The 72,089-nt window shown below is 37.1% G+C and overlaps 10 non-coding genes across 10 annotated transcripts; all 10 read right to left on the reverse strand.

The window, feature by feature from the left end:
- Nucleotides 1-7,961: 7,961 nt before the first annotated feature.
- On the reverse strand, nucleotides 7,962-8,028 carry LOC115803938 (small nucleolar RNA SNORD109A). The gene has a single exon (XR_004024746.1). It is a non-coding gene; the product is annotated as a small nucleolar RNA SNORD109A (small nucleolar RNA).
- Nucleotides 8,029-25,234: 17,206 nt separating this feature from the next.
- On the reverse strand, nucleotides 25,235-25,315 carry LOC115803955 (small nucleolar RNA SNORD115). Its single transcript, XR_004024759.2, has one exon. It is a non-coding gene; the product is annotated as a small nucleolar RNA SNORD115 (small nucleolar RNA).
- Nucleotides 25,316-27,324: 2,009 nt separating this feature from the next.
- On the reverse strand, nucleotides 27,325-27,405 carry LOC115803956 (small nucleolar RNA SNORD115). Its single transcript, XR_004024760.1, has one exon. It is a non-coding gene; the product is annotated as a small nucleolar RNA SNORD115 (small nucleolar RNA).
- A 2,048-nt stretch (nucleotides 27,406-29,453) lies between these two features.
- On the reverse strand, nucleotides 29,454-29,534 carry LOC115803954 (small nucleolar RNA SNORD115). The gene has a single exon (XR_004024758.1). It is a non-coding gene; the product is annotated as a small nucleolar RNA SNORD115 (small nucleolar RNA).
- A 2,042-nt stretch (nucleotides 29,535-31,576) lies between these two features.
- LOC115803952 (small nucleolar RNA SNORD115) lies at nucleotides 31,577-31,656 on the reverse strand. Its single transcript, XR_004024756.1, has one exon. It is a non-coding gene; the product is annotated as a small nucleolar RNA SNORD115 (small nucleolar RNA).
- A 2,035-nt stretch (nucleotides 31,657-33,691) lies between these two features.
- On the reverse strand, nucleotides 33,692-33,769 carry LOC115803960 (small nucleolar RNA SNORD115). Its single transcript, XR_004024764.2, has one exon. It is a non-coding gene; the product is annotated as a small nucleolar RNA SNORD115 (small nucleolar RNA).
- Nucleotides 33,770-34,754: 985 nt separating this feature from the next.
- LOC115803957 (small nucleolar RNA SNORD115) lies at nucleotides 34,755-34,835 on the reverse strand. The gene has a single exon (XR_004024761.2). It is a non-coding gene; the product is annotated as a small nucleolar RNA SNORD115 (small nucleolar RNA).
- Nucleotides 34,836-36,844: 2,009 nt separating this feature from the next.
- On the reverse strand, nucleotides 36,845-36,925 carry LOC115803962 (small nucleolar RNA SNORD115). Its single transcript, XR_004024766.1, has one exon. It is a non-coding gene; the product is annotated as a small nucleolar RNA SNORD115 (small nucleolar RNA).
- Nucleotides 36,926-41,258: 4,333 nt separating this feature from the next.
- On the reverse strand, nucleotides 41,259-41,337 carry LOC115803964 (small nucleolar RNA SNORD115). The gene has a single exon (XR_004024768.1). It is a non-coding gene; the product is annotated as a small nucleolar RNA SNORD115 (small nucleolar RNA).
- An 11,842-nt stretch (nucleotides 41,338-53,179) lies between these two features.
- Nucleotides 53,180-53,255, reverse strand: LOC115803966 (small nucleolar RNA SNORD115). Its single transcript, XR_004024770.1, has one exon. It is a non-coding gene; the product is annotated as a small nucleolar RNA SNORD115 (small nucleolar RNA).
- Between the last annotated feature and the right edge of the window lie 18,834 nt (nucleotides 53,256-72,089).

Genomic DNA, 72,089 nt, shown 5'->3' on the forward strand with positions numbered 1-72,089 from the left:
TGTAGCTTAGTCACTTTATTATTTTTCTTTGTGTTCCTCATACTGGATAATCTCCACTAAGCTATCTTCAGGTTCATTCACTCTTTCTTCTGTTCACTCAGATCTGCTGTTGAAACCCTTCTTGTGTAATTTCAATTTTAGTTATTTTAAAGTCCAGAATTTTCAGGTGGTCCTTTCTTATAATTTCTATCTCTTTATTAGTATTCTGTATTTGGTAAGATATAATTCTTATACTTCCCTTTAATTCTTTAGACATGCTTTACTTTAGTTCTTTGAATAGATTTTTAATAACTAATTTAATGTCTGTGTCCATTAAGTCCAACATTTGGCCTTCCTCAAGGATACTTTCTATTGACTTCTTTCCTGTGTATGTGCCATGCTTTCTTGTTTCTTTGCATGCCTTGTAATTCTTTTGTCATTAAAAACTGGACATTTTATATATAATGTGGCAATTCTGGAAACCAGATATCCTCAATTCCAAAAGTTTATTGTTGTAGCTGTTTGTTGTTATTGCTGTTTGTCTTAAAAATGATTTTCCTGGACTAATTCTGTAAAGTCTGTATTCCCAGCAATATGTGGACACTGAAGCTTCTGCTTGGTTATCTTAGTGGTCAGCTAATAATTAGATCAATATTACCTACAATGCCTCTAATCAATATGTCTCTTGCCCTTTGCTAAGAGGTTGTGTGTGTGTGTGTGTGTGTGTGTGTGTGTGTGTGTGTTGGGACTTACATTTAGTGTTCAGATAGTTTACACCTCTTCCTTAGCCTTCACCTTTTGATTGCATACAGCCTCAAAGAAAGCCAGAGGCAATTGATTAGGTCTTTCTCAGGTGTTTCCTGGCATGCAGCTCTGCACATGTATGTAGCTTTCTAGATCAAAAAAGAATATTCAGAGCTTTTCAAAACATACTTTGAATATCTCATTCCCAAGATTTCCTTTTTTAGTTTTTTGGCCAGTCTCTTTGACCCAGTTCATATCAACACTTCAGGGACATGTCATACTCAGAAATTTCCATGGATTCCTTTTAACTAATGTTCTGGAATTGGGTTTACCCCACTGAGTGAGCTCTTAGTCCAAAAAAATACAAGTCCTGTAAATGGGGCTTTTTCAGGGACCTTAGAGAGGTCAACTGGTAACAATTCTCTGAGGACAGGACTTTTTGGGGATCTCCAAACCTGTTCTTCCTCCCTTGATGGTTTTAGCCTATATTTTCAAGCCTGCCACAGTGCTAGGGAGAGAGGTATTGGAAGTTGGAACATTAAAATGCTATAAAACTTGCTGTTCTTAGTGAAAGTCAGCCAGTTTTCTTGAATAAATGTTTTTTGACATTCTATATGCCTTTGGTTAATTTCCAAAGTTCTGCAAAATTAATTCTGACCGTTTTTGGTCATGGTTCTTGTTAATTTTATAGAGGAGCAGTTTTTTTTTTGTTTTTTGTGGTATGTGGGCCTCTCACTGTTGTGGCCTCTCCCGTTGCGGAGCAACAGGCTCCGGACGCACAGGCTCAGCGGCCATGGCTCACGGGCCCAGCCGCTCCGCGACATGTGGGATCTTCCCGGACTGGGGCATGAACCCATGTCCCCTGCATCGGCAGGTGGACTCTCAACCACTGCGCCACCAGGGAAGCCCAGGAGCAGATTTTTTGAAGGTTTTTTTACTCTGACTTTCCAGAAGTGCTTTTCCTACATTGATTGATTTTTAAAGGTTAAAATATCCTTGCAGTCCTTGGATAAACCCTACTTGGTCATGCAATATTTCTATATATTGTTGGATTTCATTTACTACAGTTTTGATTAGACTTTTTGCATTTATGCTCATGAGGAATATTTTTGTGTATTTTTAAAATTGCATGTTTTTTTAAACCAAGTTAAAGTTGTTCATATAGAATGAGTAGAAGTGTTCCCTTCTTTTAAATTTTATAGACAATTGTGTAGAATTATTTTTTATTTCATGTGAAGCTATATGGCCTGGAGTTTTCTTTGTGGAAAATATTTTAATTACAAGTTATTATTTCACTGAAGGAGGGTTATTCAGATTATTTATTTCTTCATGATTGAATTTTGGTAGTTTGTATCCTTCAATAAATTTTTCCATTTCATTTTTTAACTAAGCAGGATTCTATGGTCCCTTCCCAGGACAGGGCCCTCCCCCCATGTCCTCTGACTGCCTGTTGTTTGTAGAAAAGCTGTAGTCTCCCAAGGCCTCCCATGAGTCACAAAGGTCTGGCTCAAGAATTAATGATTGAAAGGATGTGAACATGTAGTGACAAAAGTAGCAGTTGGGCTAGGAGAACTGGTAACAATTTAAACAGTAAATCAGCTCTTATCTGTATGATTGCCTTTCTTTCTCTTTCTCTGGGTTTAGTTTGCTATTTTTAAAATGTCTTAAGGTGGAAAATAAAGTCATTGGTTTGAGATCTTTCTTCTTTTCTAATATAGGCATTTTAGTGCTATAAATTTCCCCCTAAATACAGCTTTAGGTGCATCCCACACATTTTGATATGCTATGTTTTAATCTTTTCCATTTCAAAATGCTGTATAATTTTCTTTGACAAATGAATATGTTAGAAATGCTAATTTTAATTTCTAATTATTTGGAGGATTTTCAAGAGATATTCTTTATTGATTTCTAATTCCATCACATTGTGGAATTAAATTAACATGGTTTATATTAATTTAATTGTTTTAAATTTATTAAGACACAATTTATGGTCCTCCCAGCATATGAAGAATTCCAAAAGGCACATGGATGGAGCTGTTTATTTCTATTCTCTTATGTGCTGATACTAGTTGTAGCAATTCTATGCAAAAAAAAAAGTCAGAAAAACTAAATATTAATTGAGAAAATGCATAAATGATAATCATAATAAAATAAAATTTGGTCTCATTGCCATTATGTAATATCTAAATGTTCTATATTCCCTTATAATTTCCCAATATTACTGATAACACTCATAATCTATAGTCACGACCACTTTTTAAGTTATTTATATGTTTCTATATTTAAACTTTTATTTCAATATTTGTTCACAGTTAACAACAAATAGTTTAAAATATATGAAACACCAGACCTCTGTTTAATGTGAAGCTCTAAGCATGAAGTCTGCCTAATGAAGGTATTATGACAGTGCAATTTGATAAGAGAATGGAAAAGCACGTGCATAGAGGCATCGTAAAATTACTGAGGAGGTCACCATATTGGTCCAATTTTTAAAGTGTTCTCTTCCTATGAATAGACATCCAGCTGGAACCTCTGATTAATGTCTGGAAATAATCTAGAATCCCCAGACAAGTGTGCTTACCATTGATCTTGGTAAGGTAGCTCTTGACAAATTAGCATTTCTATAACTGGGTTACATTCCTACAGAGTTATTATTTGTATTAACAAGACAGTAAATGCTTCAGCTTTAGTAAATGTTTCAGCTTTAGTTTATTGAAGCTAGCAATTTGGAAACTGCATAAACCTCTGCAGAACCACTTCTCTCTATGGGGATGGCACAGTTTGGAATACGGTAATGTTGACACATGCAAAAATTAGAACAGAATAAATAATGTGGCAGAAATCAATTTTAAATATTTATCACTTAGATTATTGGAGCAAAAGGCAATCAACACCACAACAACATCCCATATAAGCTTGCTGTTAGCAACTTTATCTTTTCTCACTCTCCTAAGCAATATTTGTTCACATTGGAACAATACTGTTATTGCCAAGTGCTGATCTACTGATTGTATCACTCGATTTAACTATATTTTTACTTGATCTGCACTTACAATTTTTTCATTAATTTTCTCTCTCCAGTAATATTTTTTTTAAAACTTTTACTTTTTCTATTTAGGGACAACACCCATATTTCTAATCTGCAAAAATTTAGCCAAACTCTCTAGATGGAATCATATTAATGCTTTCCTGCCATATGTGCTTTTCCATTTATCTTAGACCTGCTTAGCCAAACCAAGAGCATCACTAACTTACACTCCAATCTCTATTCAATCATGCCCACTTTGCCACAGTCTCTCAATCTAATTAGCATTTTTTGTAAGTAAATAATAAGTTTAACACATAACTAAAGCTGGCCTGGAGAAATGACCTTGGATTTATCTTCACACAAATAGTATACTTAGAAAATACTGACAAGATAACCTGTGAATATTGAGGGCAAGGAGACTTTAACCTATGTTTATTGGAAATTCTTGATTTGTGGGCACACCCCAGAGTTAGGTAAGCCATGTTTGATATGTAAGTTTGAGTTGACATGACCCTAACCTTATATATACAAAGCACACTGGCAACCATATGTTCTTGTTTCTCTGTGTCAAGTTCACAAACACACTCATACATACATAAACATACATCTAGGCTCTCATCTGAATAACCACACAATGTTTATAGGGTGGTTGGTGCAAAATAAGTGTTTCAGTAGCTATTAGACTTTCAATGAAATGATAATAATTTTCAAGATTTACCACTAGATTAAAATTCTTTGTATTCTGTGTCATTAATCTACTACTTTAACATGACACCATAACTTATAGCTTTATATTTATTTTCTTATTTTTTCATTCTCAAGCATGAATTGCCAGCACAAAGGACAAAGAAATGAAAAGAAAAATCCATATGCCAAATATAAATCTTCTCAAGTTATCTGGAAAGAAACACATGTAGTACCAGAATCTTAAAAATTCCTACTAGGAAGCTATCCTGAGTAACTTCTTCATGTTAACACTCTTTTAAATACAGTGTAATCAATTTTGCCCTCTCATTGTCATCTTAAATTAATTATCAGAATTTATTATTATAAATAAAATCTTGTATGATTTATCTAAACAATAGCTTTTTCAGAACATCTGAACCTTAGTATACAAATTTTGTTTTGAAATTAATAATAGTATTCAAGTGATTGGAATTGAAAGGCTGTCATGGCATGGCTGTGAGTATTTAACATTACTGCAATGTTTGATTTACTGAAATATCTGTGTTTAAAAGAGAACTTCTTGACTTATCCTAAAGACATCAATTGTTAGTCCCCAAATAACACATTATTTGGTAGACAATATTCCTAGGAAATTTATTAGCTAAGATTTGGTCTATTTTGATGGGATATTTTAAACTTTCTACTAAAATATATGTGTAGAAAAGAGCATGCAGTATAATTGTACAGCTTAATTAATTTGCCATCCAAACAACACAGCAACTAATCAACACATACACAGGTTGTAATACAAATATTACAAGCATTCCAAAAACAACCCAGGTGCCTTATTTCCATGACAATCTCCTACATGAGTTTCAATGACTAACTCATTTTCAGATCATAGGTTAGTAAATACACATCAGATATGGATGTGGCAATTTCAAAATGGAAATAACTGGCAAGATAGAATACTGCATCCACAATGATATAATTACATGCTAATGTAATAATCAGTGAAAATGGAATATTCACTAAATTCTGCCACCCTCTGGGCCATTACAGAGATACAAAATTATTCCAAAGTAATAAAATATATTCAAAGTATTTTTTATCATATGGAATCAAGTTAGAAATCAGTAATAAAAATCGATAGAAAAAGTCCAGCTGTTTGGAAATTAAGCAATGTCCTTCTAAATAATCCATAATTCAAAAATAAATCAATATGAAATTAGAAAATGCATTTATGTGAGTAATAAGAAGGATGAAGAATGCCAAACTTGTGCTCTTGTGACTTATAAGGAAGTTTAGAGTAAAAAGCAATATATGAGAATTGAAGAAGGCTGAAAATCAATAGATTATATATCACAAGAGCTAGATCAAGGAGATGAATCAAGCTCCAGAAGAGTAAAGAAAAATTAATGAGATTAAGGGCAGAAAAACACCAAAATAGAAAGCAGACAGGCAATAGGAAATATTAACAAATATTAGTAATTTGAAATAGTTAGTATGATTGAAACCCTCCTGGCAAGATTAATCAAGAATTAGAGATAACACAAAATGCTAAATCTAAAAGACACACTGCTATTTTAAAAATAAAATACCTAAAAAATAAAGACTTGCAAAATAAGAAGAACATATTACTAACACACAACAATGAATTTGATGTTTCAAATAAAATGTTCATCTGATTAGTAAGAATCTTGTGCAAATATGTAGTCACAAAGAGAAAAAAATTATACAGTTCATTTTTATAAACTTAAAAAAAAACATAAAAATAAAGTACATTTTTCAGAAGGAGCAGCATTTGGGGAGAAGAGGTTGGAGGTGGTCATAAGGAAGGGTTCTATTATGCCAGTCCTATTCTGCTTCTGTGTCTGAATCCTGTACTATTGTAGAGTAATAATATGGGCAATTTACTGAATATATATTATGCATCAATATAGTGTTATACTCTTTGGATTGAGACAGTATCCCTGAGTTCATGGTTCTGTGAATCTACTAATAGTAACAAATATGCAAATAAGGGTTTGCGAGAAGACATTTTTAAAAGTAAAAACATGTCCCATTTTTCCTGCTATTCATATGCTTGCTCAAAAGTTTGTTAATGATCGAGGTTCTAGAGTTCATTTCAATATCTGGCTAAACCAATTTCCTTTTTTGATCTATGACTATTTTTTTTAGTTATTATCAACTCTTTAGAATTATCTTCTATGGTTCTATAGAATAAATATAAATAAATAATACATAATAAATATAAACATAAGTACTTCTTGATAGAATCTGTGACAGAACTTTGTCAAGAAAAATGTTTACCTGTCCTTAGGGCATTAATCTCAAAGTACCAGGTAACACAAAATCTTCAACATAGCTTGCCAGGAAATATATAGACCACTCTTTTTAGTGATGCATATTTCAACTTTCAGAAATAATGATGCCATATATGATATTTCATATTTCTCCATTTGATATCTCTAACATAATACCTTTTCTTTTTAGCCCAACACAGTATTGAAAACTGAACTATTTTGGGTTTCAAAAGAATATGGCAACGTTTATTGTATAAGAACTTCATGGTCTTAAAGAGATCTAACAAAATTTCACATACAACTTTCCATGTTGCAAAAATGAGAAACAACTAATTTATGCCAATCCACAAAGATTAAAGTAGAAACAAAAATGTAGTGCAGTGTGACCACAAATGCCTATGAATAATTGAGTCTGTGTCCTGAAATCCCAACAATAAAACGATGAGGAAAATCTAATAATATTTTGGAAGATTCTGATTTTACTACAATAATTTTTTGATCCACTATGAAATTACCAAAAATTCTCTAAAATTCTACATTTTTCCATCAAAGCAGAAAAGAGTTAAAATGAAAGAAGAAATTATAAAGATTCAATAATGTAAGTGACTTTAGTGAGGGTCTCAAAGAGAAAAAGCACACATCATCAAAATATTCTCAAGCCTCTAAAAAGATAAACAGAGAGACCTCAGGACCTGGCACAGAGCATATGAAATATGAAGTTCAAATAGCTACTCACCCCTGTCCTCTGAATTGGAAGACCTGATTCCAGTCCTTCTATTTCAGCAAAACATAACAAAAAGAAAAGCAGAGTCTTAGAAAATATTCAGTAGTAAAAATAACAAAGAACTAAAATTTGGTACCATTACCATTATTTACTGTACACATGCAGTGTTCCCTTCTTTTAGTTCAACATTACTGAGACGTTCAGTACCCATCACAGTTGCTTGTCCCCTTCTTAATTCAATCCTTTTCATTTTCTAATTCATTACACAAGAACATATTTCCCATATACATGTATATATAGTCATATTTATGACTCTGTTCAAAGTGACCAAAATAAAGCAAAATGGATCACTGATCATAAAGGTACATACTGCCATATAAGATAGGACACTAATGCCCTTTTCTGTGAAAAAGAAAAAAGCATGCTAACAGTGGCATTATGATGTTACGCAGGGGTCACCAAATAGAGCCAGGCTCTGAGAGTCTTATTTGTCTTATTAGAGGGGCATTCATATGGACCTCAGATTGACATCTGGAATGAGTCCTTCAGCATCCTCAGACAGTTGTGCTCATCATTGATCCAGACAAGCACCCTCCCAACAAATAAGAATTTCCACAGCCAGGCTTATTTCCTTCAGGCTTATCTACTGCACTATGAATAAAGAACAGTACATGGTAGAGTAGACATTCTATTTAGTACCTGAATAATGGAATTCTTATATATATAACTGGAAAAAAGTGACCTTGGATTGTTCTAATAAAATTAGATAAAATCTATTGGGAAAACACAGAAAAAACTTAATCAACTAAAAATTTGAAGAGTAATTAGTGTAGCAAAATTATATGTAGTATAATTACAGTACAAATATAAGTAGAAGCATCTATGTTCTGAATGTTCCAGATATAGATTAAAAATATCAATGTTTAGCACACTTGTATTTAACTACAAGATTATTGTCATTCAATACAAAATAGTGAAAAAAGGAATTACAGCAATGACTCTCCAAAATTATTCAGGTTACTTTTAAAAAACGTTTTAAAAAGGGAAGAAACAATAATGAATTCCTTGAACCATGTAGAGACATTCACAAGAAAAACTATATCTATCATAAAAATATTCTTCCTTGAGTCTCTGAACGATCTCACATTGACTACTGACATCACTAGTCATAAAACACATAAGAATTTCAAATGTACCAGAGTAGCTGCTCACTTTTCTTCCCTGAAAATAACTTGTTCACTTGAAAGAACAGTAACTTGTTCTAGTTTTTGACCTGCAGCAAAAAATCACAAAGAAAATAGATCAGATCATACAATGAATTAAATTAATTAAAAATAAAGCATAACATTGGTTCCATTTTAATTAATCATATAGGCTTTCCTTGCCACAAACATCACAGTTGCTTCATCCATTGTCACCCTTGCCATTTCATTTATCCACTTGTTTCCTCTCTGAGTTTTTTACTTTTTGCAAATTGCCTATAATCCTCTGTACTGAACTATGCAAATAAGTGACACAGCAGTTATCTCACATGGAAAGTTCTAAAGTTGTATTCCATCCAATAAAGACTTTATAAATATCTTATGATGTAAAAGTACCTCTGATTTAAAAATGCAAGACACATGGTAAGAGTACTGTGCGATTATTGAGGAGGTTAAAAATTAAGCCAGTTCTGAGAGTTTTGTCTTATTAGAAGGCCATTCAGCAGGATCTCAGTAACCTTGATACTTATGCTCATCCTTGATCCAGACAGGACAACTACCAACAAATAAGCGTTCCTTACACACACTAATGCTCTTGACAATTTACCACTTTCATCCAACTTATAGTGGAAAATGGCACAGGTAGACATTTGACTTGATTTTAGTAACACTGGTTATAATGGCAACTCGGGAAGCTTCCCAGTATTCTTCTGTCTAGAATGATACATGAAGTGATATTGCACTGGGGCAATTTTCAATGCTGATATATTTATCCAGTATGATAGAAACAAAGAAACAGTAGTTAAATGTGAACTTGGGTAATATCACTTAAAAGATTATTAAAGTATGCAAAGTATAAAATGTGATACTCCTTTTATCCAATAGATCTGTACTCCCTAGCCACAGAATATATGTGTTCATATAGAAACCATAGGATAAAAAAAAACCCACAAAACAACCAGGAAACAATTAACAAAGTGGCAATAAGTACATAACTATCAATAATTACTTTAATTGTAATAGACTGAATGTTCCACTCAAAAGACATAGAATGGCACTGAATAGATACAAAAAAAGACCCATATATATGCTGCCTACAAGAGACTCATTTCACATCTAAAGATACATACAGACTGAAAATGAGGAATGAAAAAATGTATTCAATGCAAATGGAAACAAAAGAAATCTGGAGTAGCAATACTTGTATCAGACAAAATAGACAATAAAACAAAGACTGTAACAAGAAACAAAGAAGGACATTATATAATGATTAAGTGATCAACCTAGTAATAAGATATAACAATTGAAAATATCTATGCAAACGACATAGGACCATCTAAATACATAAAGCATATATTAACGAACATAAAGAAAGAAACTGAGAGTAACATAATAATAGTACAGGGCTTTAACATCACACTTACCTCAATGGACAGATTAACCATACAGAAAATCAATAAGGAAACACTAAGCTTAAATGAAACATTAGATCAGGTGGCCTTAATAGATATATGTAGAACATTCCATAAAAAAGCAACAGAATAAACATTATTTTCAAATGCACATGGAACATTCTGCAGGATAGATCACATGCTAGGCCACAAAACAAGTCTCAATAAATTTAATAAAATTGAAATCAGATCAAGCATTTTTTGCAACCACAGTGATATGACACTAGAAATAAATTACAAGAAAAAAATAGCAAAAAATGCAAAAACATGGAGTCTAAACAATATGCTACTAAATAGCCAAAGAGGTACTAAAAATATACCTGGAGACAAATGAAAACATAAACACAATTTTCCAAAATCTTTGCAGCAAAAGCAGTTCTAAGAAGGAAGTTTATAGTAGGCTATACAAACTTACTTTAGAAAACCAACAAAGAAATCTCAAAGAGTATAACCTTACACCTAAAGGAACTAGAAAAAGAGCAAACAAACCCAAAAGTTATTAAAAGAAATAATAACATAAGAGCAGAAATTAAAAAACATAGAGACTAAGAAACAATAGAAAATTCAATGAGACCAAGAATCATCAAGAAAGAAAGAGAGCAGACCAAATAAATAAAATCAGTAATAAAAATGAAAAGTTACAATCAGCACCACAGAAATACAAAAGGTCATAGAGATTACTGTGAACAACTATACACCAATAAAATGGAAAACCTAGAAGAAATGAATAAATTCCTAAAAACATACAATCTGTCAAGATTGAATCAGGAAAAAATAGAAAGTATAAACACCCAATTACCAGTAATAAAATTGAATCATTAATGTTAAAACTCCTAACAAACAAAAGTCAAGGACTAGATGGCTTCACAGGTGAATTCTACTAAACATTTAAAGAAAAGTTAATGCTCATCCTTCTCAAACTATTTCAAAAAATTGAAGAGGAAAGTACGTTTTCAAACCCATTCTACAAGGCCAACATCACCTTGATACCAAAATCAGACAAAGACAATATAAAAAAAGGAAAATTACAGGTCAATATAACTGATGAACATAGATGTAAAAATTCCCAAAAATATATTAGCAAACTGATTTCAACAATACACCAAAAGGATCACACTTGACCATAATCAAGTGGGATTTATCCCAGGGATGCAAGGATGGTTCAATATTAACAAATCAATCAATGTGATACTCCTCATTATCAAATTGAGGAATAAAAATCATATCACCTTCTCAATAGATACAGAGAAAGCTTTTGACAAAATTCAACATCTATTTAATATAAAATACCAACAAATTAGGTATAGAGGGAATGTAACATAATAAAGGCCATTTATGACAAACCCACAGCCAACATCTTATTCAATGGTGAAAAACTAAAATCATCATCTCTAAGATAAGGAGCAAGGCAGGGATGCCCATTCTTACCACTTTTATTTAGCATTGTATTGGAATATCTAGCCACAGCAATCAGACAAAAAAAAAGGAAATTAAATTGGAAAGAAGTAAATCTGTCACTGTTTGTAGATGACAGGATACTATATATAAAAAATCCTAGGGGGCTTCCCTGGTGGTGCAGTTGTTGGGAGTCCACCTGCCGATGCAGGGGATGCGGGTTCGTGACCCGGTCCGGCAAGATCCCACATGCCGCGGAGCGACTGGGCCCGTGAGCCATGGCCTCTGAGCCTGCACGTCCAGAGCCTGTGCTCTGCAATGGGAGAGACCACAACAGTGAGAGGCCCGCATACAGAAAAAAAAAGTCCTAAAGATTCCACCAAACAACTACTAGAACTCTTCTATGACTTCAATAAAGTTGAAGGATACAAAATTCACACACACAAATCTGTTGTATTTATATACACTGATAACAAACTATCAGAAAGAGAAATTATGAAAACAGTCATTTACAATTGCATCAAAAAAATAACATACCCAGGCATAAATCTAACCATGGAAGTAAAAGATTTGTACTAAAAATTCTATAAGACATCAATGAAAAAAGTTAAAGATGACATAAATAAATGGAAATATACTCCATGCTTATAGATTGGAAGAATTAATATTTTTAAAATGATCATAGTACCCAAGCCAAACTTAGATTCAATTCAATCCCTATCAAAATACCAATGGCATTTTTTACAGAACAAGAAGAAATAATTCTAAAATTTTATTTAAAACTTAAAAAAAAGCCAAAACAATCTTTAGAAAAAGAACAAAGCTAGAAGTATCATGGTACCTAATTTCAAACTATAATACAAAGCTACAGTAATCAAAACAGTATGGTACTGGCACAAAAACAGACACAGAGGTCAACTGAACAAAATACAGAGCCCAGAAATAAGCCCATGCTTATATGATCAATTAATCTACAACAAAGGACGAAAGAATATACAGTGGAGGAAAAGACAGCCTCTTCAATAAATGTTTTTTGGAAAACCAGACAGCTACATGCAAAAGAATAAAAATGAACCACTTCCTCACATCATATACAAAAATTAAAAAATTAATTAAAGACTTAAATGTAAAAGCACAAACCATAAAACTCCTAGAAGAAAACCTAGACAGTACATTCTTTGACATCATTCTTAACAATGTTTATTTGGATTTGTCTCAGGCAAGGTATAAAAAGCAAAAAAAAAAAAAAAAAAAGGGTGGGTGGGACTACATCAAACTAAAAGCTATTGCATAGTGAAGAAAACTATCAACACAATGAAAAGGCAGCCTAATAAATGGTAGAAGATATTTTCAAATGATATATCTGATAAGAAGTTAATATCAAAAGTATGTAACAAACTCATACAACTGAACATCAAAAAAACCAAACCACCCAATTAAAAAACGAGCAGAGGACCTGAACAGCCATTTTTCCAAAGAAGATATACAGATGGACAACAGATACATAAAAAGATACTCAACATTACTAAACATCAGGGAAATGCAATTTAAAAACATGAGATACCACCTCACACCTATCAGAATGACATTAAATAATCAAAACAACAACAAATAAGCGTTGGTGAGTATGTGGTGAAAAGTGAACTCTTGGGACTTCCCTGGTGGCATAGTGGTTAAGAATCTGCCTGCCAATACAGGCGACATGGGTTTGAGACCTGGTCTGGGAAGATCCTACATGCAGTGGAGCAGCTAAGTCCGTGCACCACAACTACTGATCCTGTGCTCTAGAGCCCATGAGCCACAACTACTGAGCCTGTGTGCCACAACTACCGAAGCCCGCACAGCTAGAGCCTGTGCTCTGCAACAAGAGAAGACAATTCAATGAGAAGCCTGCACACCACAGTGAAGAGTAGCCCATGCTCACCGTACCTAGAGAAAGCCTGTGCCCAGCAATAAAAACCTAATGCAGCCAAAAAATAAGAAATTTATTTTTAAAAAATCATTGAAAAAAATAAAGAAAAGTGAACCCTCATGCACTGTTGGTGGGATTGCAAATTGGGGCAGCCACTATGGAAAACAGTATGGAGGTTCCTCAAGATATTTAAAATACAACTGTTATATAATCCAGCAATTTAACTTCTGAGTATTTACACAAAGAAAAAAAAACTCTAATTCAAAAAAATATAGATGTACCCCAATATTTATTGCAGCATTATTTATATGGCCAAGATGTGGAAACAGTATAAGTGTCCATTGATAGGTGAATGAATAAAAACAATATGGTATATGTATGCAATGGAATATTATTCATCCATAAAAAGAATGAAATCTTGACATTTATGAAAACATGGATGGACCTATAGGGCATTATGCTAAGTGAATTAAATCAAATAGATAAAGACAAATACCATATGATCTCAATTATCTTTGGACTCAATTAACAATACAAACAAAAAACCAAAATAAAAACAGACTCACAGATACAGAGAAAAAAATGGGTGGTTTCCAGAGGGATGGTGGGTGGGGGATGGGCAAAATAGGTGAAGGGAATTAAAAGGTATAAATTTTCAATTATAAACTAAATAAACGACTGGAATGTAGTATATAGCATAAGGAATATGGTCAATAACATTGTAATAAATTTATATGAGGACAAATTGTTACTAGATTTATTGTGATTATTTCATAATGTATGTAATAAATGTCAAATGACTATTAGTACACCTGATACTAATATAATATTATACATCAATTGTATTTCAATAAAAAATATATTAAAAGCTACAGTGACACCATTTTATGTAAGGGACTTGAGCATCCCAGGATTCTATTATCCTCATGGGTCCTGGAAAAAATCCCCTGTGGACACCGAGGGGCAACTGTACTTACTGCTCTGAAGCTAGCATGGTTGCTGAATGCTTATTCAGAAAATATCTTCACAGGAGTGGAATGGCTATTCAGGGGCTGAGCTGCCCAGTTCAGTCTTTCAGATGTCTCATGTGGTGAAAGCTGAACTGACCTGAGGGAGCCAGCAGCCTGGATGCAAGGCTGATGGTGTAGTAGAAGGACCTGATCTCACCTACTCTCATGAAAACACCAAAATCACAACAAACTGCTGAACAGCCATTGACAAAAAAACCTGGAACCTAGAGAAAGGACATTCTACTTCTGAAGAGGAAGCCACAACAAGATGGTAGGACAGGCACATCCATGATACAATCAAATCCCATAGCCACCAGGTGGGTGACCCACAAACTGGAAAATAATTATACTGAAGAGTTTCTCCCACAAGAGTGAGAGCTCTGAGCCCCACGTCAGGCTCCCTAGTCTGGGGTCTGGCATTGGGTGGAGGAGCCCCCACAGCATTTGGCTTTGGAGGCCAGTGGGGCTTGATTGCAGGAACTCCACAAGTTTTGGGGAAACAGAAACTACACTCTTGGAGGGTGCACATAAACTCTTGTGTACACCAGGACCAGGGGAAAAAGGAGTGACTTCAGAGGAGCCTGGGCCAGACCTACCTGCTGGACTTGGAGGGTCTTCTGAGGAGGCCTGAGGTGACTGTGGCTCACTAAGGTGACAAGGACACTGGTGGTGGAGGTACTGGGGAGTACTCATTGGCATGAGCTGTTCTAGAGGCCATTTAGATATCAAGATGTGGCCCCACCCAAGAGCACTTAGGCTCCAGTGCTAGGATGCCTCAGACCAAACAACCGACAGGTCCAGAACACAACTCCACCCATTAGCAGATAGGCTACTTAGAGTCTTTCTGAGGCCACAGCCACCACTAAACACACACCTTGTCATGGCCCTGTCCACCAGAGAGACAAAACCCAGCTTCACCCATCAGAGGGCAGGCACAAGTCCCTCCAACCAGGTAGTCTGAACAAGCCTCATCCACAAGGGGGCAGACACCAGAAGCAAGAGGAACTACAATCTTGCAGTCTGCAGATTAGTTAGACAAAATAAGATGGCAGAGGAATATGTTCCAGATGAAGGAACAAGATAAAACTCCAGAGGAACAACTAAGTGAAGGGGAGATAGGCAATGTACCTGAAAAAGAATTCAGACTAATGATAATAAAGATGATCCAAGATATCAGAAAAAGAATAGAGGCATGGACTGAGAAGATACAAGAAATGTTTAATGAAGAGCTAGAATATATAAAGAAAAAATAGAGATGAACAATAAAATAATTGAAATGAAAAATACACCAGAAGGAATAAATAGCAGAATAAATGAGGCAGAAGAACAGATAAATGAGCTGGAAGACAGAAAGGTGGAAATCACTCCTGCAGAACAGAATAAAGAAAAAAGAGCAAAAAGAAATAAGGATAGTTTAAGAGGTCTCTGGGACAACATTAAATGCACCAACATTCACATTATATGGGTCCCAGAAGGAGAAGAGAGAGAGAAAGGGCCTGAGAAAATACTTGAAGAGATAATAGCTGAAAATTTCCCTCACAAGGGAAAGAAAACAATCACCCAATTCCAGCAAGTGCAGAGAGTCCCAGGCAGGATAAACCCAAGGAGGAACATGTGGAGACACATAGTAATCAAACTGAAAAAAAATAAACACAAAGAGAAGATATTAAAAGTAACAAGGGAAAAACAACAAATAACATACAAGGGAATTCCCATAAGGTTATTAGCTGACATTTTAGCAGAAACTCTGCAGGCCAGAAGGGAGTGGCATGATATATTTCAAGTGATAAAAGGGAAAAACCTACAACAAATAATACTCTACCATCAAGGCCCTCATTCAGATTCAACAGAGAAATCAAAAGATTTACAGACAAGCAAATGCCAAGAGAATTCAGCACCAGCAAACCAGCTTTACAACAAATGCTAAAGGAAGTTCTCTAGGTGGAAAAGAAAAGGTCACAACTAGAAACAAAAAAATTACAAATGGGAAAGCTCACTGGTAAAGGCAAAGAAAAAGTAAAGGTAGGAAATCATCCACATACAAATATGATATCAAAATGAGCAATTATGAGGAGTGTACAAATGCAGGATATTGAAAATGTGTTGGAAATTAAAAGACCAGCAACTTAAAACAATCTTGTATATATATAGACTGCTATATCAAAACCTCGTGGTAATGACAAACCAAAAAACTACAATAGATACACACACTAAAGAAAAAGGAATACAAATACAACACTAAATATAGTCATCAAAAAGAAGAGAAAGAAACAAAAGAGGAAGAGAAGAAAAAAACCCTACAAAAACAAATCCAAAACAATAAACAAAATGGCATCATGAACAAACATATCAGTAATTGTCTTAAATGTAAATGTATTAAATGCTCCAACCAAAAGACACAAACTGGCTGAATGGACACAAGAACAAGACCTGTATATATGCTGTCTACAAGAAACCCACTTCAGATCTAGGAACACATACAGACTGAAAGTGAGGGAATGGAAAAAGTTATTGCATGCAAATGGAAATCAAAAGAAAGATGCCATAGCAATACTCATATCAGATAAAATAGACTTAAAGACTGTTACAAGAGACAAAGAAGGACACTATATAATGACCAAGGGATCAATCCAAGAAGACTATATAACATTTGTAAATATATATGCACCCAACATAGGGGCACCTCAATATATAAGACAAATGCTAACAGCCATAAAAAGAGAAATTGACAGTAACACAATAATAGTGGGGGACTTTAACATCCCCCCTTACATCAATGGACAGACCATCCAGACAGAAAAGCAATAAGGAAACATAGGCATTAAGTGACACATTATACACTTAATTGATATTTATATAGCATTCCATCCAAGCAGAAAACACATTCTTTTCAAGTGCACATGGAACATTCTCCAGGATAGATAATATCTTGGGTCAAAATTTGAGCCTCAGTAAATTTAAGAAAATTGAAATCATATCAAGTATCTTTTCCACCCACAATGCTATGAGATTAGAGATCAAGTACAAGAAAAAAAACTGTAAAAAACACAAATATGTGGAGGCTAAAAAAAATGCTACTAAACAATCAATGGATCACTGAAGAAATCAAAGAGGAAATCAAAAAGTACCTAGAGGCAAACAAAAAAAAAAAACACCACAATCCAAAACCTATGGGACACGGCAAAAGCATTTCTAACAGAGAAGTTTATAGCAATACAATCTAACCTCAGGAAACAAGAAAAATCCCAAATGAATTATGTAACCTTACACCTAAAGCAACTAGAGAAAAAGTAACAAACGAAACTCAGAGTTAGTAGATGGAAAGAAATCATAAAGATCAGAGCAGAAATAATTGAAATAGAGCCAAGGGAACAGTAGCAAAGATCAATGAAACTAAAATCTGGTTCTTTGAGAAGTTAAACAAAATTGATAAACCTTTAGCCAGACTCATTAAGAAAAAGGGGGAGATGATTCAAATCAATAAAATTAGGAAGGAGAAAGGAGAAGTTACACCTGACACTACAGAAATACAGGGGATCATAAGAGACTACTACAAGCAAATATACACCAATAAAATGGAGAACCTAGAAGAAATAGACAAATTCTTCGAAAGGGACAACCTTCCAAGACTGAATCAGGAAGAAATAGAAAATATAGAAAGACCAATAACAAGTACTGAAATTGAAACTGTGATGAAAAATCTTCCAACAAACAAAAGTCCAGGACCAGATAGTTTCACAGGTGAATTCTATCAAACTTTTACAGAAGAGTTAACATCTATCCTTCTGAAACTCTTCCAAAAAATTGCAGAGTAAAGAACACTCCCAAGCTCATTCTACGAGGCCACCATCACCCTGATACAAAAGCCAGACAAGGATACCACAAAAAAAGAAAATTATAGGCCAAATCACCAAGAAACATAGATGCAAAAATCCTCAACAAAAATACTAGCAAACCAAATCCAACAATACATAATAAAGGATCATACACCATGATCAAGTGGGATGTTTCCAAGGCATTCAAGAATTTTTCAATATCCACAATTCCACAGCTTTCAAAAGAAAGCTGGAGTAGCAATACTCATATTAGACAAAATAGACTTTAAAATAAAGACTGTTACAAGAGACAAAGAAGGACACTACATAATGATCAAGGGATCAATCCATCAATCAGTGTGATGCACCACATTAACAAACTGAAGGAAAAAAAACCATATGATCATCTCAATAGAAGCAAAAATATAATTTGACAAAGTTCAACACCCATTTATGATAATAACTCTCCAGAAAGTGGGCAGAGAGGGAACCTACCTCAACATAATAAAGGCCATATATGACAAACCCATAGCTAACATCATACTTAATGGTGAAAAGCTGAAAGCATTTCCTGTAAGATCAGTAACAAGACAAGGATGTCCACTCTCACCAATTTTATTCAACATAGTTTTGGAAGTCATAGCCATGGCAATCAGAGAAGAAGAAGAAATAATTGAAAAGAAGAAGTAAATCTGTCACTGCTTGCAGATGCATGACACTATACATAGAAAATCCTAAAGATGCTAGCAGAAAACTACTAGTGCTCATCAATGAATTCAGTAAAGTTTCAGGATACAAAATTAACACACTGAAATCGGTTGCATTTCTATACACTAGCAAGGAATGATGAGAAATTAAGGAAGCAATCCCCTTTACCACTGCATCAAAAAGAATAAAATACCTACGAATAAACCTATCTAAGGAGGCAAAAGGCCTGTATTCAGAAAAATATATGATGCTGATAAAAGAAATCGAAGATGACATGTACAGGTGGTAAGATATACCATGTTCTTGGATTGGAAGAATCAATATTGTCAAAATGACTATACTACCCAAGGTAATTTACAGATTCAATGTAATCCTTATCAAATTACCCATGACATTTTTTCCAGATCTAGAACAAAAAAATCTTAAAATTTGTATGGAAACATAAAAGACTCAAATATCCAAAGCAATCTTGAAAAAGAAAAAAGGAGCTGGAGGAATCAGCCTCCCTGACTTCAGACTATACTACAAGGCTACAGTAATCAAAACAGTTTGGTACTGGCACAAAGACAGATTTATAAATAAATGGAACAGGATAGAAAGCCCAGAAATAAACCCATACACCTATGGTCAACTTATGTATGCCAAAGTAGGCAAGACTATACAATGGAGAAAAGCCAGCCTCTTCAATAAGTGGTGCCAGACAGTTACATGTAAAAGAGTGAAATCAGAACATTCTCTAACACCATACACAAAAATATACTCAAAATGGATTAAACACCTAAATGTATGACAAGATACTATAAAACTCTTAGAGGGAAATATAGGCAGAAGATTCTTTGACATAAATTGCAGCAATATCTTTTGGGTTCCATCACCTAGAGTAATGAAAATAAAAACAAAAACAAACAAATAAGACCTAATTAAGCATAAATGCTTTTTCACAGCAAGGGAAACCATAAACAAAATGAAAAGACCATCCACAGAATGTGAGAAAATATATGCAAATGATGCAACTGACAAGGGCTTAGTTTCCAAAATATACAAACAGCTCAGGCAGCTCAATATAAAAAAACAAACAACACAATAACACAAATGGGCTGAAGATGTAAATAGACATTTCTCCAAAGAAGACATACAGATGGCCAAAAAGCACGTGAAAAAATGCTCAACATTGCTAATTATTACAGAAATACAAATTAAAACTACAGTGAAGTATCACTTCACACCAGTTAGAAAAGCCTTCATGAAAATGTCTATTCACAATAAATGCTAGAGAGGGTGTGGAGAAATGGGAATCCTCCTACACTGTTGGTAGGAATATAAATTGGTATGGCCACTATGGAGACTAGTATGCAAGTTCCTTAAAAATTAAAAGTAGAGGTACCATATGATCCAACAATCCCACTACTGAGCATATATCCAGAGAATATATATCCATAATCTGGAAAGATACTTGCACCCCAATGTTCATTGCAGTACTATTTACAATACCCAAGACATGGAAAAAACCAAAATGTCCATTGACAGATGAATGGATAAAGAAGACGTGATATATATATATATATATATATATATATATATATATATACACACAATAGAATATTACTCAGCCATAAAAAAGTATGAAATAATGCCACTTTCAGCAACATGGATGAACCTAGAGATTAGCATACTGAGTAAAGTAAGTCAGACAGAGAAAATTATCACGTTATCACTTATATATGGAATCTAAAACATTATACAAATGAACTTATTTACAAAACAGAAACAGGCTCACAGACTTAGAAAACAAACTTATGGCTACCAAAGGGGAAAGGTGGGGGGAGGGATAAATTAGGAGTTTGGGATTAACAGATACACTCACTACTATATATAAAATAGATAATCAACAAGACCTACTGTATAACACAGGGAACTCTACTCAATACTCTGTAATAATCTGTATGGGAAAAAATGTGAAAAATAATAGATATAAGTATATGTATAACTAAATCACTCTGCTGTACACCTGAAACTAACACAACATTGTAAATCAACAGTACTTCAATATGAAATAAAATTTTAAAAATAAAATAAAAGCTACAATAATTTAAAACGTATGTTACCAGCATAAAGACAAATATATAGATCAATTGAATAGAATAGTGAGCCCATAAATAAACCCACACATATATATTCAACAGACCTTCAACAAGGGAAATAAGAATACACAATGGAAAAGTAGTCTCTTCAACCAGTGGTGTTGGGAAAACTCCAACACCACACGCAAAAGCATGAAACTGGACCCCTACCTTATACCACTCACAAATGTTAACACAAAATGTATTAAACACTTAAACATAAGACCTGAAACCATAAAATTCCTAGAAGAAAACACGGGTAAAATGGTTCTTGATGTTGGTTTTGGCCATAAATTTTTGATTTGATACTAAAAGTGCAGGCAACAAAAGTAAAACTAAAGAAGTAGGACTACATCAAATTGAAAAGCTTCTGCACAACAAAGGAAACAACTAGTAAATTGAAAAGACAACCTACAGAATGGGAGAAAATATTTGCAAACCATGTATGTGATAAATGATGAATACACAAATACATAAGGAACTTGTACAACTCAATAGCAATCATCATCATTCAATTAAAAATAGGCAAAAGACCTGAATATATATTTTTCCAATGAAGACAAATGCAAAAGAAGCTCAATATAATTAATCATTAGGGAAATGCAAATCAAAACTACAATGAGTTATCACCATTATGAAAAACAGTATGGAGTTTTCTCAACAAATTTAAAATAGAAGATTATATGATCCAGCAATCTGACTCCTGGGTATATAGCCAAAGGAAATGAAATCAGTATCTCAAAGAGATATCTGCACTTCTATGTTCTTTGTAGCATTATTTACAACAGGCAAGATATGGAAACAATGTCCATTCATAGATGAATTGAAAAAGAAAATGTATACATATATAAAATAATGAAATATTATGCATAGAAAATAAGAAAATTCTGTGATTTGTTATTACATGGATGAACCTGGAGGGCAGTATGCGAAATGAAAATACCCAGACAGAGATACAAAAATACAGTATGGTATCACTTATATGTAGAATCTTTTAAAAGGCCAATTTTATAGACACAGAGAATAGAATACCAGGGGATAGAGGAGAAGGGGAATTAGGAAGATTAGATCAAAGGGTACAAACTTTTAGTTACTAGATTAGTAACTAATCTAATCTAGTATATAGATCTAATATACAGCATGGTGAATATAGTTAAGAATACAGTATTGCATACTTGAAATTTGGGGGAAGATTTTAAGCATTTTCAACACACACACACACACACACACACATGAATTAACTCTGGGGTGGGGGATGGAGGTGTTAATTGTCTGGATCTTGGTATTTATATCATGATGTAGAATGTATCAAACCTGTACACCTGAAATATATTCAATTATATTTGTCAATTATTCCTCAATAATTCTGGGGAAAAAGAAAAGCTCTTATTGATTTGAACTATAAAACTACCCACAGATATAATCATTTTGTCTTGAAAATTCTTACCAGATATATGTATCCTTAAGCCCTGGTGTCAGAGTAAACTGGAGGCTGGAACATTTATTACAACATTCCTGGGTAGCTACCAGGTATTTCAGGAGATTGAGATTTCATTTTTTCATTATTATTCAATTTGAAAATAACAGTAGTCAAGGATGAGAACTATATCTCTCATGTATGTATTGTTCATGTGGACTATTCTATAATTTCTACACAAAGAATATTTTTCTTACTCTAAAAAGTCCAAAATACTTCTGTTGTAGACTAGAGATATATCAATCACAGACATAAACAAATAGATATTTGACAAGTCCTTGGACTTGCATATCTTCAAGGATGCAATATCAAGAACAATAATAATTAATCACATCATGTACTTCCTTTCTAAGGAAAGAAGTAGAGCAATGTAAAAGTCAGAAACATTAAAAGGGATGTCAGTTTGCATATACTTTATCCAAGATCACATATCATAGGCAAAGCATATATATGAATCTCAAACTTGAGGCCTCAATTGCCTGGGTCTCTTAATTGTGAGTAGTTTGCCAATGATTAAAACATATCACAACACTATAACCACCCTGGAAATATACAATAGGAATGAATATGTCTAAAAATTTTTAGGTTATAATAAATATCACCATAGAATAACAAAACTTCTCAAGTTTCAATTAAAGCAAATTCAGAAGAAAAACAAAAAAATTCTCATAAGAATCTTGGAAAGTAGGCCGGTCTTTTATGAGAAGAAAACCCATTATAATATTTATGTTTCCCAATTGAATAAAACTATCAGAGAGCCCTGCTTTTCACTTGTCCAATGTTTTATTTGGAACTTTACAGCCACCACGTGGTACATTGGTGCTGTCACTCACATAACATCATAGACTGGGATATCACCTATTAACCAGACATGCAGAAAGAAAAAATGAGAACAAAAAGCACCATGAATTAGTATCAAAATTCCAAAGAATTTAAAAGTGAAGAGTACTAAAATCAAACTGAAACATTTGGAAACTTCCTGCTAATTAGGATCAGGTATTAAGAATTTATTCAAGAAATAACTAATTTTTATCAAAAACACAAAACATGACTATTCACAAATATAAATAAAACAGTTCCAGAAAACTCTTACCCAGAATGGAAAGCTTTAATTTTGGTGTACAAGTGACCAGATTGAATGCAGGAAGATCTGATGGTAAAAGTACAGTCAAAAACAATGTCCAAAAAGTCATCTTACTAAATAGTGTTTAACTAAAAGAAAAATAATGGAGAGTATTAAATGATTAGACATAAAATTTTTATAGGTAAATGACTTACATTTGACATTCCTTCATATCTAAAGAGAAATATACATTAAATGCACAAAAAGAATCATTAATTATGCAATAGTTGATTCATTCAACATAGGATGATTAAAGAATGAAGAAATTCATACTGGTTCTTCATTGTCTCTTAAAACAATGGGTAGCAGACAAGACATTGGGGTTGTATTCTTGTCAATAAACACACAGACAATGTGGCTGTGAAGTCACGTGGATTTATGCTTTAGGAAGCAAATATCTGGAGACTGGCCCATGGGCTTACCATCAGTCAAACTGGCAAAAACATGCAAGGGAACTTTCAGGCCTGAAAAGAGAGCCATCAACTTTTAGTTTTGGGACCCCATCCATGGCCAGACAATGAACAACAAAAAACAGAAAGGCAACTACTCCCCCACTAGGACCACATCTTGGGCCACCACTCTAACTCATGCCTCAAAATGGTCTAACGTTGGAGATGATACAATGGCACCAAAGAGCTGTAAACAGATTTTCCAGAACTGTGGGGGTGGGAGGCAATATAAGAGGGCAGTGTCCACAGAGAAAAAGATTCCACATGAAATGCAGTGGGCCCCACTGAAAGTAGGAAAACAAAGAGAAGGGCCCATCAAAAGCAACTGGCATTAATTAGAGCCCACTATCCCTGAAAATGTCCTGGCAAAGCCCTACATAATATCAGGGATCACATTTCAGCTCAAGTAATAGCCAGCAGTGTCTACAAACCAAGATCAGTGGACTGGTTCATGAATGCATCTGAATGAGTCCAGACTGGGGCTAGACCACACCATATAATAGATTCTTGGGAGACCACAAAGCACACACCACAAGTGACTGTCCCCTCAATAGATCAGCATTCTATGCCTCCAAATGTGCAGAAACGTGTGGGGATGTAGCTCAGGGTGCCAGGGAAGGAAACATTGACTCCATGTGCAATCTGACCAGAATTCAAGTCTAACAAAAGGCTATTCAGAGCCTGAGATCCTAGAATGTAGAAAAGACACCAGAGAAGGAACCCCATCTTTATGAGGATTGCAGTTCCCAAAATAACTCCCCCCTCCAGATGTTTTAAGATGGGCCTCCCTCATAGTCCAAAGTCCTCTGAAGCCTGTGTCAAGGACCAAAGAGAGTCTTTCAACTCGAAACATTCAGGTCGTGGAAAAACCTTGCCAGAAGGTATAAGAGAAAAACACAAATCAAAAGAAAGAGATAAGGAAAAGCCACGCCTATGGCATCTGGGCGGGGCGGTGGAACTAGGGATCAGGAAAGAAAGCCAAAGACAAGACCACGTCTTGGCCATGTGGCAACCCCTAAACATGGTAGAGTCTCAAGGGCTTTCCTTCCTCCATACCCACAGCCCAGGGCTCTGTAAGGGACAGGGGTATCCCCAACCTCCTGCCCATGGATGGCCACCTCCATTGGGCCTCAGTGTAATCCTATTGAGCATGATGTTTAGGTCATTCTCTCTCTTCAGGACCATATGAGTTCTCATCATAGACCCAACCGAGGCACTCCCCACACATTGGGGCACTGGCACCTGAGTAGCCTTACCTCAGATGCTTTCTGGAAATGAGGGTGCCCAAAAGGAAGTGGGTATCTGTCTCTTCCAGGTGCTGGACCAAGGCTGACATTGATTGACCCATGGGAAGCAGGCCAAACAAGGAACTGAATTCCTCTGAGGAGTTGTCTAGCTAGAGAGGAGTAGGACAGCAGTGAGAACTCCTACTCCATCACTTTAGGAATTGGGGGTCATGCATGATACACCTTCATGGATCAAATGATGCTATAAGACACACCAACAGTGATACATTCAGGAACACAAAGAGTGACAAAATGCACCTATACACATTACATAAACAAGTAGCTGAAATGCATATCTAAAACGTAAGTATCTACCTACATACCTACCAAAGCAAACACCTACCTCTCTACTCCTTACCTCCCTAAATCCTTACTTTTATCCCTCCCTCCCACCCTCCATACATTATTACAAACATGAAGGAACCAGTGGACGAGTGGGTCAGTGCATGAATGTATATATGAATAATATGTCAAGATATGTAGAAATGACGAATCCCTAAAAAACTTCCAAGAGAAGGCAGAGTATCATTGGCTCTCCTTCTAAAGCGAGAGACTCTCAGCCAGCAAAGTTCTAAGGATGAGTCTTGGGGAACAGAGGTGTTCCTCTGGGCTTGATCCTGGCCTGTGCAAGCACGGCTGATGGCATATTGGGCTTGGCCACTTGCCCACCAACACTCAAAAAACGAGGACATGAGCCCCAAAATTGAATGATCAAGGAAGCAGATATATGGAGATGGGCAAATGGGCTCAGCACCAGTGAAACTGGCAAAGCCCTGAATGGGAATGTTTAGGCCGGGACAAGAACCATTGACCATTGGTGCAGCGTCTCCATCTATGGCATGCCCAAGGCCTACAAACAACAGCACTGCAATTACTCCATCCTAAGCCTATAACATGGGGCCATGCCTCTACTTCAAGCATACAGGGGCTCATGATGGAGATGATACCAGGGCTCCTAAGGGCTCTCAACAGCTTTACTAGAAATGGACAGTCAGGAGTTTCTACTTTGGAGGGTGCTCTCTTCAAAGGCATTGACTCCCACAGAGGAAGAGCTCCCCAGGAGGATCACTGGATGGGAGTGAGAGGCAAAACCCATCAGAAGGCCCATCAGGAACAATTGGTCTCACTGAGACACCACCATCCCTAAAAGTGACCTGGCCAAGTCCCATTAAAGCTCAGGGGCTGCCCTCCAGCTTCTCAAAAGCAAGCAGTGTCTACCTGCCAAGGGCAAGTGGACGGGTTCTTGAATGCCTCTCACCACCTCCTGGCCTGGGGCATGATTCTTCCCTACCGATGGTTCTTTGGAGACGGCAAAGCACACATAGCAGTGACTGTCCCCTCAGTAGATCAGTTTGCTCTGCCTTGAGGTGGGCACGAACCAGTGTGGATGTTCCCCAGGGGCCCAGGGAAGGAAATGTTGTCTCCATGTGCAGTCTGACTATATCATTAGATGTGGTGACATAGCAGAAATCAGCTGACTAGGTCCTTAGATGTGGTGCCATAGCAGAAATCCCCCATTTGCGAGGATTGAGGTTCCAGAAAGGACTACCCCCTCTTGACGCCTTTGATGTGGGCCTCCCCCATAACCCAAAGTCCATTGAGGCCTCTGTCAAAAATCAAAGACAGCCACTCACTCAAATCATTCTGGCTGTGACGAGACCCTTGCCAGAACATCTGACTGAAAGACACAATTTGAAGAGAAAGAGCTAAAGAAAGGCACCACCTAGGGCCTCCGGGCAGGCAGTGGAATCAGGGATCAGGAAAGAAAGCTGAAGACAGGATCACGTCTTTGCCACGTGGAAGCCTCTAGACATGGTAGAGTCCCAAGGGCTCTCCTCCAGGGATAGGTGGCCTCTACACCCACACTCCAGGGTTCTGGAAGGGACAGGAGAATCCCTAAACTCTGGCCCCTGGATGGCCACCTCCTTTGGGCCTCAGTGTAATCCTATTGTGCATGATTGTTAGGTCATAATGTCTCTTCAGGACCATATGAGTTCTCACCATTGACCCAACCGAGGCACTCCCCACTCATCCGTGCCCTGGAACATGAGTAGGCTTACCTCACATGCTTTCTGGAAATGAGGATGCCCAAAAGGAACTGAGTTTCTGTTTCTTACAGGTGGTGGACAAAGGCTGACATCACTTGCTCCATGGGCAGTGGACCAAACTCAGATCTTCCTTCCCATGGGGACTTTGGCTAGAGAGGAGCAGGACAGCTGTGTCAACTCCAAGTCCATACCATTGGCATTAGGGGGTCATGCGTGTACACGTACATGCATCGAATGATGCTATGAGACATACCAACAGATGTCTTGTACATCTAGGAACACTTTCACGAACACAAAGTGTGCCCAAATGTACTTGTATGCATTAACATAAACACCTACCTGAAATGCATACCTAACACTCATCTACCTACCTATCTGCCTACTTACCTACCAACTCACGTACCTACATTTCTAGCTCCCCACCTCTCTACCTCTTTGCCTTTCTCTCTCCCTCCCTCCCTCCCTCCATACAAACATAAAGGAACCAGTGACAAGTGGATCTGTGTATGAATAGTTACATAACTAATGTGTCAGGGAAGGAAGGATTGATGAATCACTAAAGACTCCCAGGTGAAGGCAGAGCATCGCTGGCTCTCCTCCCATCAGAAGGCCTGAGGCAAGGGCTTCTTGGCCAGTAAAACTATGGATGTGTCTTGCGGAATGGAGATGTTACTCTGGGCTCGATCCTGGTCTGTGCAATCATGGGGTGGTCGATGGGACACTGGGCTTGACCACTTGCCCACCAACACACAGAAAATGGGGCCAGGAAGTCCCACACAATGGATGCGGGAAGAATCAGATATGTGGAGATGGGCCCATGGGCTCAGCAGCAGTCCACCTGGCAAAGCCCTTCATGGAACATTCAGGCCAGGGACAAGAGCCATCGTCTGTTGGTTCAGCATCCATTCTTGTGGCCCATGGAAGGCCCCCAAACAACAGCAATTCAAGTACTCCCTCCTCAGCCCATGCCATGGAGCCACCCCTCTTCTTTGGTAAACAGGCCCTCAAGATGGAGATGATCTCAGGGCTAAGAGGGTTCTCAACAGCCTTACTAGGAATGCACACTCAGAAGGGGTTTCTCCTCTTGAGGGTGCTCTCTTTGAAGGCAGGGGCTCCCGGGGAGGAAGAACTCCCCAGGAGACTCATTGACCACTAGTGGGTGAAGCAAAATCCATCAGAGGTCTCATCAGGAAGAACTGGCCTCACCGAGACCCCACCATACCTGAAAGTAACCTGGCCAACTCCCATTAAAGCTCAGGGGCTGCCCTTTAGCTTTCTCAATAGCCAGCAGCATCTACCTACCAAGCCCCAGTGGACGGGTTCTTGCCTGCCTCTCAACTTCTCCTGTCCTGGGGCACGATTCTTCCCTACTGATGGTTCTTTGGAGACAGCAAAGCACACATCACAAGTGACTGTCCCTTCAGTATGTCAGTGTGCTCTGCCTTCTGGTGCACACAGATCCTGTGTGGATGTTCCCCAGGGGCCCAGGGAAGAAAACATTGCCTCCAGGTGCAACCTGACTAGAACTCAAGTCTAATGAAAGGCTTTTCAGTGCCCAAGAAACTGGTCCTTATATGTGGTGCCACAGCAGAAATCCGCTCCTTTGCAAGGACTGAGGCTCCTGAAAGGACTCCCCTTTCTTGACGACTTTGAGGTGGGCCTTCCCCATCGTCCAACTTCCAATGGGCCTCTGTCAAAAATCAAAGAGAGCCACTCACCTCGAATCATTCAGGCTGTGGTGAGACCCTTGCCAGAATGTCTGACTGAAAGACACAATTTGAAGGGGAAGAGCTAAGGAAGGTCCCGCCTATGGCCTCTGGCAGGCAGAGGAACAAGGGATCAGGAAAGAAACCCAGACAGGATCACATCTTCACCATGTGGAAGCCCCTAGACAAGGTAGAGTCCCAAGGGGTTTCCTCCAGGAATAGGGGGCCTCCAAACCCACACTCCAGGGCTGTGGAAGGGACAAGAGAATCCTCAACCTCCAGGCCCTGGATGGCCACCTCCTTTGGGCATCAGTGTAATCCTACTGAGCATGATTTTTAGGTCATCATCTCTCTTCAGGACCATATGAGTTCTCATAACTGACCCAACCGAGGCACTCCTTATGCATCTGTTCCTTGGCATGTAAGTAGGCTTACCTCAGATGCTCTCTGGAAATGTGACTGCCCAAAGGACATGACTTTCTGTCTCTTCCAGGAGCTGGACCAAGGCTGACATCGCCTGCCCCATAGGCACCAGGCCAAAGTCAGATCATCCTACCCTTGGGGACATTGTCTGGCTAGAAAGGAGTAGGACAGCTGTGTCAACTCCTAGTCTATACTGTTAGGCATCAGGGAGTCATGCATGAACCCCTATATACATCAAATGATGCTACGAGACATACCAGCATATGTCTTGTACATCCAGAAAGACTTCCACGAACACAAAATCTGACCAAATGTACCTGTATGCATTAACATAAATACCTACCTGAAACGCACAGCTAATACCTATCTACCTACCTACCTCCTGACCCAACTACCTACCTTTCTAGCTCCCTACCTCCCTATCTCCTTACTTTTCTGTTTTCCTCCCTCCTCCCAGACTTACAAACATAAATGAGCCATTGGCCAATGGATCTGTGCATGAATAAATACAGAACTAATGTATTAGGGAAGGAAGAATTGATGAATTGCTAAAGACTCCCAGGTGAAGACAGAGCATCATTGGCTCTCCTCCCATCAGAAGGCCTGGGGCAAGGGCTTCTTGGCCCGCCAAACTCTATGGACTTGTCTTATGGAATGGAAATGTTCCTCCAGGCTCGATCCTGGTCTGTGCAAGCACGGGGTGGCTGACAGCACATTGGGCTTGGCCACTTGCCCACCAACACTCAGAAACAAGGACATGAGTCCCCAAAATTGGATGATCAAGGGAGCAGATATATGGAGATGGGCAAATGGGTTCAGCACCAGTGAAACTGGCAAAGCCCTGAATGGGAATGTTCAGGCCAGGAAAAGAGCTACTGTCTATTGGTGCACAGCATCTCCATCCATTGCATGCCCAAGGCCTACAAACAACAGCAGTGCAATTACTCCATCCTAAGCCCATATCATGGGGCCATGACTCTACTTCAGGGAAACAGGGACTCACAATGGAGATGATACCAGGGCTCCTAAGGGCTCTCAACAGCTTTACTAGAAATGGACAGTCAGAAGGAGTTTCTACTCTGCAGGGTGCTCTCTTCGAAGGCAGTGGCCTCACAGAGGAAGAACTCCCTGGAGGATCACTGGATGAGAGTGGGAGGCAAAACCCATCAGAGGGCCCATCAAGAACAACTGACCTCACTGAGACACCACCATCCCTAAAAGTGACCTGGCCAAGTCCCATTAAAGCTCAGGGTCTGCCCTTCAGCTTCTCAATAGCAAACAGCATGTACCTACCAAGACCCGGTGGATGGGTTCTTGAATGACTCTCACTATCTCCTGGCCTGGGGCATGATTCTTCACTACCTATGGTTCTTTGGAGATGGCAAAGCACACATCACAAGTAACTGTCTTCTCAGTAGGTCAGTGTGCTCTGCCTTGAGGTGTGCAGGGACCCGTGTGGATGTTCCCCAGGGGCCCAGGGAAGGAAACGTTGCCTCCAGGTGCAACCTGACTAGAACTCGGGTTTAACGAAAGGCTTTTCAGTGCCTGAGAAACTAGTCCTTTGATGTGGTGCCGCAGCAGAAATCCCTCACTTTCCTAGGACTGAGGTTCCTGAAAAGAATACCCCCCTTCATGGCTTTGAGGGGGCCTCCCCCATAGCCCAACGTCCATTGTGGACTCTGCCAAAAATCAAAGAGAGCCACTCACCTCAAATTATGCAAGCCGTGGGGAGACCCTTGCCAGATTGTCTGAATGAAAGTCACAATTTGCAGGGAAAGAGCTAAGGAAAGGTCCCGCCTATGGCCTCCAGGCGGGCATTGGATACAGGGATTAAGAAAGCAAGGTGAAGACAGGACAATGTCTTTGCCACTTGGAAGCTCCTAGACACAGTAGAGTCTCAAGGGCATTCCTCGAGGGATAGGGGGTCTCCACACCCACACCCCTGGGCTCTGGAAGAGACAAGATATTCCCCTAAACTCTGGCCCCTGGATGGCCACCTCCTTTGGGCCTCAGCGTAATCCTATTGAGCATGATTTTTGGTCCTCATCTCTCTTCATGACCATATGAGTTCTCATCATTGACCCAGCTGAGGCATTCCCTACGTATCGGTGCCATGGCACCTGAGTAGGCTTACCTCAGATGCTCTCTGGAGATGTGGATGCCCAAAAGGACGTGACTTTCTGTCTCTTCCAGGTGCTGGAACAAGTCTGACATCACTTGCTCCATAGGCAGCAGCTCAAACTCAGATCTTTCTTCCCCTGGGGATGTTATCTGGCTAGAGAGGAGTAGGACAGCTGTGTCACTTCCTAGTCCATACCATTAGGCATTGGGGGGGTAATACATGTACCCCTATATGCATTGAATGATACTATGAGACATACTAACACATGTCTTGTACATCCAGGAACATTTCCACGACCACAAAATGTGACCAAATGTACCTGTATGCATCTACCTGACACACATACCTAACAATTATCAATCTACCTACCTCTTGACCCACCTACCTACCTTTCTAGCTCCCTACCTCCCAATTCTTACTTTTCTCTCTCCTTCCTTCCATCCAGACTTAGAAACATAAAGGAACCAGTGGACAGTTGGATCTGTGCATGAATAGGTACTAAACTAATGTTTCCGGGAAGGAAGAACAGATGAATCCCTGAAGACTCCCAGGTGAAGGCAGAGCATCATTGCCTCTCCTTTCATCAGAAGTCCTGGGGTGAGGGCTTCTTGGCCAGCAAAACTCTACAGACATGTCTTGCAGAATGGACATGTTCCTCCAGGCTCGATGGTGGTCTGTGCAAGCATGGGGTGGCCGATAGGGCATTGGACTTAGTCACTTGCCTGCCAACACAAAGGAAATGTGGCCATGAATTCCACGGAATGGATGCTGGAAGAAGCAGATATCTGGAGATGGGCCAGGCCCATGGGCTTAGCACCAGTCAACCTGGCAATGCCCTGAATGGGAACTTTCAGACCGGGGACAACAGCCATCATCTGTTGGTGCAGCATCCCCTCTAGTGGCCCACCGAATCCCCCAAATTACAGCAGTACACCTACTCCCTCCTCAGCCCACATCATGTGGCCACCACTCTACTTCTGACAACAGGGCCTAACGATCAAGATGATCCCAGGGCTCAGAAGGGCTCTCAACGGCCTTACTAGGAGTGCCCCCTCAGAAGGGTTATTTCCTCTTGAGGGTGCTCTCTTTGAAGGCAGTGGCTCCTAGAGAGGAAGAGCTCCCCATGAGAATCACTGGACCCGATTGGGCAAAGGAAAATCCATCAGATGTCCCATCAGGTGTAATTGGCCTCACCAAGACACCACCATCCCTGAAAGTGACCTGGCCAAGCTCCATTTAAGCTCAGGGGCTGTCCTCCAGCTCTCTCAGTAGCCAGCAGCGTGTACTTGCCAAAACCCTGTGGACAGTTTCTTACCTGCCTCTCAATTTCTCCTGTCCTGGGGCTCAGTTCTTCCCTACCAATGGTCCTTTTGAGACTGCAAAACAAACACCAAAAGTGACTGTCTCCTCAGTAGATCAGCATCCTCTGCCTTGAGGTACACACAGACTTGTGTGGATGTTCCACTGGGGCCCAGGAAAGGAAACGTTGCCTCCATGTGCAGCCTGACTAGAACACAGGTCTAATGAAAGGCTTTGAAGTGCCTGAGAAGCTAGTCCTTAGATGTGGTGGGGCAGCAGTGTTCCCCCCTTTGCGAGGACTGAGGTTCCCGAAAGGACTCCTCCCTCTTGAAGGCTTTGAGATGGTCCACCCCCATTGTCCAACATCCACTGGGCCCACCGTCTAAAAAAGAAAGCCATTCACCTCGAATCATTCAGGCCGTGGTGAGGCCCTTGCCAGAACATCTAACTGAAAGACACAATAGGAAGAGAAAGAGCTAAGGAAAGGTCCCGCCTATGGCTTCCAGGTGGGCATCAGAACCAGGGATCAGGAAAGCATGGTGAAGACAGGACTATGTCTTTGCCACATGGAAGCCCTTAGACTCGGTAGAGTCTCAAGGGCTTTCCTAGAGGGATGGGGGCCTCCAAACCCACACCCCTGGTCTCTGGAAGAGACAGGAGAATCCCCAACCTCCTGCCTCTGGATGGCCACCTCCATTGGGCCTCAGCGTAATCCTATTGAACATGATTTTTAGGCCATCATTTCTCTTAACCATATGAGTTCACATCATTGACCCAACTGAGGCACTCCCCACGCATTCGTGCCCCCTCACTTGAGTAGGCTTTACCTCTGAAGCTTTCTGAAAATGAGGATGTCCCAAATGATGTGAGTTTCTGTCTCTTCCAGGTGCTGGACCAATGCAGACAACCCTTGCTCCATACGCAGCAGGCCTAACTCAGATCTTTCTTCCCCTGGGGATGTTATCTGGCTAGAGAGGAGTAGGACAGCTGTGTCACCTCCTAGTCCAACCCTTAGGCATTGGGGGTCATGCGTGTACACCTTCATGCATCGAATGATGATACAAGACATACCAACACATGTCTTGTACATCCAGGAACACTTCCACGAACAAAAAATGTGACTAAATGTACCCGTACACATTAACATAAACATCTAGCTGACACGCATACCTAATGACTATTTACCTACGTACGTCTGGATGTTCCCCAGGGGCTCAGGGAAGGAAACGTTGCCTCCATGTGCAACCTGACTAGAACTCAGTTCTAATGAAAGGCTTTTAAGTGGCTGAGAAGCTAGTCCTTAGATGTGGTGCCACAGCAGAAATCTTCCCTTTGCAAAAACTGAGGTTCCTGAAAGGATTTCCCCCCTCTTGACAGCTTTGAGATGGGCCTCCCCAACTGTCCGGGCCTCCCCAACTGTCCAATGTCCACTGGGGCCTCTGTCAAAAATCAAAGAGAGCCACTTTCCTCGAATCATTCAGACCATGGTGAGATACTTGCCAGAACGTCTGACTGAAAGACATAATTTGAAGAGAAAGAGCTAAGGAAAGGCCCCGACTATGGCCTTTGGTTGGGCTGTGGAACCAGGCATCAGGAAATAAAGCCAAAGACAGGACCATGTCTTCGCCACATGGAAGACCCTTGACATGGTAGAGTCTCAAGGGCTTCCTTGAGGGATAGGGGCCTCCACACCCACACCTCAGGGCTCTGGAAGGGACAGGAGGATTCACAAACTCCTGCCCCTGGATGGCCACCTCCACTGGGCCTCAGCATAATCCTATTGAGCATGATTGTTAGGTCATAATGTCTCTTCAGGACCATATGAGTTCTCATCATTGACCCAACCAAGGCAATCCCCACACCTCCGTGCCCTGGCACTTGAGTAGTCTTACCTCAGATGCTTTCTGGAAATGAGGATGCTCAAAAAGACGTGACTTTCTATCTCTTCCAGGTGTTGGACCAAGGCTGACATTGATTTCACCATAGGCAGCAGTCCAAACTCATATCTTCCTTCTCCTGGGGACGTTGTCTGCTTAGAGAGGAGTAGGACATTTGTGTCAACTACTAGTCCATAGCATTAGGCATTGGGTGTAGTTGCATGTACCTCTTCATGCATCGGATGATACTACAAGACATACCAACAGGGATACATGCATAAACACAAAGAGTGACCAAATGTACCTATATGCATTGACATAAGTATCTATCTGAAACGCATACCTAACACCTACCTACCTACCTATCTACTAATCCACCTACGTACCTTTCTAGGTCCCTACCTCCCTAGCTCCTTATTTTTCTCCCTCTCTTCTTCTATATATACTAAGAAACATAAATGAACCAGTGGACGTGTGGATCTGTGTATGAATGCGTACATAAATAATGTGTCAAGGAATGAAGAAATGACGAATATCTAAAAGACTGCTGAGAGAAGGCAGAGCATCAGTTGCTAACCTCCCATCAGAAGGCCTGTTGCCATGGCTTCTTGGCCACCAAAACTCTCTGGACGTGTGCTGGGGAACAGAGACGTTCCTTTGGGCTCGATTCTGGTCCATGCAAGCATGGGGCGGTCAATGGGACATTCGGCTTGGCCACTTGCCTGCCAAAACACAGAAAACGAGGCCATGAATTCCCATGGAATGGATGCTTGAAGAAGCAATTATTTGGAGATGGGCCCATGGGCTGAGCACTAGTCAACCTGGCAAAGCCCTGCATGTGAACGTTCAGGCCGGGAATAAGAGCCATCAACTTTTGGTGCAGCAGCCAGTTTTATGGACCATCGAAGGCCCCCAAAGAACAGCAGTGCAACTACTCCCTCCTTGGCCCACATCATTAGGTCCCCCTCCACTTCGGGCAACAGGGCCTCACAATGGAGATGATACCAGGGCTCAGAAGGGCTCTCAACAACCTTACTAGGTAGGCACACTCAAAAGGGGTTTCTCCTCTTGAGGGTGCTGTCTTTGACGGCAGTGTCTCCCCTACTGGAAGAACTCCACAGGAGATGCAATGGCTGCTAGTTGTTGAAGCGAAATCCACCAGAGAGAGTATCAGGAACAATGAACCTCACCGAGACCCCACCATCCCTGAAAGTTACCGGCCCAAGTCCCATTAAAGCCAGGGGCCGCCCTTCAGCTCTCTCAATAGCCAGCAGCGTCTACATGCCAAGACCTGGTGGATGGGTTCTTGCCTGCCTCTCACCATCTCCTGTCTTGGGGCATGATTCTTCTCTACCGATGGTTCTTTGGAGACTGCAAAATATACACCACAAATGACTGTCCCCTCAGTTGATCAGAGTACTCTGCTTTGAGGTGTGCTCCTCAGGGGCCCAGGGAAGGAAACATTTCTTCCATGTGCAATCTGATTAGAATTCAGGTCTAATGAAAGGTTTTTCATTTCCTAAGATCGTAGCCCTTAGTTGTGGTGCCACAGCAGAAATCCCCCTTTGGGACAACTGAGGTTCCTGAAAGGACTCCTCTCTCTTGACTGCTTTTAGTTGGGCATCCCACATAATCCAATGTCCTTTGGGGCCTGTGTCAAGGACCAAAGAGAGCCACTCACCTCGAAACATTCAGGCTGTGGCGAGGCCCTTGCCAGAAAGTCTGACTGAAAGACACAATTTGAAGAGAAAGGGCTAAGAAGGCCCCGCCTAAGCCCTCCGGGCGGGTTGTGGAACTAGGAATCAGGAAAGAAAGCCAAAGACAGGACCATGCCTTTTCCACATGGAAGCCCCTAGACAAGGTAGAGTCTCACATGCTTTCCTAGAAGGATAGGGTGCATCCACACCCACATCCAAGGGCTCTGGAAGGGACAGGAAGATTGCATCCTCCTGCCCCTGGATGACCAATTCCCTTGTGCTTCAGCACAATCCTGTTGAGCATGATTTTTAGACCATCATCTCTCTTGACGATAATATAATTTTTCTTTTCTAATCCTTTCTGCTATTTTCATGTATCATTTTCCTCTTTCTTCAACATGCGTACCACAAAATATTTTAAAATTAATACATTATGCTGAATATTATTTCCATAATATTTTTTGATATTTAGAAGAAATATTTTTAGTGTTATTTTTTATTATATACAATATTTTTTGTTCTTTCCTTTTTTACTTTCTCAATTTTAGGATTGATGTAATTGTATATGTTCATTTAAACATCCTAAATATTTCTGTTTTTTAATTATCATTATATATTTTTTGAATGTTATTATAGTTTTGTTTACCTTTCATTTTTTCCTGTAGAATTAGAATGTTTGTGAATTAGTTTTCCTTTTTTCCACCTTTAGTGTTTAGGAAACATAAGGTCATTTCACTGATCAATTTTATTTTATTAAACACTGATCTATATTGTTATCTCTGTATTTTTCTCTTTGCATAAGAACTTCCTCAAGTTCTATTTTTGAAGCCACATGAGTCTTTGGATTACAAATAAAATAACAGTACAGTTGTCATTTTGATTTTTTAGTGATGCTTGAACATGAATTTTAGCCTTTTTGAACATGGTTAATAAGCCATTGTTATATTGTGTGTTTTCTTCAATATCTTACCCACTTTATAGGTACAGAAGAAATGAATTTCATAATCAATGTAAATATTTCTTCTTATATATTTAGTTAAAAAAATCACATCATCACCTGGCAACCACAGATCAGTAAATATCTCATCAAAAATATTGGATTTGCCCTTGATAATTCTTTAAAGTTAGTTGGTCACTCATTGAGAAAAAATACTTCTCATTCAGTGACACTAGCATAGTCAATTGTAAATGAGAATCTTCTGGCATCATTTATAGCAGGGGGTCCCCAACCCCCAGGCCACAGGCTGGTACCAGTCCTTGGCCTGTTAGGAACCAGGCCACACAGCAGGAGGTGAGTGGCCAGTGAGTGAGCTAAGCTTCATCTCTATTTACAGCCACTCCCCATTGCTCACACTACCACTTGAGCTCCTCCTCCTTTCATATCAGTGGCAGCATTAGATTCTCATAGGCGTGTGAGCCCTACTGTGAACTGCACATGCCACGGATCTAGGTTGCATGCTCCTTATGAGAATCTGATGCCTGATGATCTGAGGTGGAGCTGAGGTGGTGATGCTAGAGCTGGGGAGTCGTTGAAAATACAGATTATCATTAGCAGAGAGGTTTGATTACCCAGAGACCATAATAAATCAATTGCTTGCAGACTCATATCAAAACCCTATCTGTGAGTGGCAAGTGACAATTAAGCTGCATCTGGTGGCAGATTTATAGTGGCAAGTGAGTTGATGTACTTCAATTGTACAGCTGCATCTGGTGGCAGGCTTTAAGTCAGAATTCAACAATCATTTTAGTCTGTGCGTGGCCTGCCCACTATTTTATTTACTACTTCCATCCACAACTCTTTCCCATACTGCGCACTTTTCTCAGTCACAGTTTTGGTAAGCCCACAAGCTAACCCTAGCCAAAATGAATAAAAAACAAACTTTGCTGGAGAGCTTCTTTGAAAATTGGGAAAGACCCAATGATGAGACAGCAGAAGACTCCAATACTGCCAAATAAAAAAAGCTGTATTTAAAAGAAAATACCAAGAGTCCTACTTAAATTATGGGTTCACTGCAACAGGTGATTCACATTCTCCAAGCCCACTTTGTATTATATGTGGCAACTGACTATCCAACAAAGCCTTGAAACCTTCAAAACTGCTTCACCACATGGAGACTAATCACCCTGAATTAAAAGACAAGACTTTGGAGTTTTTCAAAAGAACAAAACATGGACACGAAGAACAGAAGTAATTATTGAAGGCCACAACTTCATCAAATGTGTCTGCACTGAGAGCATCATTCTTAGTGGCTAACAGCATTGCTAACACTAAGAAGCCCTTTACTATTGGTGAAGAGTTGACCTTGCCTGCTTCTAAGGACGTTGGTTGTGAACTTTTAGGAGAGGCTGCAGTTCAAAAGGTGGCACATGTTCCTTTTTCAGCTAGCATCATAAATAGACAAATTGATGAAATAGAAGAGGATATTGAGGAACAATTTTTAGAGAGGATCAGTGAGTCACCGTGGTACGCAATCCAGGTTGAGGAGTCTACCAATGTTGACCACAAGGCAACAATGCTTGTTTTTGTGCAATATATTTTCCAGGAGGATGTGCATGAGGATGTTATGTGCACTTTTGTTGCCAACCAACACCACAGCTGCAGAACTATCCAAGTCTTTGAATGATTACATATCAGGAAAACTGAACTGGTCATTTTGTGTTGGTATATGCATGGATGGAGCGGCTGCCATGACTGGACGGCTTTGTGGTTTCACTGCTCGGGTCAAAGAGGTCACTTCTGAATGTGAGTCTACACACTGTGTCATCCATAGAGAAATGCTGGCTAGCTGGAAAATGTCACCTGAACTTATTAGCATTTTACAGGATGTGATTACAATTATCAACCATATTAAAGTACATACCCTTAAGTCACGTCTGTTCGTGCAGCTCTGGGAGGAGATGGATGCAGAGCACATATGTCTTCTCCTATACACAGAAGTGACATGGCTTTCTAAAGGTAGATCATTGGCCTGAGTTTTTGAGCTATGAGAGCCACTCCAGGGATTTCTTTTAAAAAACTGTCACCACTGGCAGCACACTTCAGTGACACAGAATGGGTCACAAAACTTGCTTACTTGTGTGACATATTCAATCTGCTCAACGAACTCAATCTGTCACTTCAGGGGAGAATGGCAACTGTGCTCAAGTCAGCAGATAAAGTGGCTGCATTCAAAGCCAAACTGGAGTTATGGGGGCAACAAATGAACATGGCTTTTTGACATGTTTCAAACATTAGCAGAGATTTTGAAAGACACTTAGCCAGGGACTTCTTCCTCCCAGCTGGTGCATGATCACCTATCTCAGCTTTCAAAAGAGTTTGAGCATTACTTCTGAACCACAAAAGACCCCTAAACTGGGAAGGAATGGATCTGTGACTCATTTGTGAATAAACCAGGTGAATTGACTGTCCGTGCTAGAAGAGGATCAACTGCTTGAGATCGCAAATTACGGTGGCCTTAAAAGTATGTTTGAGACAACTTCAAATCTCCATATGTTCTGGATTAAAGTCAAGACGTAATATCCTGACATTGCCACAAAAGCACTGAAAAGCCTGCTTCCATTTCCAACATCCTGTCTTTGTGCAGCAGGGTTTTCTGCAGTGACAGCAACCAAAACGAGATTATGGAGTAGACTGGACATAAACAACACACTTCGGGTGTCACTGTCTCCCATCACCCACAGCTGGGACAATCTAGTTGCAGGAAAACAAGCTCAGGGTTCCCACTGATTCTGCTTTATGGTGAGTTGTATAACTATTTCATTATACATTACAATGTAATAATAATAGAAATAAAGTGCACAATAAATGTAATGAGCTTGAATTATCCCCAAACCATCCCACCCCTCCCCCACGGTCTGTGGAAAAATTGTCTTCCACGAAACTGGTCCCTAGTGTCAAGAAGTTTGGGGACTGCTGATTTATAGAAAATTGTTTATTATATTATATACACTCGGTCCATATTAAGATCTGTAATTTTGTGTGTTTCTTAGTGTAAGTACTAAATTTTAAGCTTAAAATTTTAGTTCTTTAACAGTCCAACTACTGTATCTCAAATCTCTTTAATGGCATTTTCCTTCAGCTATGGGAGATTCTTTAGTACTTCAAAGTAGCACAAGGCTACTTTTAGAATCCTGTAAAATTATAAAAATATTGTTCTCATCTTGTTTGTTGAAGTAGATTAAACATTGTACTGGGGACCAGTGAATCAAAATTTCTCAACTTCAATATTACTAATTTCATGTTCAAATGAAACTTATAAATTTACATCAAGTAAGTCAGTCACTGTTTCAAAAGGAAATTCCATATTCCTATTCAGTTTACCTTCTGCTTAAATCTATTATGCTTAGGAGTGCATCTTCTCCAGTCAATTTTCTATTTGGAATATAACTATGACTAAAGGAACCTAGACATCTATCATCAATGCAGTGTTGCATTCCTTGGTTCAATGTCTTACTCAAAGACACATTGAGAAAAAAACAGTGGACTAATCCCTGAATGTACCTTACTATTAAAAATTATAAATCTCTGAAACAAAGTTTATAGGATGAGTATTTCTTTTTACTTTTTAGTAGATAGACAGGATTGGTTTACATAAGTTTCTTTTAAGGTTTCATTTTCTCAAGCACCAAACAAAATGTCTATAAAGGAAATAATGATTCCATATATATTTCCTTGTATTGTCACCTAGGTTTACCTTCATTTTAATTCTATTGATCATGATTTCCAGGTCATCATCTCACTTCAAGACTGTAAGTTCCCATCATTGACTGAAGCCCTGGCTTTTCATACACATATACACATTTGGACCTGAATATATGTACCAGCCAATTATGGCACCAATTTGGACTGGCATATTGACATATTCAGTGGTAGGTACCTGACTCACATTAATTCTCCAAGGCTGCAGGTCAAACCATGCTCTTCCTCTGTACTCATTATTTAAGTGTACAGGAGTAGGACAAGTATCAAAATATAGAACTAAGTCTTTCATGGAACATGGCTCTTGAAAGTTTTTCCTTAATGGAGCAATATGATAAATACTCAGAAAATGACCTAGTATAGAGGTTGTAGACTATTGACAACACTACACAGAATGACACAGAACACAAGTTTCTTTGGAGAACCACTCAGAACGTGTCAGGAAAACACAAGAGCATCCCAATTATCATCCTTTATCTATATATCAAAAGATGCCATACTGGTAACGTTTGGCATTGTCTATTGCATATGAACTCTCCTAAAATGACACACCTGAAGCCACTTGAAACTTGGAGTTTACAAATCAAGTATAAGGTTACCGGAAATAGTATTCATTTCCAGGCAGCCTCCATCATTCATAGCACATACATCATTATACTGAAAATAATGCATTAACATGATATTCAGGCACTGAAATTTATATATGGGTTTCCTCATTAATATAATCAATTTTAGGGTTAATAGAAACAGAAAATTACTGAATTTCACATTTTAATCTATGTTGGCAGAATTGTCATTTATTAAAAGTTATTCAATGGTCCTAAAGCAGCAAGACACTATTAGGATCCCATTCAATATTATATAAATATTGGTCATTATAGAGACCTAGATGAGTATTGAACATTGATCTATATGCCAGTTAACAAAATTTTTAACTGTTAATCATGTAAAATTCAAATAATAAGCAAATATTTTGTCATAAGATTACATCAAGTAGATCAGTCAATCAATAAGAACACCCCATATCAATATTCAGGCTGACTAAATGAATAAGTCTAAGTGCTTTAGGGTGAAACTTCTCTAGTCCAGTGATCTATTTGGAATGAATTTATGAGTAAGGCTGTCATTTGTCACTTAATGAGAAGGTGTAACTCTTAGCAGTATATCTTACTGTAATATGTAAAGAGAGAAAAAGAGCGAAGGATAGAACCCAAAGGTGCAACACTATTAGGAATTATAAATCATTAAACAAAGCTTAATAGATGAACAATTTTTCTTTACTTATAAGCACATAGATTGATTTAGACACATACGTTTTTCTTAAGGCTCCATTGTCTCAATTCAAATATATCTCCTTGAAGGACTGGCACCCATCTAATATATTAGTTTCACATATGTATAGGAGAAAACTTATGTTTTTTAGTGAAGTTAGTTTTAGTAGTTTTGTTTTCAGAAGTTTCAGTCTGCGATTGCCAAGTTTCAGCTCCTCTATGATTAATCGTTTTACAACATTATTTAATCTCTCCATATATAGTAACACGCCCAAATCTAACTGTTGTTCTAAGTATGTGCAATCTTGTATTTCAGTACTAGTAAGTGTATATTGCAATTGTTGAATAACTAATTGTTCAGTTATATGAGTGAAGGCTTGTGAAAAATATTTAGGTACATTTTTTTTTGCAGCAGGGTTTCATTCCCAGGTGTCCAATTCCAAATTATTTCTCAATTCCATTTTCACTTTTCTCTATAGTTGTATTCTGTATTAGGTTTTGATTCCACCCTGTTTGCATCTGAATTACATCTTTCTGCAATTGTCCCAAGGCACTAAGTATGTTTGTCCATATTTCTATGTCAATAGAGTTTGCAATTGTTGTCCCAGCTTCTACTTACCTATAAATATGGTATTTAGTAAATCTCTTTTAGTTTGATCATGACACATTTTAATATTCATGTAAAAACTTTTCATAGTCATAAAGCCTATTGCATACAAGTAGAATTGAGTTGAATTGACTCAAATTAGAAGTAGTAATATTAAAAGCAATAGTCCATTTAATGACCCTAAAAACCTTAAGTATGGAGACTGGAGATTGCTAAGTTCTAAATAAGGTAGGCTTATTTTTAATGGGACACTATATTTTGGGACTTTTAAAGGAAATATGCTATATAATTTGGGCTGGGATATGTCTTCCTCATTGTACATTCATTCCAGTTTTGTCAAACTGGGCTCCAATGGCTATATAATGTAGAGAGCAGCTGGAGTTTTGTGTTATTGTTCAAGGACTTTCAATTTGAATATACTTGTATTTAGTTCGACTGGTTAAAAATTTCTTCCCATTAGTATATTCAATAACACAAAGGGTGATATTTAAGATTGTTTTATTTGGGTAAATAGATCAATAGATAGTCTGTGGGTTTCATTCTTCTAAATTTAAACTATCCAATTGAAGGATATGAAGTATTATGGCAAAATATGTATTTCTTGAGTCCTCACTCCATATTCAGAACATTTGTAATCAATTCAAAATTCCCTGAGGTTAATATACTCACTTTTAAAGGAAGAAGGTCTAATACTATAAGCTTCATGTTCAACTGATATAAAATAGAATAAGTATCAAAATTATAGTGGTCAAGGTAATTAAGGAGTAACACAACAATCTATGTCTCCTACTGTCTGTCCACTAGATAAACTTTTTCTTCAGCCTGCATATTATTTTAAATTACTATCTAGAGAATTTAACCTTAAGGTTCTTAATGGAAATTGTGGCCCACTCAATCATAGGTGTTGGTCTCACAAGAGAAGCATGCATCTACTTGGGCTTCTTCTTCACCTTGATGTGAATTATCAACAAACCTTGATGTGAATTATCAACAAACCTGGTAGGATTCTATCTGGTGTGATGACCATCAGTCTGATATTGGAACAATTTGATATATACCAGGTCTCCTGTTCAATATTGATGGCATACCTCCTCAGGGAAATTTTTCCAGCATCTGGCAAAATAAGTCCAGGGAAGCCTGCAAACTCTTTAAGTATTATATTTGATCATGACTATTTTTTATTGCATCAGATAATGGGTTAGGCTTAAATCCTAAATTCAAATATCTTCTAATTGAAATTTGAAATTTGCTTACTAGAAGGAGTTAACCTAATTTTAATGAAACCAATGGTAAGGCTTTGAGCCACCACAAGTGAGTGGTTTGATGTAATTTAGCCAAATAAATTTTAGGATATGGTTCATTAATTCCACTTGTCCAGGAACTGGAAATGATAAAAAGTAGGCAAAATTTGAGTGCTTGTAAGATGTTACAAAGCTCCTAAATTACAAAATATATAATTACTTTCTCTATTGGATTCTAGATATTTAGGAATTCCAAAAGTTGAGATGATCTATAATTTAGAAAGGTGTTTTTCACTGCTCGAGCATCAGTTTTAGCCTATGGAAACATGTCTGGCCGTCTAAACATCATACTCAACATTACTAAAAATATTTGATACCTTCTAAAGGTCTAATCTTGATCAAGTCCATTTGCCACCATATTCCAGGAAACATTGGCTTTAGATGGCTTCCTTGACTTATCTTAGGTGTTACCTGTAAATAATTTTTTCAAACAACACATCTTTGTATTATTTACTGAATTATAAGTGTTGCAATATTCCAAAATATTCAGTATATTCCTTCTGTTTGAATGAGTCTGTCAGTGGCATGGAAAAGCCACCCAAGCATACAATGGAAATATTGTAAAGAAAAATTCCCATCATGTAATTCCCATTTTCCTATGGTGTTATTCTTATTTACCCTTGATTTATAATTTTCTAATTATTAGAGTTAGATATTTCTGAAATTATGAATAGGAGTTTCTGGGTAGAAATAATGGGCATTTAATTTTTCCAGTCCAAAACTCAGTAACTCTTTTCACAACTTGGTCTGAAAATTCTTTTTTTAGATAATTTTTTTTCCAGAGTATGAATTTTACAATCAATAATATAATTCTGTTAGAGAATTTTCAATGACTCTAATACATTGGTGATTCATTTCCCATGTAATATTTTAGTTTCTACCAACGTTTGAAAACCTCCATTCCTCCAAAGTTGGCTGGTGGCCTAACAGACCATAAAGATATTTATTATCAGCATAGATATTCATTTTAAGACTAAAGGCTAGTCTAAGGTAACATTGGCAAGATGGTAAATAGGCATCCCTGTCCCTAGTTCCTTCACAGAAAAACAATTTAGCAACTATACACAGATGAAAATGCTGTCCTGAGTGTCTGACACCTCAGGGGTAAGGCTATATATAGTACACTGGTGGAGCATGAAAAAACAAGAAAACTACATCAAAAAGGGTTAGAATAAACATTTCACTTTTTACATGTCACCCCTTCCCAGAGCTGGAACAGCAACACACTGAGAAGGATCTCTTTGGCCCATGATTTATCCAGTTGGGGAAAGAGAAACTAAGACATACATCCAACTTCCCCAGGGTTTCAGGGCGTTGTCTGAGAGGCCCACTTATCTCTCAGCTCACATGGAACACTGAGGGAACTGGCATTGGTATACCACCTGGGACAGCTAGGAACAAGGAAAAGGGTTATGGGTTCACAGTAACTTATACTGCAGATCTTTACAGAAGCCTTGTGCTCCTAACAGCAACATTGCCTTGTCCAACCAGGGCCCTTGCTACCAGCATTGTTAGAACAAGGAGTCTCCCACCAATCCCACCCAGCCAGAGAACACAGGTGCAGCCCTGTCCAACTATAAGGCCCAACTCACACCTCCCCCTATGACAGATCCCAGCAAGTGTCCTCACTCAACATCAGAGTATTGGTAGTTTGTCTCTCCTGTCTATGGGTGCCAAGAACTGGCCTTCCCATAATCCCAGGCTGAGCTGACTGGTGAATGACTTTCTTCTGAAGCCAAGATTTAATGAGTTGCTTTAATGAGTTTGTATAAAAGAAACTAATACAGCCACAACAACTAACCCTAAAGAAATAGAGATCTACCAACAACCTGATAAAGAACTTAAAATAATTGTTTTAAAGGAGCTCAGAGAACTAAAAGAGAACACACATAAACAATTGAATGAAATCAGAAAAATAATACATGGACAAAATGTGAAGTTCAATAAATAAATAGAAACAAGAAAAAATCAAACAGAAATTCTAGAGCTAAAGAATACAATCATTGCACTACAAATTTCAATAGAGAGCTTCAGCAGTGCACTTGATCAAACAGGAGAAAGAATTAGTGAACTTGAAGACAAGTCATTTAAAATTATTCAGTCAGAGGGACAAAAAGAGAAAAGAATTTTTTAAAAAAGAAAGCCTACGGGAGTATGGAACACCATCACATGGAACAACATTTGCATTATGGGAATTCCCGAAGGAGAAGAGAAAGAGAAAGAGACAAAAATTCTATTTTTAAAAAAATGGCTGACAAATTACCAAATTTGCGGAGAGAAATGGATTTCATGAAGCTTAAGAGTCACAAAATAGCTTGAACCTAATGAGGTCTACACCAAGGCACATTATAATTAAATTGGCAAAGGCAAAGAGATATCCATGAAATCAGCAAAAGATAAGTGACTTATCACACACAAAGGAATTCACATACGACTATAAGTGGATTTATCTGCAGAAACCTTGTAGGCCAGGAGAGAAAGAAATAATATATTCAAAATACTGAAAGGAAAAAACACTTTGCCAATCAAGAATATTAAACTGGTAAGACTGTCCTTTAAAAATAGAGGTGATATTAAGACTTTCCCAGTTAAATAAAAAATTGAGGGAGTTTGTCACCTACCTTACAAGAAAAGTTTAAGGGTGCTCTTCAAGTTGAAATTAATAAACACTAAACAGGAACACAAAAGTGTATGAAAGTACAAATCTCACTTGTAAAAGTAAATATATAGACAAACACAGAATAGTGTTAATAGTTTTAATAGTGTATAAATTAGTTTCATCCTGCTACATAGTATAAAAATGAAAAGACAAAACTATTAAGAATAACTATAACCACAAGAACTTTTTAATAGATTCACAATTTAAAAATAGAAATAAAATCCAACATCAATAAATAAAGTTGAGCATATGGGGGAAAATAAAAGTGTAGAGCTTTTTATGCATTTGAAGTTGTTATCAGTTTAAATTAGACCATTATAACTATAGATAGTTCAATGTAAGCCTCATGGAAACCACAAAAGAAATAACCTATGGTAGATCCACAAAAGTTGGAGAGAAAATAAACAGTATAACTGCAAAAAGAATTATCAAACCACAAGAGAACAGGGGAACAAAGGAACTACAAATCAGACAGAAAACAATTAACAAAATGACAATAGTAAGTCCTTACCTGTCAATGATACTTTCAATGTAAATGAATTAAACTCATGATTCAAAAGACATAGAGTGACTGAATGTCCTCTAAAATAACAAGGCCCAACCATATGCTGTTTACAAGAGACTCGGATTTATGTACATATATAGGCTGAAAGTGAGAAGGAAAAAGGTATTTCATGCAAATGACAACAAAAGAGAGCAGGAATGGCAATATTTACGTTAGGTGAAATTGACTTTAAGACAAAAAAACTGTAATAAGAGACAAATAAGTCATTATACAATGATAAAAGGGCCAATTCAACAAGATGTAACAGTTATGATTATATATGCACCCAACACCCAACATCAAAGCACCTAGCTGACTTAGATTTGACAGAAGTGAAGGGTGAAATAGCAACAATAGAATAATAGTAGGTGACTTTAATAACCCACTTTCAATAATAGATAGATAATCCAGACAAAAAGTCAATAAGAAAACATCAGACTTAACACTATAGACCACTGTAGACCTAATAAATATATACAGGACATTCTATCCAATAGCTTCAGAATACATATTCTTTTAAGTACACAAATATTCTCCAGGATATATTATATGTTAGGCCACAATGCATGTTTTAACAAAATCAAGATTATTGAGATTATCATGTGTCTTTTCCAACCACAATGGTATGAAACTAGAAATCAATAACAGAAGGAATGTTGGAAAATTCACAAATATGTGGAAATTAAACAACACACTCCTGAACAACTAATGGGTCACAAAAAGAAATAAAAAGTCATAAAAGAAATAAAAAGTAAAATTAAAAATATCTTGAGACAAATGAAAATGGAAACACAACATACTTATGAGGTGAAGCAAAAGCAGTTCTAAGAGGGAATTTTATAGGAATAAATGCCTACATTAAGAAAAAAAGAAAGATCTCAAATAACCTAACTTTACAATTCAAAAAACTAGAAAAAGAGAAAACTAAGCTCCAAGTTAGCTGAAGGGAGGAAATAATAAAGATCAGAGCAGAAATAAAGGAAATAGAGACTAGAAAAAGCAATATAAATATTTTTAAGTTGTTTTTTTTGTAAAAGATAAACACCATTGACAAATCTTTAGCTAGACTACCTGAAGAAAAAAGAAACACAAATAAAATTATAAATGAAAGAGGAGACATTGCTACTTGGACTAACTTTATGTTTGAGGGAACAGAAGCATCTAAAATCTCATGAGGGTTGACTACTACATAACATACTATTATAGTCTCTTGTGGGTCAGTGAACAATATTAAGTCAGCTTTGGGAATAGGAATATTAGGTGAATCAGACCAAGGTCCAATATCTACATCAGTGACTGTGAGACAGTCATATTCAACCTGTTTTGTCAGGATAAGGCAACATAGTAGCTGGGTTCAAGAGGCTACACTTGCCCAGAGTAGTATTAGGATTAGAAAATAAGATTTGTTCATAGCTAGACTGGCAACACAGTGAGAAATGAATCTTAAAAACTTGTAAAATAGTAACATCATGAGGTATCTATAAGTAAATTGTGTTCCAAGATTAAAGCCTGAGTCTTTCAATCAGGAGAGTTTTTGCTATTATGCCTTGTAAATACCTTTGCATTCCCAGAGCAACAAAATCTAATAACACAGAAAAGTAAGCAATATGCCTATAATTAGGGCCTAAGTTTTGAATAAGCTATTAGAAGCACCCTAAATCTTATGACAGAACATGTAGAAGGTTTTATCAAAGTTAAAAACTAATACACATGGAGAAACAACAGCTATTCTAAGAATGTGAAAGGCTTCTTGATTTTATCTGTGCCACAATTTTGGTATTTCATGTAACATACCAGGAGAGGTTTAGCCTTTTCATAAAAGGCAAGGATCCACAACCAACTCTCAAAATCAGTGGAGGTGTGTGTGTGTGTGTGTGTGTGTGTGTGTGTAACATTGTTTCATTTGTATATTAGGCTGAGTTCAGGATGCAACCATCTTCTGTCTGTTGGCCAATAATACATATCTCAAATATTTGACTTCAGTTTGATAATACTGCAACATATTCAGGAAGACATTATGTCTTGGGAGACTAAGAAATTTAGTAAAGCTAAAGTATCTTCTTTACTAACATGTAAGATATTAGTAGCTATCAATAAATCAACCAGCATTGAATTAGTTTGGAGCATCAAGGCAGAGACAATTTGTTAATTTTTCTTGTAAATACCTAGAGAATACAGTAAATAAATCTCTGAATTTCTGGGGAATCAATTGCCACAAATATTAAAAGCCTACATTGGTAAAGTCAAGTAGGAACATTGACTCCTTAGCTAAAGGTAAAGGAAAGAAAGCTGAACATAAGTCTATTACATAAAAATAATTAGCTTACTCAGACACAGAAGTTAATGTAGTAGCAAGAATGTGTACCACAGGTATCAGACCAATTATGACTTATTTATTGCTCTCAGATCATGGACAAATCTATAAACAGATTGATCTCCTTGTCAAATCTTTCTTTCTTAAGGTAATATGGGAGAATTATAAGGTAAATATACTTTCTTTATTATGCCTATTTTCACATTTCTCTAATTACTGGTTCTATACCTTGTATTTGAGCTACAGATAGAGAATATGTTTTATACATGGCCATGTTTTTTCTTTATTGTAAACTATAACAATGAGATTCATCCCTTTTATTAAATTTCTCTATTTTTTTTCTGCCCATAAATATAGATTTCCTGTAATTTGGGTGTACGTTTTCAGCACTAGGTGAGACTGCTGTTCTCCCATAGTCTCCCCCCCCCCTTTTTTTTTTCGGTATGCGGGCCTCTCACTGTTGTGGCCTCTCCCGTTGCGGAGCACAGGCTCCGGACGCGCAGGCTTAGCGGCCATGGCTCACGGGTCTAGCCACTCCGCGGCATGTGGGATCTTCCCGGACCGGGGCACGAACCCGTGTCCCCTGCATCGGCAGGCGGACTCTCAACCACTGCGCCACCAGGGAAGCCCCCCTTTTGTTTTTGAAAGCACTTATTTACCAACCTAGATACCTTGCATCCCAGGTGCTCCAACAACACTCTATCCAGAATATAGAATATCATATCCCTTTGTTACATGGTTAAGTCCCTTTCTGGCATTATCAAGCACATCAGAAGACAAGGCATATTCTTCTACGGAAATACCTGTTTGCATGGGAACTTCAGAGGAGAAAGAACAGATAGGTCATCCAGAAACACCCATATCTTGGATATTTTTCTGAGTTAGAGTAAAACAAGAAAGGTAGTAGAAATTGCAGAATTCATGGCTTCAGTATCCACAAGAAAGGACTGGAAAAGTTTAAAATGGGGAAAAGAAACAGAAATGTAAGTTCATTCCATTCCCATTTCTAAGGTTCTCTCATTATGTCAATTTTGTCCATAAGTTTGCACCATTTGCCAATTACTTTCTGTCTGATTTCCTGGAGTGGGAAAGAACCTCTTGAGGAGGTGGTAAAGCTTCAGAGTTAGGTTGTATCCCTTGCATTTCCTCAGTCTGTTCCAGCATTATTTTTGCCAATGTCTTGACTTTTCAATAGTGAATTATTGACTTTCCATCAGGGTGTGCCTTCTTATTTGTTGGGGTCTCCAGATAATATTGTGTTCCCTTGTAAATAATTATAACTAGGCAGCTAAGCTGCAGTCTTAAGTTTCTTTACGGCTAATCTTTCTACATATTTTCTCAAAACTGGATTGTAGCCACCAATATCTGAGAAATTATCTGTTCTTATCATCAACCTACTTTTTCTCCTACTTGTATTTAAATTCCTGGCAACAAAAGTGCCATAAGTCTATTCTGATCTTCACATGGATTTATATATATAAACTTATAAAATGCCTCAGTGAACTGTGTTGAAAAACAATGAAGGACTCAGCTTCTGAGTACAGCATTTAGCTTCTCTCAGTTTACCTTCTGCAGAAAGGTTTCGAGGAATCTTGTCATTAGTCTCTCATGTTAGGTTTCCAAGGTACAAAGAATAGAATAGCCTGAGTTGTTGGAGGAAGTGTACAGTTGGATTCCTGAGGACTTGGAACTCCCTAATATGGGGGTTACTATTTTACCTTCATTGTGCCTGTTCCATTAGTCAACTGGAGGCAACAGTTTGTGTAGCAGCCAGTATGCATCCCCATGTATAGGGCCGTAGACTGAAAACACAGTGCAGAGCACCTCCGGAAAATTTTGTGGATCTCTCCAGAGCACTAGGGAAAAGGGCATATGGATTCTTACTATTTCTAGTCCTTCCAGCAGCCCTTAATACCTTCTACCAGTTATTTGATTTGCTGGAGATACAAAAGCATAGGGCTGATATTCTTCTTATTGAAATGAAAAATAAATTCTTTTCTATGACAATGTAGTTTCAGTTCTCATTTTGCCATTTAGTAGTACGACTGTTTTGATTCCCTTTCTTCCAGGTCATTAGGCAACCACTGCCCAACCTCATGTTTTCATTCTATGACACAGTCCCTTACACAACTTTTCAATGACTACTTGTGTTTTACTCTTAATCATATCTGCTTCCATAGCTCTGTTTTGCATAGCCTAGAACACTCCTACATCCTTTCCCAAGAATGGCGCCTATGCTGGGGACTAACATAATGACATAAGCCATGGCACTTCCCTTATACATTTATTTGATCCTGAAAAGTCTAACCAGGGTTGGGTTTCTTAAAAACCTTGTGCCAAAGTAGATTAGGGTTTGGGTAGATTCAGTGAAGTTAGTCTGTGTAGCTTTCATGTATCCCTGGTGTAGCAGGACAGAAAGTCATCTTTCTCAGTAGTCTTTGTATAAGAGGACAGTAGTCAAAAATGAAAACTGTATTTCATGGGTACTATTCCTAAAAAGTAAATAGGATACCAGGAAGCTCCTAATTTTATTGATTTTTACATCCACAGGAAAACAAATATCTGGATCGCATGGATTCACACTTCCCAGAATCCTTGAATAGTCATAGTCCAAAAACGATCCACAAGTGTAACACATTAAAACTCTGAAATAATATAACAGGCTTGAATTTGTCTACTTGGACATTTAGAACCAAGCAAATATTGCACCATAGAGATGGTATTGATGAATCACAAACCTTTTGCAACTTCCAGTAAAGCACACTCAGGTGAAAAGCGAAATTCTTCTGATGAAGATCCCATTTTATATATATATATATATATATATATATATATATATATATATATCACTAATGGAGAAAAAGAACCCATAATGATATTTATATAATCAGAAAGAATAAAGCTAAATGCCCTAGAAGTAAGTCTTTACTAGTTTAGAAGTGTGTTTCACACTTACCAGTTATCAAAGGCAGCCTAATCCATTTAATGTACACACAATATAAAAAAAAAGAGTTGAGGTATAATTTCAAAAAAATAAACCACCACAATCTGATTAATATAAAAGAAACCATTGTTTACCTGGAAAGAGGTAGAAGAGGTGGATGAAACAAATTTCCCATATGGGCTTTATTACCTGAAGTCCATGAATAGAATTTCTACTACAGTGAAGCTAAGAACCCTCACTCCCACTTCGTAATCCAGGATTGTCACCTCTGCTGGGCCCCAGAGTAATTTTATTAAGCATGATTTTTATGCAATCACATCTCCTCAAGATATGATGTCCTCATTCACTCAAACCATGGCATCACCCACAACTATAATTTCTTTGTCCTGTAATTTTTTACTAATGGCATCCTTAAATTCTGGGTCCCAAGTGGACTGGAGATCTGAGAGATTCAGTGCAGGACAACTGGGTAGTTAATCATGCCCCAGGGGAAGTGAGCTCAAGTGTCTTCTTCCCCATTTGTTTTTGTCTATGAGGAAGGATCAGGGCGGTAGTCAAAGAAGAAAACTATGTATCTCATGTTTGCATTGCTCATATGTTCCTCTGTGATTTATACAGGAAGGATATTACTAAAAAAAAAAAAAAAAGACAGGGCCACATTCCTTTGTATATAGACCAGTGATTCACCTAACATATTCAAATTGAAGCAAATAAGATACCTTGGCCTCAAGAACCTGTCAGGAGCCTTTATGCAGAAATAAAATCTTGCTATTAACAAGCTCTTGGCTGTATCTTCCAGGAAGCCAGAGCAGAAAAAATAATGGCATCACTCATAGCATGGATTTTCCACTTAAAATAAATCTAATGAAGCCACATGATATTCAGAAGCTAGATATCGGTATCAGGCTGCTTATAATTTTATTCAATCTCACTTATTATACCTGAATCTTAAACCTCTGGCTGCAGTTGCCATGGCCCTTCAATTGTGAGTAGTTCATTTATGATGCACAAATATCACAACACCTTAGCAAACTCAAAATAATCTAACAAGTAAATTTGTCTATATATGAATTTAGATCTAACCAAACAATGCACCATAGAAATAATACAAGTGAATGATAAGATTTTTCAAATTTAATCAAAGCAAAGCTCAGGTACAAACTGAAGTTTTTTCTCATATCATATCATCAATATGAGTCACTCATGGAGAAGAATTAACCATAATAATATCCATGTTTCCTTAAAGAACTAACCTAAACACCTTAGATGCTAGTCTCTATTAGTCCATAGATCTATTTGGAATTATAGCTCTCTGTAATCACTGAAGAGGGTGAGGGTCCAGATTAATTTTCATTTCTGTTAGTTCTCATTCTACTTGTACTTCATACCTATTGCTTCTGCAGACTCTTTTTTCAACCCAGCTCTGAAAACTGTGGATGAGTTATTCCTGTGCTAAAGAATTTTTTAGCTTAGCTTTGTAGCTTATTATTCCACACTGTGTAGGTATTTATTATCTAGCCCTGTGCAGTCCAGATTTTAGTAAAGCAGCATTGTGCTTCTTGGTCCAGCTCCAACAAATGTGGTCATTCTCTACTGTGTTAGCCTCTCTATTTTTATTTCCCCAAGATCTAGCTGTTGTTTCAAGGTGTGCATATTCCGAGGTTTACTTATGCTTTCAACTCGAGATGGACACTTGGTTTTCAATGTTGTTGCTGTTAGAAATGGTGCTACTGTAAGCATTCATGTGTATGTTTTTAAGGCATAGATATATGAATTTTTCTTGTACCTGGGATTATGTTTGTGAACACAGTCTAAGAGTATTCTAAATAGACATATAGGAAGATTTTTAAATTTTTATATATCTTGGTGATTGTTTATTGTTTGAATGTTCTTTTCTCTCATAGCTAATGACCTTGAGTACCTTTTCACATGCTTATTAGCCATTTGGATATCCTCCTTTGTGATGGACCTGTTTAAATGTCTTCTTTCTCACTTTTTGACATGTATAAGTTTACTATAATTGTCTTTCATTGAATATACACTTTGATAAACAGAAGTTTTCATTTTGATGCAAACCAACTCATCAATTTTTCCTTTATGGTTAGTGCTGCTGTTATTCAATTTTAATTTTTTGCATTCACCAAATCATTATACTACTCTCCTACGTTATGTTCAACAATCTTTATTGTTTTGCTTTTCAAATGTGTCTACATTACACCTAGAAATTATTTTTCAGCATGGCTGGAAAACGGACTCAAAACAAAAGTTATTTGTTTTGTAGAGTGTCTCTCAAGAGGGATTTGTCTAATTATCATCTCATAATTATGCTGGGGTTATGGGTTTTGGGAAGGAAGACCATAAAGTACCATTCTCATCCTGTCATATCAAGGGTACATTCTATCAATATGACATGACTATTTATATTAGTCTTGATTATCTGGCTGAGGTAGTGTTTGTCAGGTTTCTCCACTGTAAAGTTATTTTTCCTCATATGCAACAGCGACACCTTTATTATAGATCAAGTAACCATATAACATTTGATCTGTTTGTGAAGTCTCTATTTTTTCCCATTAGGCTAGTTTTCTATCTTTTGTCAGTACACGCAGTCTTAACTACTGTAACCTTATGAAATGCTTTGAAATTTTGTCATGTAAGTTATGAAGTTTTTTTTTCACGTTGTTGACATTTAGACAAAAACTAACATGTTCCTTTTTTTAAAAATATATCTTTATTGGAGTATATTTGCTTTAAAATGGTGTGTTAGTTTCTGCTTTATAACAAAGTGAATCAGCTATACATATACATATATCCCCATATCTCCTCCCTCTTGCGTTTCCCTCCCATCCTCCCTACACCACCCTTCTAGGTGGTCACAAAGCACCGAGCTGATCTCCCTGTGCTATGCAGCTGCTTCCCACTAGCTATCTATTTTACATTTAGTAGCGTATATATGTCCATGCCACTCTTTCATTTCGTCCTAGCTTACCCTTCCTCCTCCCCATGTCCTTAAGTCTGTTCTGTATGTTTGCGTCTTTATTCCTGTCTTGCCCATAGGTTCTTCAGAACCATTTTTTTAAGATTCCATATATATGTGTTAGCATACAGTATTTATTTTTCTCTTTCTGACTTACTTCACTCTGTATGACAGACTCTATGTCCATCCACCTCACTAAAATAATTCAATTTTGTTTCTTTTTATGGCTCAAACTTGACTCTTCTTGGCTCTTTGCATTATATGTAATTCTTGAAATCAGACTGACAATTTACAAAACACCTAATGGGATTTGGATTTGGAATGCTACTCCACTGAATATTTAAAATGAATTTGGGGGAGAATTAACATCTATATAAATCAAACCTGCCAATCTGAATACATCTCTTCATTTGCACGGTACTACTTACTTCCTTTCAATAATGTTTTGTAATGATATATTTGATCTTTTCTTATGTAATTGATATTTTTGATGTTCCTGAAAATGTTATATTTAAAAATCTTTATTTTTTTATGTTTGTTGTTTTGCATAAACACATTTCATTACACTTATTTGCTTATTAATACAGCAACTTTGCTAAATTAACTTTCTAATTTTGTTTACTTCAAGTCATTTGGGGATATAGATATATAGATAGATAGAGATATACATTAACACACACATACATATAAACACCATTTTTTTGTCTGTAAATAATGATGTCTACATATACCTTTCCATTTCTAATCCTTATACACGTTTTATTCCTTTTCCATGACTTACTACACTAAAACATCCAGTATAGTGTTGAATAGAAATCGTGATAGAAGATTTGTTTTATTCTCAATTTCAGGAGAAAACTTTCAATAGCTCCATTATCAATGATTTTGCAATTGACTTATTTTGTAAATACTCTTTATCTCATTAAAGAATTTTGGTAAGTTCCCAGTTCCCATGAGATTTATGAGGAATAGGTTTTGTATTTTATCAAATGCTTTTTATTTTTGAGATGATCATATGATATTTCCCCTCTGTTGTGTTACTACAATGAATTACATTGAATGATTTTTAATTACTTAAAATTATACTTAATTTAGAATAGCTTTAGGCTTGTTTTAAAAAGTTGTGAAAAAAAAAGTTGTGAAAATAGCACAGAGAGTTACCAAATATCCCATACCCTATTTCACATATTATTACCATCTTATATTAGCATGGTATATTTGTCACACAACTAATCAATATTGGTACACTGTTATTGAGTCTAGCCTTTTTTCAGATTTCCATTGTTTTTGCCTAATGACCTACTACTGTTCCATGATCCCATACAGGATGCTACATTTTGATGTCATGTCTACTTAGGATCCTCTTGACCATGACACATTCTCAGATTTTCCTTGTTTTGATGGTCTTCCCATTTTTGAGGAGAACTAGTCAAGTGTTTTGTACAGTGTCTGTCAAGTGGGATTTGTCTAATTATTATCTCATGATTATGCTGGGGTAATGGGTTTTGGGGTGGAAGACCATAGAGATAAAGTACCATTCTCATCCTGTCATATCAAGGGTACATTCTATCAACAAGACATGACTATTTATATCAGCCTTGATTACCTGGCTGAGGTAGTGTTTTTCAGGTTTCTCCACTGTAAAGTTATTTTTCCTCCCACCTGCCATTTTAATACTGTATTCTTTGCAAGGAAGTCACTATGTATAGACCACACTTGAGAAGTGAGGAGTTGTGTTGCACGTCCTTGAAGTCAAAGTATCTACAAAATTTATTTTTAATTATTCTGCATAAGAAATTTATCTATTCTCCCAATGTATTTATTCACTTTTTTATATTAGTGTGGATTCATGGATAATTATATTTTGGTTTCTAATTCAATACTATAGTATTTATTTGTTCAAATTGCTCCAGCTTTGATCATTGGAATCTCTTTTGGTTCACTCCTGTCACTTTGACACTTTGACATGCTTCCATCAATGTGTGTGTGTGTGTGTGTGTGTGTGTGTGTGTGTGTGTGAGAGAGAGAGAGAGAGAGAGAGAGAGAGAGAGAAAGAGAGAGAGATGAGCACTTCCTTACTTTCTGGCCATCTAAGATGCTCCAGGTTCATCTTTTATATTTCCTGCTCCTTCATAGAATCAGCCATTTTTGAAAGAACCCCTGGCTTGTTTTATTGGAGAGTGGTATTAGAAACCAAGATATGGGTTCTAGGTGTGACATTTGTTACTAGATTATCATTGCTTCTAGGCTTTCTTAACTGATAGATTAAGGAAAAATGTACGTGCACAGTAACTGTGTGTATACGTATATTTATAACTATTCATATGTGTAACTACATATGTATATACATATATAATTGGGTGGGCCAAAAAGTTCGTTTGGGTTTTTCGTGTTATGGAAAAACCTGAACGAACTTTTTGGCTAACCCAATATATAGAACATAAGTTCACAGTGATGTTTCCAACTTGAATCCATTATTACATGGATTATTCTAGCCACTTTTTGTTTGTCTGTAACCTTCTACTCCAATGTCAAGAAACCTTACACCATCTGCCAACCATTTACTTAATTGTTTAAATCTAGTATACATATGTAGTGGTTTCATACACCGATGAGAAATGACTTTATCTAGTTAAGTACAGGGCTATGCACAGTTGTTTTGCCTTTAATCTTACAGATTGCACTAACTCCCCTAGTTACTTAAATTAGCACCTTTTCCTTCCAACCCCATCAGTGAGGTTGTTTCATGCATTTGTAATACAGTAAATCCTTTTTTCACATTTTATATTCCATCCTGGGATCCCCCAACTACTAAATGGTTTTTAAAAATTCATGTATCTTAAGGTTTACTCTTTGTGTTGTAAAGTTCTATGGGTTTTGACAAATGCATAATGTCATGTATATGCCATTACAGTATCATACAGTATCAACCCCTGGGCTGTGGACAGGAGGTGAGTGGCGGGCTAGTGATCAAAGCTTCATCTGTCTCTCCCCATCGCTCACATTACCGCCTGAATCAGCACCCTCATCACTCGCATTGGTGCCTGAGCCATTCCCCAGATCACTTGCATTACCGCCTCAACCATCACTCGAATTACCACCGGAACCAATCCCCACCCCACCGTCAGTGGAAAAATTGTCTTCCATGAAACCGGTCCCCCTGGTGCCAAAAAGGTTGGGGACTGCTGTACAGGATAGATTCGCTGTACTTTATCTATTCAGCCCTTGCCTTCCCCCTGACAACCACATGTGTTTACTGTATTTTTAGTTTTGCCTTTTCCAGAATGTCATATAAATGGGAGCACACCATATATATCCTTTTCAACTGGCTTCTTTCACTTAGCAAAATGCATTTAAGATTCATCTGTGTATATATATATATTTTTAAACGTGGATGTACCACAGGTTTTCTTTTTTTTGCTGTTGTTGTTTTTTAATGTCTTTATTGGAGTATAATTGCTTTACAATGTTGTGTTAGTTTCTGCTGTATAACAAAGTGAATCAGTAATATGTATACATATATCCCCATATCCTCTCCCTCTTGTGCCTCCCTCCCACCCTCCCTATCCCACCCCTCTAGGTGGTCAAAAAGTACCGAGCTGATCTCCCCGTACCACAGGGTTTTTAAGCATTAACCTATTGGAGGATATCTTACTTACTGCCAGTTTTTGGCAATTATGAATAAAGCTGTTATAAATATTCATGTGCTAGTTTTTGTGTGGACCTAAGTTTTCAACCCATTTGGTTAAATACCTAGGAGCACAGTGGCTAAATGTAGAACATTTAGCTTTGTAAGAAACTTCCACACTGTCTTGAACATTGCTGTACCATTTTTCATGCTAGCCACCAATGAATAATAGTTTCTGTTGCTTGCATTTTCACAAATAATTGGCATTGCCAGTTCTTTGGATTTTAGCCATTCTCCTAGGTGTGTAGCTGTATCTTTTTGTTTAATTTGCATCTCCCTAACGACAGATAATGTAGGCCATCTTCACCTATGCTCATTTGTCATCTGTATGTTTCTGTGGTGAGGTCTCTATTCAGATCTTTTGCCCATTTTAAATGGGTTATTTTCTTTTTGCTGAATTTTAGGAGTTCTTTGTATATTTGGATTGAAGGCCTTTAGCACATATGTATTTTGAAAATGTTTTCTCCCAATCTGTCCTGTCTTTTCATTAGCGTAATAGTGTCTTTTGCCAGAGCAGAGCTTTTAATTTTAATAAAGCTCAACTTATTTTTTTCTTCATGGTTTTGTGCTTTGGGTATTGTATCTAAAAACTCACCACAAAACCTAAGGTCATGTTGATTTTCTCCTATGTTTACTTTTAGAAGTTTTATAGTTTTATATTTCACATTTAGTTCTATGGTTTCTTTTGAGTTAGTTTATATGTAACATGTAAGGTCTGTGTCTAGGTCCCCTTTTTGAACATGGACATCCCCTGTTCTAGCATCATTTATTGAAAAGACTATTTTTATGCATTAAATTGCCTTTGAACACCTGTCAAAGATCAGGTAATTTTAAGTGTGTGTATCTACCTTTGGATCCTCTATTCTGTACTATTGACCTATGTCTATTTATTTGCCAATACCATGCTGTCTTGATTACGGTAGGCTTATAATAAGGGTCTTAAAATAAGGTAGTGCAAGTCCTCCAAATTTGTTCTCCTTCAGTATTAGGTTGGTTAACTCTAGTTCTTTTGTCTTTCCATATAAACTTTAAAATCAATTCAGTGATATCTACAAAACAACTTGCTGGGGTTTTGAATAGGACTGAATTGTATCTATATGTAAAGTCGGGTAACAATATTGAGTCTTCCAATCCATGAATACAGAATATCTGTCCATTATTTACATCTTCCTTGTTATTTTTTAGCAGAATTTTGTACTTTCTGCCTTTAGATCATATACACACACATGTTTTGTGTGCATGTGTATGATGTATACCGAAGTTTTTTCTTTTTTATTGCAACTGTAAATGAGATTTAAAAAATATTATTTATTTCAAACTCCAATTGTTCATAACTGGTATATAGAAAGCAATTGACTTTTTAAATACTAACCTTATATCCTTTATCTCTGTTATACTCATTTATCTCACTTAATTCCAGGAGGTGTTTGTTTTGTTTACCTTAGTAGATTCTTTGGGATTCTCTATAGATAATCATGTCATCTCTGAATAAAGACAGTTTTATTTCTCTCATTTTCAATCTGTATGCTTCTTAATACTTTTCTTGTCTTATCGCACTAGCTAAGACTTCCAGTATGATGTTGCATCATACTTCCAGTATGATGTTGCAACATAAAGTCTCTCATCAGGAAGTATGATATAAGCTATAAGGCTTTCTGTAGATGTTCTTTATCAAACAGAAAATTTCCCTGTGTTACTAGTTTACTGAGAGTTTTTATCTTAAATGAATATTGGATTTTGTCAGAAGTTTTCATAGCATATGACCATATGATTTTTTTATAGCCTTTCAACGTAACGGATTATGTTGATTGATTTTTGAATGGTGAAAAAGCCTTGCATACCTGGAATAAATTTCACCTGGTTGTGGTGTACAATTTTTCTTATACATTGCTGGATTTAATTTGCTAATATTTTTTGATGAGGCTCATGACAGATATTGGTCTGTAGTTTTTCTTTCTTGTAATGTCTTTATCTGGTTATGGTGTTAGGGTAATAATGGTTTAATGCAGTGAATTACCAAGTGTCTCCCTTCTTTCTATTTTATGGAAGCAATGGTGGAGGACTGGTATTATTTCTTCATTAAATGTTTGGCAAAATAAACCAGCAAAACTATCCGTGCTTGGTGTTTTCTTTTTTGAAGGTTATTAACTATTAATTAATTTCTTTGGTAGATTTAGGGCTATTTAGAATATGTATTTGTACTTGTATGAATTTTGGTAGTTTGTCTTATGAGTAATTGGTCTATTGCATCTAAGTTATCTAATTGGGAGTATAGAGTTCATAGTATTATGTTATTATTCTTTTAATATCCATAGCATCAGAACTGATGATTCTTATTTCTGTTTTTGGTCATTTGTGTGTTTTTATTCCTTTGCTTAGCATGGGTAGAGTTTTAGCAATTTTATTGGGCTTTTAAAAGAACTACCTCTTGTTTTTGTTCATTTTCTCTACTGTTTTCCTTTTCTTAATTTTACTGACTTCTAATTATTGTTATTAATTTTCTTCTATTTGCTTTAGGCTTAAAGTGTTCTTTCTGTAGTTTTCTAAGGTAAAAGCTGAGATTGTGGATTTAGGTCTTTTATATTTTCTAACATAAATTTAATGTTAAATTTTTTCCCTGTAAGCAATGTTTTAGCTGCATCTGACAAATTATGATAATTATTTTCATCTTGACTTCACTCAAAATATTTTAAAAATTTCTCAAATGTTCTTTGATATATCTGTTATTTAGAAATATTTTTTTTAATCCAAATATTTGGGGATTTCCCAGCTGTATCTTTATCAATTACCAGCTTTATTCCATTGTTGCTTTGTATAACTTCTAATCTTTTACATTTGTTAAGGTCTGTTTTATGGAACATAATATGATCTATTCTGGTGACTATTTCATATGAGATTTAGAAGAATGTGTATTCTCCTTTTGATGGATGAAGTAGTCTATAAGAATCAGCTGGACAAACTAATTGATAGTGCTCTTTAGATCACCTATATCCTTACTGTTTTTCGGCCTGCTTGATCCATTACTGCCAGAGGGGTGTTGAAGTCTCCAACTGTAATAGTGGACCCGTCTATTTCTACTTTTGGTTCTTTCAACTTTTACCTCACTTATCTTGACACTTTGTCATTAGGAACATACACATTTATGATTGTTATGTCTTTGTTAAGAACTGATCCTTTAACATTAAATAATCTTCATGCCTGATAACCTTCCTTGTTCTGAAGTTGGTTTTGTTTGAAATCAATATAACTTCTCCAGCTATCTTTTTTTTTTTTTTTTTTGCAGTATGCGGGCCTCTCACTGTTGTGGCCTCTCCCGTTGCAGAGCACAGCCTCTGGATGCACAGGCTCAGCAGCCATGGCTCATGGGCCCAGCCGCTCCGCGGCTTCTGTGATCTTCCCAGACGGGGTCACAAACCCGTGTCCCCTGCATCGGCAGGCGGACTCTCAACCACTGTGCCACCAGGGAAGCCCTCCAGCTATCTTTTGATTAGTTTTAGCATGATGTACCTTTCTCAATCCCTTTACATTTTTTGACCTAAATCTTTAATTTTAAAGTAAGTTTCTTGTAGACAACATTTAGTTGAGTCTTGCTTCTTTATTCATTCTAGCAAGCCCTGTATTTTAATTTAAACCATTCACATTTAAAATAATTATTAATATTGTTGGATTAGTATCTACCATGTTTATAACTGTTTTCTAGTCACTGCCCTACTCTGTTTCTTCATTTCCCCATTTTACTGCCTTCTCTGCTTTTAGTTGATCTTTTTACATGATTCCTTTTTATCTCCTCTCTTAGCATATCGATTATTCTTTCTTTTTCATTTTTTCATTAGTTTCTCTAGAACTTAAAAATAAAAATTTTCAACTAACCCAAACTCACTTTCAAAGTACACTATACCACTTCATGTGTAGTACAGGTTCCATAGATCAGAGTATTCTCAACTTCTCCTTCGCATCTCTTGTGACATTACTGTCATTTATTTCACTATCCATATGCCGTAATCAACCAATATTTTGTTACTATTATTATTTTAGACATTTTTTAGATTATTTAAGAATCATGGAAATAATAATTTTATTTTACCTCATTTATTTCTTCTCCAATGCTCTTCTTTTCTTTATGGAGATCCAAGTTTCTGACCTGTATAATTTTCCTTCTTCCTGAAGAACTTGTAAAATTTCTTGTAGGGCAGGTCTATTGGCAAGAATTCCCTCATTTTTGGTTTGTCTGAGAGTATTTATTTCTCCTTTACTTTTGAAGTATAATTTTGCTAGATATAGATTATAGGTAGAATTTTTTTCCTGCAACATTTTAAATATTTTACTTCACTCTCTTTTAACTTTCCTGGTTTCTGATAAGAAGTCCACTGTAATTCTCTATAGGTAATGCATTGTGGGTATTTTTCTAGCTTCTTTGAAGACTTTCTCTTTGGTTTCCTTCAGTTGAATATGATATGCCTAGGCTTTAATGTTGTTATTGTCTGTGTGCTTTGCATTTTTTCCTGCTTTGTGTTCTCTAAACTTCCTGCACCTGCGGTTTGATGTTTGTTATTCATTTAGAAATATCCTTGATGATTATTATAATAGTTTGAAAATTTCTTCTGCTCTGTACTCTCTCTCTTCTCATCCTGGTATTCCAATTATGTCTATTACATTAAAAAAATTGTTCAACTGTTCTTGGATGGTCTGTTCTGTCTTTCCACTATTTTTTTTCTCTTTGTATTTCATTTTGTGAAATTTCTATTGGACTCTTCAACATTACTGATTTTTTTTCCCTCTATCTTGTTGAGTCTAGTGAAAAGTCTGTTGAAGGCATTCTTCATCTGGGTTACAGTGTTTTTTATTTCTAACATTTCCTTCTGGTTCTTACAGTTTTTATTTCTCTGCTTATACAACCTATCTATTCTTGCATGATGTCTTCTTTTCCCCTAAGAGCTCTTAACACATTAATCACACTTATTTTAAATTCCCCATTTGATAATTTCAACATCTGTGTCCTGAGTCTGGTTGCACTAATTGTTTTGTCTCTTCAGAGTGTTTTTTCTTGCCATATAACTTCACTGTAATTGTTTGTTGAGTTGTGTCTGGTATTAGGAATTGAGATAAATAAGCCTTTAGTATGAGATTTATAGTAATCTAACTAGGGGTTATGTTGTTTAATGTTTGCTGTTGCTAGAGGTATCAGAAGTGTCAAATTCCTTTAGTGTGCTTGTTTTTGTCTCCTCTCTTGACTCTGGGTTTCCCTAAGTACCCCTGAGAGAGTTGGTGTCTTTCAGCTCTTTCAACTCTAATCCACTGTTATTATAGTGAAGCCTATTGGTGGAATGGTAAGTTTGTGTGGGAGTTGGGTGATCCACAACGTTTTTGAGTAAGTCTCTGTTTTTATGTGCCTGTGTCTTAGAACTGTGACCTTCACAAGTATTTCTTCAGTAACATAGTTTTTTCTCCTTGTTCTGGCTCTAGTGTTCCCAACCTATTTCCTCGAAGCACTGACCTCTATTGACAATTGTGTGTGTGTGTGTTTTCTGATTGGTAAGATAGAATGGCTAGAGACCAGAGTTAGATGACTGCCCTTCCTTCAAGTGTGATAATACTTTGCCCAAGTCTTTCCCTTGAAGATTAGGCCTTTGTCATGGAAAATTCTTTGGGTGTATTTCACAATGATCACTCTACCCCAGCACTCCAATTCCAGAGTCATTAAGGGCATCTTGGGGGTTTTTCTTAAATCTTTACCATAAGAAACATGTGAGGTTCTTCTAGGTAAAGCCCACAGAAGTGTGAGAGTTTCCAGAAGTTTCCCCCTTTCACTCTAGTCCACATTCAGTCCAGCTATTCATCTAAATTGCCACTCAAGTTTTCCTACCAATTTGTAGCTTCTGTTTCAGATAAGCAAGTCTCACCTGTATCTCAATGGATGTCTGTATCTCCAGAATTTGGGGTGGCAGTTTTCCCTGCAGCTTCAGGTCTCTGATGGATCCTAGGAAATCAGTTGATTTTCTCAGTTTTCCCACCTTTATCTTGTAAGAGCAGAAATAATGATTTCTGATCCCTTCACATGTCAGAGTTGGAATCAGAAGTCTTAGATAACTTTTTGAATGTAAGGAAAAACTTTTATTAAATAAGTAAACCCCAAGTGGTTCTGATGCATTAGTTTTGACATGTTTTATGAAATTTGATTTACTATTATTGTATTTAGGATGTTTGCATCTGTATTCATAGTAGTCATATTCTGTAAATTCATTTTTTACATTGTCATTATCAGGTTTAGTTAAGTTATTCTGGGAAAATGAGAATTAATAATATATTTTTCCTTAAATACTTGTAAAAATCTACTAGTGAGAATAATTATGCCTGGAGTATTCTTGTTTGGGAAGATTTTCACTTTGGATTCAATGTCTTTAACAGATATAGGACAATTTATACTTTCTATTTCTTTCTGCGATTTTTTCACTAGTTATATTTTTAAGAAAATTTCCTATTTCATTGGTACAGTTGACCATTGAACAACATGGTTTGACCATTGAACACAGTTGGTTCAATCTGTGAATGTGGGTCCTAGGATGCAGGACCACAGATACAGAGTGCCGAATGTAAAGTTACATGCAGATTTTCAACTGGGGAGGGGAGACTTGCTTGCACCTCTAACCCATGTTGTTCAATGGTCAACTGTATTTATTAAGAGGCAAAAAAAGTTAGATTTCAAATGTTATTTATATTAAAGAAATTTAATTTAGGAAAATTGCAATTATTTACAAAGGCAAATAAGAGTATCTAGATGATTATGAACATTATGTTCTCACTTTTATGTTCCCTGTACTTTTCCAGGTTTTGATGGTTAGATTTTAACAAATGCCACCCTTGCCTGAAGGACATCATCCACACATACAAAAATACTGCAAATTTTACTCTCCCGTGGTAGAATTACCCAGTACTCAGGAAGCTGCAAAAGTGGTCAAAACTGGTTTTTAACTAAATCCCCACATTTAGCAAACACTACTGGAACTGACTTGCTCTCCAATCCTTCCAATCATCTCTATTTGGCTTTGATCAAATCAATCCCATCCAACCAACTCCACTTTTGCTTTGATCTACCCAAAATACTGCTTATTAGGCCTAAATTCCACTCATCCTCAAAAGTCTATGTAATTTTGCTTTTTTCTTCAAGAAGCAAAAAGTTGAATTTTCTCTTGCAGTTTCTCCTTTACCAGACTAATAATTTGAAGTAAATTTAGCATTTGATTTTCAAATTTAAGTTAATTTTTATGGTATTAGTATAGTAAAGGACACACAAAAGTCTCTATGCTCAGCATGTTTACATTCTAGGGCAAGAAGGAAGACACTCATTAAAAAATATTAAATAAAGTACTTCATATTAGATGATAAGTACTAAAAATCATGGAACAGGATGCAAATAAACTTAAATCCAGAAATAGAGGATTTAATATGAAAGAAAACACCCTAGAATGGGAAGTAGTCACATTATCAGATCTCTATTACCTCACTAATCATTTTGAGTTTCATAATAAAAACAAAATCAGACTAGAGACAAAACTACATCCTCTCATCCTAGACACCTATAAACATTAAGTACATTGGGAAAATAATTGTCCTGCATTAGCTGAGAATCTAAACAGAAAAAAAAATGAAATAAGTAATCAATCAAGGTGCTTCAAGTGTGTATCAAGCAAATAATAATCCATTTTACCCTTAAAGTCAAAAAGAAAACTTTCTTTAAATGTTAAAGGATAAACTTGCAATTTAAAAAATTAATATTGGTGCTATAATATCAATTTTACACACTACCACTATTACATGCATTTCACAATTTGTTCCTCAGAAATGACAAAGTATTCAGGTGGTAGGTTTCTCCAGTAACTCTCACATGTTCCATGTTCCCCATGTTCCAGCTTAGGACAAATCACCCTCAGACTTTAACTAAATTACACTTTCTTCCACTGTAATACCACCTCTGCTTTCTTGCTAGGTAGAGATTTACTGTACAAATGGAATTGCAAACTAAACACTCTCTGGATGTTCTGGGTTTCAAGTCCCTGAGGATTCCCCTCCTCATAAAGAATTTATAGATAATCTGGAAATTGATTTACTGTTACTTTTGTATCTAAACTGAATCCAAATTGAAGATCTCAAGGAAGCGCCCAATATTCCTGTGCACAAGAATTTCTACTAATATACATAGGATTGTTTGGGCTAAACCCAGTAATGTTTAGATTTATCCATCTAAATTGCTATCCAAACTTGCAAAGTATCTTCTAAAACCAGGAACTGAAAAGGACTAAAAACACAAGTCAAAAACTTGTACCAGTCCTTATAAATCTTTTACCCTCCAATTCCAAAAACCTACCTGGCAAAGACTGAGATTTGTTTAGGACCTCAGAGCCATAAATAGAATCATTATTCCATGTTTCCCTATAGTACACACACAAATACCATTTTATTTTCAGTGACTCCTTGAGGCAGTATATTTTATGGTGGTAGATTTGGTTCTAGTTTTTTGTTAGTGTCACTTTGTATCAAAATAGTCTATACTTATTTGTCCACTCAGGAAAATCAACAGTATAGTTGGACTATGTCCCAAGGCAAAATATATCCAGAAGGCAGAACTCATTACACTCCACAAATCTGATCATTTAGAGAGAGATAAGAGAGTGATACAGAGTGATAATGAGTATACTTTGAGTGTAGCCCACGATTTTGGAATTCTTTGAGAATAAACAGGGTTCTTGATCTCAGCAGGAACATCGATGAAGAATAGTCAGCAAATTAAATAACTTTAGTTTGAAGTTTCCTAAAGAGGTGGCTATTATCAAAGTAAACACTCTGAAGTTTCCTAAAGTGGTGGCTATTATAAAAGTAAACTCTCATACAAGAAGGGATACCATGGGAGCTTCAGGAAGTGCCCAAGAAGGCAGTGCTCACTAAGCTTCTATCCCTCATGATTAAATCTTTTGAGAGATTAAAATAGCCTCTTATACAATGCCAGAAATTGGCTCCAGAGTTGACAAAGTGTTACTGTGAGAAATCTGCAGGTAAATTACATGAGAATAATCTCTAGCACTCTCATTATGGACACTTAGTAGTAGCAGGCAACCACAAATGGAAAATTGCAAACATTTAACATGAAATTATCCACCACAGCAAAGACGAATTGCCTACTAAAGATATTCAACATTAGTGGAGAAACTTTACTTAAGACCACTCAATGTGTCTGTGGTGAATGTCTCACAGCAAAGACAAATTGGCTACTATACGTAACCAACATTGGTGGAGAAACTTTACTAAGATCACTCAGGGTGTTTGTGGTGATTGTCTCATTTGTTTTCTTGGTAAAACTGTAAAGGTGGAGCATGGATAAGAGCTCAAACCTCAGGGTTCCTTTGAACACGACCAAACAGATTTCATATTTTCTGGAATGGGTTTTAAATATATATTGAAACAGTACCATACTGTCTTGATTACTGTAGCTTTGTAGTATAGTCTGAAGTCAGGGATCCTGATCCCTCCAGCTCTGTTTTTCTTTCTCAAGATTGCTTTGGCTATTTGGGGTCTTTTGTGTTTCCATACCAATTGTGAAATTTTTTGTTCTAGTTCTGTGAAAAATGTCATTGGTAGTTTGATAAAGATTGTACTTAATCTGTAGATTGCTTTGGGTAGTATAGTCATTTTCACAATGTTGATTCTTCCAACCCAAGAGCATGTTATAACTCTCCATCTATTTGTATCATCTCTAATTTCTTTCATCAGTTTCTATAAGTTTTCTGCATACAGATCTTTTGTCTCCTTAGGTGGGTTTATCCCTAGGTATTTTATTCTTTTTGTTGCAGTGGTAACTGGGAGTGTTTCCTTAATTTCTCTTTCAGATTTTTTGTCATTAGTGTATAGGAATGCAAGAGGTTTCTGTGCATTAATTTTGTATCCTGCTACTTTACCAAATTCATTGAATAGCTGTAGTAGTTCTGGTAGCATCTTTAGGATTCTCTATGTATAGTAACTTTTCATCTGCAAACAGTGACAGTTTTACTTCTTCTTTTCTGATTTGGGTTCATTTTATTTCTTTTTTTCTCTGATTGCTGTGGCTAAAGCTTCCAAAACTATGTTGAATAATAGTGGTGAGAGAGGGCAACCTTGTCTTGTTCCTGGTCTTAGTGGACATGCTTTCAGTTTTTCACCATTGAGAATGATGTTGGCTGTGGGTTTGTCATATACGGCCTTTATTATGTTGAGGTAGGTTCCCTCTATGCCTACTTTATGGAGAGTTTTTATCATAAATGGGTATTGAATTTTATCAAAAGCTTTTTCTGCATCTATTGAGATTATCATATGGTTTTTATCCTTCAATTTGTTAATATGGTGTATCACATTGATTGATTTGCATATATTGAAGAATCCTTGCATTTCTGGGATAAACCCCATCAATGGAACAGGATTGAAAGCCCAGAGATAAACCCATGGACATATGGTCACCTTATCTTTGATAAAGGAGGCAAGAATATACAACGGAGAAAAGACAGCCTCTTCAATAAGTGGTGCTGGGAAAACTGGACAACTACATGTAAATGAATGAAAGTAGAACACTTATTAACACCATACACAAAAATAAACTCAAAATGGATTAAAGACCTATATGTAAGGCCAGACACTATAAAACTCTTAGAGGAAAACATAGGCAGAACACTCTATGACATAAATCACAGCAAGATCCTTTTGGAACCACCTCCTAGAGAAACAGAAATAAAAACAAAAATAAACAAATTGGACCTAATGAAACTGAAAAGCTTTTGCACAGCAAAGGAAACCACAAACAAGACAAAAAGACAACCCTCAGAATGGGAGAAAATATTTGCAAATGAAGCAACTGACAAAGGATTAATCTCCAAATTTACAAACAGCTCATGCAGCTCAATATCAAAAAAACAAACAACCCAATCCAAAAATGGGCAGAAGAACTAAATAGACATTTCTCCAAAGAAGATATACAGATTGCCAACAAACATATGAAAGGATGCTCAACATCACTAATCATTAGAGGAATGCAAATCAAAACTACAATGAGGTATCACCTCACACCAGTCAGAATGGCCATCATCAAAAACTCTACAAATAAATGCTGGAGAGGGTGTGGAGAAAAGGGAACCCTCTTGCACTGCTGGTGGCAATGTAAATTGATACAGCCACTATGGAGAACAGTATGGAGGTTCCTTAAAAAACTAAAAATAGAACTACCACATGACGCAGCAATCCCACTACTGGGCACATACCCTGAGAAAACCATAATTCAAAAGAGTCGTGTACCACAATGTTCATTGCAGCTCTATTTACAATAGCCAGGACATGGAAACAACCTAAGTGCCCATCATTGGATGAATGGATAAAGAAGATGTGGCACATATATACAATGGAATATTACTCAGCCATAAAAAGAAACGAAATTGAGCTATTTGTAATGAGGTGGATAGACCTAGAGTCTGTCATACAGAGTGAAGTAAGTCAGAAAGAGAAAGACAAATACCCTATGCTAACACATATAGATGGAATTTAAGAAAAAAAAAAGGTCATGAAGAACCTAGGGGTAAGACGGGAATAAAGACACAGACCTACTAGAGAATGGACTTGAGGATATGGGGAGGGGAAGGGTAAGCTGTGACAAAGCGAGAGAGGGGAATGGACACATATACACTACCAAATGTAAGGTAGATAGCTAGTGGGAAGCAGCCACATAGCACAGGGAGATCGGCTCGTTGCTTAGTGAACGCCTGGAGGGGTGGGATAGGGAGGGTGGGAGGGAGGGAGATGCAAGAGGGAAGAGATATGGGAACATATGTATAACAGATTCACTTTGTTATAAAGCAGAAACTAACACACCATTGTAAAGCAATTATACTGTAATAAAGATGTAAAAAAAAAAACTAAACTAAAAATAGAACTACCATACGACCTAGCAATCCCACTATTGGGCATATACCATGAGAAAACCATAATTCAAGAAGAGTCATGTACCAAAGTGTTCATTGCAGCTCTATTTACCATAGCCAGGACATGGAAGCAACCTAAGTGTCCATCAACAGATGAATGGATAAATATGTGGCACATATATACAATGGAATATTAGCCATAAAAAGAAACAAAATTGAGTTATTTGTAGTGAAGTGAATGGAGCCTAGAATCTGTCATACAGAGTGAAGTAAGTCAGAAAGAGAAAAACAAATACCGTATGCTAACACATATATATGCAATAAAAAAAAGGTTCTGATGAACCTTGGGGCAGGCAGGAATAAAGATATAGATGTAGAGAATGGACTTGAGGACATGGGGTTTGTAAGAATAAGCTGGGACAAAGTGAGACAGTAGCATTGACATATATACGCTACCAAATTTAAAATAGATAGCTAGTGGGAAGCAGCTGCATAGCACAGGGAGATCAGCTCGGTGTTTTGTGACCACCTAGCGGGGTGGGAGGGAGACACAAGAGGGAGGGGATATGAGGATATATGTATACATATAGC

Source organism: Delphinapterus leucas, chromosome 2, assembly GCF_059928025.1.
Source record: "Delphinapterus leucas isolate spDelLeu-1000000601 "Yukka" chromosome 2, BTC_Dleu_Yukka2, whole genome shotgun sequence".
NCBI lineage: Eukaryota > Metazoa > Chordata > Mammalia > Artiodactyla > Monodontidae > Delphinapterus > Delphinapterus leucas.